The sequence below is a fragment of the Chlorocebus sabaeus genome, unplaced genomic scaffold (genome assembly GCF_047675955.1).
Source record: "Chlorocebus sabaeus isolate Y175 unplaced genomic scaffold, mChlSab1.0.hap1 unalloc_scaffold_251, whole genome shotgun sequence".
Classification (NCBI taxonomy): domain Eukaryota; kingdom Metazoa; phylum Chordata; class Mammalia; order Primates; family Cercopithecidae; genus Chlorocebus; species Chlorocebus sabaeus.
The window spans coordinates 60,668-132,756 of NW_027327539.1; the positions used below are offsets into that span (position 1 = coordinate 60,668).

A 72,089-nucleotide genomic window follows, 5' to 3' on the forward strand; every position below is an offset into this window, starting at 1 on the left:
CGTTTCCCCCCACCTTTCGCCCCACTTTTCGCCCCACTTTTCGTCCCCTTCCTCGACAGCTTTCTTCTTCTTCTTCCTCCTCCCTGTCCTTGGGCAACCTCCTTGAAACTCTGGTTGAAAGTCACTGGTCTGTGGGGCCGTCCATTTGACAGACGAGCATGCTGAGGCCCAGGCACAAGTGACTGACTCAGACCTGCATGGAGGCTGACCCAAGGTGGATGCCATCTCCTGCCTCCCGTACCACCGAGTTGTCCCTAATGGAAGAGAATCAATGATGCTGCTTCCCTGATCTCCAGGGAAACCAGGTTGATAACAGGTTATAAACATGGGAACGTTTTGGAAAATCCGTCGTCCACTTGTCAGCTCCATCTCTCCTGCCCAGAAGATGTAGAGAGAACCTGCCTTCAGCCCATCCTCATCCCGTAACAGGACAGAGGACAAAGGGGCAGAGACCCAAGTCCTGTCAGTGCCCTCAGGAAACCCCCGTTTCCTCCTCATGATGGAAGTGGAAACCGTGCTGCTGGATGATCTTCCCGGGAAGCCCCTCCACCCTGAAAGCAAGGAATCTGGTTTTGAGCGCACTCACATTCTTGGTATCATCACTTTCTGCAGCTGAACCCTGCGTACCTGGCCCATTAATCTTGCTAGTCCGGTGTTACTGGGTCGTGGGAGTTTCTGTGGGCTCATGGCAACTGTTTACTATTGTGTTTAGAGAGGAGAATAGAACTTTATTGTGTCAAAATCAGATGATAACCATTGTCATGTGATTCTTTGGGTTGGTTGGGGCCGGGGATGCTCAAAGCTTTTCCTGAGCGTTAAGTTGTTGTTTGAGACAGTCTCGCTTTGTCGCCCAGGCTGGAGTGCAGTGATGCGATCTTGGCTCACTGCAACCTCTGTTGGAATCTGACATTCTGATATTGAGACTCCTAGGCATCAAGCCCCATGGAAGGGGTGGTGATTACATGAGCGTTGGCGTTGATGTGGGCACTCTCCAAGCTGGACGCAGGGAGCTAGCAAGGGCAGAAAGAACAGGCCCCTCAGGTGCCATGAGAAGACAAAGTGTTGGCAGCAGTGGTGATGAGGGCTGGTGCCAGGGACCAGGAAGACGTGGCAAAGGGAGCATGTGCCTCAAGGCAGCCATGGAACTCGCGGTCCCTGCAGTGAAGTCTGGTTTGCAGAGGACGTGGACGGCCACGCGGCAAGGCCTACAGACAGCTTGGACTTGGTTGTCTCAGAACTCTGGTGGGCGTTGCAAACGGCCCCACAGGGTTGCAGTGCACATTCCACGGACAGAAAGAAGACGCTTGGAACTGTTTCCGGCACGAAACCAGCGCCCTGTGAACACTGGCCGCTGCTGTCGTGACTGAGTGCTGTCCAACTCGTGGCATTTGCTCTGCTCAGTTCACTTAATTGGGCCAGGAATGGGGTTGCCCTGCCTTCAACAAGTTTGACGCATTGAACGAGGACTCAGTGGATAATGTACTCTGTAAACACGCTCTCCGGCCAAGAGTGAGCGAAGCCCAGGGAGCGAGTGGTTCTTCAGTATTAGACAGGTGTTTGTGGCGGGGCCAGTTGTGCGGCTGCCAGAGCGAGTGTGACCAGGAAGCCTCTATCCCCCCGAGGTGGCCAGCGTTCCTGTTACAAGCGCCGTAAGCAGAAGGTGGGCACTACTGGGGAACTTGCTTATGTTCCTGTTTTCTGATTGGAAATTCAAGGTTTCTGAGCATCCTACGTCAAATTTGTACATTGCTGAGACTGTACACATTTCAACACTTGTTTTTCTCTGCTTTTCGGGTCTATACAGTCTGGCATTTGGCCGTGGCTTCCAGGAGAGACTGGATGCAGAGCGAAGTCCTCTCCTCACTGTCAATGTTTGCCGATGTCTTTTTGTATAAAGTTTGTATTTCTTGAGACTTTCAATTAGGTTTTTACATAACTAGACTTTTAAAATTGCCATGGACGTAATTCTACCAGTTACAATGGTGAGCTGACATGGGTTTTTGGTTTTACTTTGATGAATGTTTCACATTTGCATGCTGGATGTGGGGGCGGAGGTCATTTATCTGCTTTTCATTTCCTTCTTGGTTATACTTAGTGACTTTCAGGTAAGGTGTGGAAGGCGTGGTACAGGGTGAATTGCAGGCCGCACTGTGGTTGGTGGATGAGAGGCGCGGGTTGCAGCGGTGTGCACAGTGGATGACAGAAAAGAGGAGACTTCCATCCTCGAGGGAAACACACAACAATTTAAAAAACTGATCATATAGCTTACATGAAGTCCAACAAATTCAGTTTGCAAAGTTTAACTTCCAAGTTAATTTAGTAATTTTTTCCCTAAGTCATTAATTTAGTACCTTATGTTTAAATATATTTCTTTTGTCTAGAGCAAGTCATAAATTCTAAAATGAATGACTAAACATGGAATAATTTAGGCATACAGCACCTGAAGGGAAAGCTGCCAGTATGCTAAAATATTGGTTACAGATGCTTAAAAAATCGAATGTAGCATTCTTACAATGCATGTGCTTTTAGCATGTAACTTGGTGAGTAGTTTTAAGCTCTATTTGTAGGAATGTGTATCTTGAATACTTCAGGGCACCACTGCAGATGTGTGCGTGAGATGTAGAAATACTGAATGTTCTTCTCCCTTCCCTTAAATGAAAAACATTAGCTCCCTTTTTTTTTAATTTTAATTTTAATTTTTTTTGAAGTGGACTCTTGCTCTTGTTGCCCAAGCTGGAGTGCAGTGACACATTCTCAGCCCACTGCAACTTCTGCTTCCCGGGTTGAAGTGATTCTCTTGTCTCAGCCTCCTGAGTAGCTAGGATTACAGGCGCCCGCCACCATGCCCAGCTAATTTTTGTATTTTTATTAGAGATGGGGTTTTGCCATATTGGCCAGGTTGGTCTCAAACTCCTGACCTCAGGTGATGTGCCCACCCCGACCTCCCAAAGTGCTGGGATTACAGGTGTGTGCCACCATGCCCAGCTAACTCCCTTCTGTACTGATTTATACAGTTGTTTTTGCTTTTTGTTTTTTTGAGGCAGAGTCTCACTCTGTCACCCAAGCTGGAGTGTAGTGACTCAAATCTTGGCTGACTGTAGCCTTCACTTCCTGGGCTAAGGTATCCTCCCACCTCAGCTTCCTAAGTAGCTGGGAATAGACACGCGTCACCAAGCCCAGCTAATTTTTTTTTTTTTTTTTTTTTTTTTTGTATTTTTAGTAGAGACAGCGTTTTGCTATGTTTTCCAGGGTGGTCTTGAGCTCCTGGACTGAAGCGATCTGCCCGCCTCAGCCTCCCAAACTGCTGGGATTACAGGTGTGAGCAACACATCTGGCCCATTTTTTTTTCTTTCCAGGATTAGAAGGCGACTTTCAGAAAACTCTTCAACTTTACAAACTTAATTTTCCATAATATGCCTCTAGGATAAAAACAAGACAGAAACAAAGAAGTGTGTGTGGACTGCAGTTAAAAATGTTCAACACAACATAGCTTAGGAGAGTTGACATTGACAAAGAGCAGGAGGCCGGTTCAGTGCCTTCTAGGCATTGGAAATGGCGGTCTGTGGGCGACCCTAACGTGTGTGGCGTCCTGAGACGTGATCGTGGTGCTCACGCTTTTACCGAGGGCTCCCGGGAGTACCCGAGGCTCTTCTGCAGTCGGCCAGCCAGGCAGCAGCTGCTGGAGGAGGAGCAAACAGTAAAAGACAGATGTACACGGTGTTATTGTGGCAGAGAGGTTAAAACCAGGCTCACTCTGTTCTTACTGTTTTTAAAAGCTACTAATGAAGTCCTTAAATATGTATTGCATTTCAGGATTTTAAAACAGTTGTGGGTGTGTCTGTGTCTCTCTCTAGCTCCCGTTCGGGTGCTCCCTGCGAAGAGATCTCAGAGATGCCACCTTTTCTTGTTGAGGTGACAGGGCCTAGAGAGGTGTGAACCCCGTGGTCGGGGGTGACTGACCTGTGGGGAGGCTGGGTCAGCGTGGGGATCCACCCCCACTCCACGTTCCTGTAGGGAATCCACAGTTCTAAGTCTTTATGATACGGGTAAGATGAACCTGGAAGAGGTGTTATTTTTAAAGAATTAAGTGCCATGTTCTTTTTTCCTCATATTTCTCCGTGTTTAAGCAGCATTGGAGGATAAGGCACCAGTAGCATGTTGGTTTGGAAATAACCTTGTTGGTTATTTTACGTTGAATCTGATATTAAGGTTGTCTGGTAACAGAAATTTTCCTTTAACAACATGGAACTCTGTAGAATCTGTTGCCCCATTGGCTGAGCCGTCTGAAGTCCTTGCGGTGGCAGCTGAAGAGGCGGCTTCCCCATGGAGGAAGCCGCTGGATTGGCAGGAGGCACCGCCCTTGATTGAGGGAGTGAGGCGCCTTTGCAGGGACCACTACACCGCACCTGCGGCTCTCTCCTGCCCCTGCTGGCTGGCCAAGCAGCCGCGCGACAGTGTGCTCAGCGTGAATGTTCACGGCGCAGGCCAAGGCTTTTGTTCCAGAAACACTGACTTCAGAAACGGCCGGTCGTGTGTGTTGAGCATGGCAAGAAAGACTTACGTGTGTTTAAAGCTCTTGAACAGAGCAAGCTGATGTTTCAAAGGGTATTGACTTTGCTATGATCAATATTCAGGAGAAAATAGGGTTTGACGAAATAGAAAGACTGGAGTGGCAAGTGACGTGCTTGTGCCCCGTATGACTAAGCGATGACCTGGCCCTTCCACACCATGGCCTCTAAGCAGCCAGCGTTGCAGATACTGGATCAATTTAGATGGGACTCCTGGAGCTGTCAGCCCCCCGGGGGAAGCACGAGGAGTTCTGTGTGCCCATGATCATGATTCCCGCTAGTGTGTCCAACAATGTGCCGGGTTCCAATTTCAGCATCGGGGCAGACACAGCCCTGAACACTATCACCGACGTAAGTCCGTGTGTGCCTCACCAGGCGGGTGCCGGCCCTTTTTTATCTACCAGCGCGCTAGAAACAGCCTTTTACAAATACCCTGAATGAGAGCTTCTCGTTATTTCCCCACCCCCTAGAAAATTATGTTTTTAGACTCTGAACATTTTTGATCTCCTTCCCAAAAATGTTTTACTGCCTCTTCCTCTGTGTGGTCACCGGCGGGGGATGTAGCGTGGCCAATACCCCGGGAGTGCCCGTGAGTACCTGCAGTGCTGAGGAGGGCTGGGCCGCAGTATCCTGTGATTGCACCAGCATTAAAATTCGCTTTTTTTTTTTTTTTTTTTTTGGACATGCTGAGCCTAAATTTTCTTTAAGCCTCCAATACCCGTTATGATGAACCCCTGCCTTGATGCTGAGGGTAGAAATTGAACTGAATATTTTATAAGTGTAGTCATTGTCCTGAGCACACCATTGCATTTGTTATCTCTTTGGTCTTGTCTGTTGACCTCATTTTCCTCTTTGTAAACCGGGGCTGTTAAATTACATCTAAGGCAATATTGGGGCTAGTTTAGGTTTTTGCCAAGAGACAATAATAAAACATAGAAATATATTCTTCTGTTTTTTTGTTTTGTTTTGTTTTCTTTGTGGGACAAGGTCTTACTCTGTCACCCAGGCTTGAGTGCAGTGTTGTGATCTCGGCTCACTGCAGCCTCGACCTCCTGGGCTGAGATGATCCTCCCACCTCAGCCTCCCGAGTACCTGGGACCACAGGCACGTGCCGCCATTCCCGGCTATTCACGTGGGAGCCTGAAATCCATACCTAATGCAGGAAGCATTTCATTTTTTTAAAATTTTGGTGTCTAAAATTTTTCACTAATTCTCAAGTTTTAATTTTTCTTGTGTGACTTAGTTCTCATGAATATTTTTCAGTTTTTCTTTTCCTTTTTTTTTTTTTTTTTTTTTGCAAATCCTTGGCATGAAACTTATTTCTAGCACTGGTAAATAAAAAAAAGCATTTACCATACAGCACATATAGTAAGTAACGCTTAGCACTTGATTCTTGCTTTTCTGAGCATCTTAAACTTTCTTCACTTTCTTTGCGAAGGAAACCTGCCCAGGTTTTCCCGTGTTCACTGGCTTTGGGGGCAACTTTCACCTTTTTTTTGGCAGTCACTAATCTCTGACCTAGACGTTGCTTCTCTTCTCCCGGTGATGGGTGTCACGGCTTTGCTGCTGCGGGGCTGGCCCAGCTCTGGGCTGACCTTCACGCTGGGAACATGAACATGAGTGTCAGTTTCACAGAGGGGATGCCAGCATGGCTTTCGCTGCTCTTTCGCTGGCTTTAGCTGGATTTTTGGGTCCGTGAAAGTTGGGTGTGCAATGGGAGGGATTGAAACTTCTTTTTTCCCAAATTGTTACCTAATAGGAACTTGCCCAGAGGGAATGGGTGGAGAATTTGAGAGCAGTCACTGCAGTTAGCTGAGCATCTGAAGATGTGGGACAAAGCTGCTGTTGATCTCCCTGTGACTTTTTTTATTTTCAACTTTCCACACAAAGCAGAGGTCCTTGTGGTATGTGATGTACACTTTCAGGCATAAAAAAATCTCTCTTTAATTCCAGGGTCCTCCGCTATAAATAACTTTTTTGTTGTTGTTTTTCAGATTGTAAATATGTAATAAATGTGTAGGGTCAAAATTTGAAAACCAAAATACGTGAGGCAAACACCCCCCAAATGATCAGTTCTACCCACTTTGACTTCCCTTGGAGGGACTGTGTAATTTATTATGCGATTGTTTTAAATTCAGTTTTTCATTCATTCAAGTTTCTCAAAGCTAGGTTAAACAATTTCGTTTTCTTTCTTTTTTCTTTTGTTTTCTTTTCTTTTTTTTTGAGACAGGTCCTTACTCTGTTTCTCAGGCTGGAATGGAGTGGTGCAATCACGATTCACTGCAGCCTCCACCTCCCAGGCTTAGGAGATCCTCCCACCTCAGCCTCCTGAATAGCTGGGACTACACGTGCATGCCACCGTGAGCAGCTAATTTTTTGTATTTCTATAGAAATGAGGTCTCCCTGTGTTGCCCAGGCTGGTCTCAAACTTCTGGGCTCAAGCAGTCCCCCTGTCTTGGCCTCTCAAAGTGCAGGGGTTACAGGGATGAGCCACCACGCTGGGCCTTAAGTTAACTGATTACAATAGAGAAAGAACTAGAAAGTGTAGTTAGTTGAGGCTCCCGTTGGCCAGGCACAGCCACCTTGGTAAGGGTATGTGTGTGTCCTCATTGCCCTTCTGATCCTGAGCTCCGAGGAATGAGGCTGTCTTGGGAGTGCTGTGCTTCTAGTCTCGTGATGGATGAGTGACACCGGCCGATCAAGGTCACCCCGGCGAATGCAGCAGCTGCTTGGGAGCCAGGACAGGGATGAGAAAGCTGCTGAGGGGTCCCTCTGTGGACGCCTGAAGGGAGAGGGACGGAGATGTGAACATGGCAGCTGTTTTCTCCAGAGTCCTGTTTACTGACGGCAAAACAGGATGAAGCCTGAGAAGGTTTGGATTTGGGTCTGAACTGGGCTTGTCTGGCCGTAGAACAGGAGCTGGTGACGAACTCAGGACATGAGGGTGTGAGGCGACTTGATGTGGATGGCTCCGGGTCGCTCCAGCCACTGTCCTGAAGCCATCGGAGGTTGAGGATGTGTGGGAGTGAGCGTCTCTTCCCTGTCCGGCCACACCCTCTGTGCCCCATGACTCATGGCCTGGTCCTGGGCAGCATTTATGTTTGGGGTCTGTGGATGGCTCCAGTTGTTCAGTATATTCGGTGATTCTCATTGGGATGATTGTGCCCCAGGGGATGTTTGCACCGTCCAGGGAGGTTTCTGGTTAGAACTGGGAGAAGGGATGCTCCCAGCTTCTGGGGCTGGAGACAAGGGACACTGCGGAAAGTCCCTCCAAGCACAGGGCGGGCTCCATAGTAGGAGTCTGGCTCAGGACGTGGCCGTGTTGTGCTTCAGAAGCCTTGGGCGGATCTGATACGGTGAAGTCATCATCTTCTTTGGACACGTGTGTCCTCATCCTCACTCGTGATTTCCTTCTCGCCAGCATTGATGCTTAGCTGATGCCACAGCCCCTCAGAATCTATGCGGTGCTGGTGAGTGGGTCTTCCAGGCAGAACAGAGTGAATGAAATACCTCAGAGCAGGTGTTACACATTCTCAGGATGTGGCTGCAGGGAGTTTCGGTTGGACTCCTTTCATTCCCTAGCGCTGGCTGATGCATTACTCTGTCCTGTAAGCTTGATCAGGTCACATCAGAAACACAGTAGGTGGGTGCCACGCTGCCGTCAGGTGTCGCGAAGGTGGCGGTGACCACAGCATTGAGAGTAATTCCTTGTCATAGTGCCCCCCCCCCCACGTACCCAGGGGCCCGGCTGTGTTCGGTCTTGAGAGTTTTATGCTTTTCTGGGCAGGGTCTCCCCCGTCTTGAAGCTTCCCTCCCCTTTTTTGGAGACTGAAGGAAGGAGAAGAGGAGCGATAGGGAAGGAGGGGAGAGAGGATTTGCAGCAATGGGTCCATTCCCACAGATTTCAATGTGGAGTTAAGGAGCCGAGACCTCCCCCACCTGCCCTCTTGTGTGCCTCAGGCACCAGGTTACACACACCCTCTGGCTTCCAGTGAGGGCTTCTTGGAGAAGCAACCAGCTCCCCGCAGCCAGTCTTGGCCAGTCCTGAGCTAGGGCATTCCACAGTAAAGGAGTGACATCACCTGTCTGAAAAGCATAAGGAGCCCCCCACGTGATGGTGCTGACGGGGCCACATCCTGGGCACCAGGCCAGCGAGTATCTCCAGATAAGTGTTTCTGGCTGGCAAGCAGGCTGGCATTTGGATTGAAGTCCTGCACAAACTGCCATGGCCAGAGCCTGCAAGGCAGAGCCTGTACAGAGCAGCCCAAGAGCTGGGCATGTGCTGGGCCTGGGTGGACGTGGAGGCCATGCCATGGGGCGTGGGGGACCCTGCTCACAGCTCACCTCGTGGTCGCCCAGCACTGACCCATCCACCTTACCCTCCTACCCACCACGCTGTGAACTCACCTGCCACAGATCTCCACCCACTGTCGGAAGCCCTCGGCCCACACGGACTCCTGGCCTTGGGATGCTTTGGGTTGCACCAGGGCTGCAGAGCCTGGGTCGCTCACTGTCCAACTCTCCTGGGGCGATGTGGGCCCCGCCCTGCGTCCCAGCAGTAGCATTTCTGCAGCAGATGTGGGGATATTCACAGGAAGAGGGACAAGTCCAAGTCCATAAACAGTTGGTTTTGCCGCCAAGTGGATGACAAAAATACCTTGCTGTGTGGGGCCGCTTGGAGGTGGGAACAGTGAGCGTGTAGACCTGTCCTGCTGTTACCTTGGTTAACACCTTGAGGTGGAGTCTGGGAAACCCCGGTGCACATGGGCTCCAGAACCGCTCCCCTTTCTGACACCAGAGCCCATTTCCCAGTGGAACCCCAGAGCAGCAACTCGGGCTCTTGCTCGCCTGTGTGGCTTTGTGTGCGGCTTCCTGCCGGTGAGCAGAGATGTGGCGTGGGGCTGAGTGTGGCCCGCCGGTAATCCAGCTGCCTGCCTCCTTCCCTGCCTGAGCGTGGAGGCTGCCTCTGCACGATGAAGGCTGTCACTTGGTGTGGTCCTTACAGCTGTGTGCCCATCCCACTGATCGTGGCCTGCCTGCAGGAAGCTACAGGAATGGCTTTGCCTTTAAACCTGCTGACCGCCCCGGCCTCCCTTACCCACGATGAGATGCCGAGAGCTGAGCTGTCCCGCTTGTGACTAACTCACCACTGCCTGCAACCTGCTCTGCTGCCTGCCTCACCCCCACCCTGCTGTGCTGCCTGCAGGCCTCCCCTTTCACGAGGACCTGGGCTGTGCCCAGGCAGTCCCCTGTGTCGCTGAGGCCTGTCCTGCTACCGCACGGCCTCCAGAGCTCCCCTCGGCCCCTTGACCCGCATGAACCGGCTTCCGCTGGTGATTCAGACCCCTTCTGTCCCTTCCTGGACCTCAGCGCAGGCCCTGGGGCTGGCAGGTGAGCACCCAGCACCCCCCGCTAACTGCTTGGCCCTGCTGCTTCAGGCTTACGAGAGCGCGTGCGACATGGCCGAGGCGTGAGGCCGCCGCCAGGAGCTTTGCATCCACCTGTGTGTGGTGCCGGCCACGATTAGCAACAATGTCCCGGGCACAGAAATAAGCCTGGGCGCTGACACTGGCCTGAATGCTGTTGTCCAGGTAAGAGAACCCCGTTTCCTCCCATTGCTTTCTTTCATTTATTTTAGCAATTTGTTTTTTCTGTGCTAAGAATGAGCCAGATTTATTATTACTCTTCTCCACCCACCCCCACTCTTTATTAGCTTGACTTTATGTCGATCACACTGGCCAGAACAGGGTAAATTTTTTAGCTTCTCTGCCTTAGGGAGAATCTGTCTTTACTGACTAAAAGTGAGATGATATATTCAGTCCTAGGGGTCATGTTTCTATCCCACCTAGACTAGGGGAGCGGTGAGCACCATTTCTCTGGAGCCTGCCTCTCCTGCCTGCATTGACTAGCGAGGCTGCAGGGCCAGCTGTGGGAGCCTGCAGGAAGGGGTTTGAGTGCGTGGTACGTAAGAGCTCTGGGACACAGCCGTGTCCACTGGGGGCCGCTGCCTGGAACCACAGCCTTCCTGGTGAGATGAGAGGTTCTTGAGAGAGCTGAAATCAAGTCCTCCTGGGCAGGCAGCTTCACCAACATGTGCTATGGGAGGAGTGGATCCTGCTGGTGATGGGCGTGGTGCTGACAGCCACATGGTGGCCCCTCAGGTCCCTGATAAGCTGACCCACCTCTATGGTCATGAGCTGGACATGAGGACCTGTGGGAGTTTCACAGGCCTTTGCTGCGGAGAGGGTCCTCACTCAGCTGCAGATGGGACGGTGGCCACCTTGGCAAGTAGGGTCACATCAGTGGCTTGTCCGCCTTGTGCCTTCTGAAGAGCAGCCGCTGTCCTTTACCTTAGATCTTCACGTCCAAACCACCTCCGGAGTTTGCGGTGAAAACTCCCAGCCCTGTTGGAGACTCCTTAGTTCAGCTTGGCACAGAACCTCGGAAAACAGCAGTTCTGTTCCGGGTTGTTCCTTCAGAACTGACTTCCAGTGCAGGGAAGGGAGCGGAGGGGCCGTGAGGTCGGCTGCAGCCTCCTGTGCCTCCCACTCGAGCTGAGGGCCATCTCTCTCCTGGGCTTCTCCTTGTCGTGTTCCCTGGTGCTGTGCTGGCCTTGCAGAGGCTGGCCCAGGCTCGTTCCCTGGACTTTCTTGGGCCCCGTGCTTGTCCCCTGTTCATTGAATGCCGTTAGGTTCGGGCCATCGCTGGCTTAGCTCTCCTTTAGCACCTTGTAGATGTCCACACATGCTTCCACCCTCGTACCCCACACGTGACGCAGCACAACCCCGGCCAGCGGCTGTGCTTTGCTGCGGGTCCCTTGCTGTAGCAGGGATGGGACCCCCACCCCCTGCCCCGTCTGGCCACCGACTTCAGTAGAGGCTCGGCTGCCGTGAGGGATAGCAGTCATGGGAAAACTGGCCTCCCTGCAGATTCACAGAGCAAAGTGGTTCTCACAGAGAAGTCAGTGGCTTTTTTCTACCTTAACGCTGTAGCAAACGCCACCTTATCTTTCACCACCAATTTATAGTTCTTTACACCCACGGAGCAACGTGCCGGTGATGTTTGAACTGTAGCCTGGGCTCTCGCTCCCATGGGACTCCTTAGGGAATTTCCTAGCAGGATCGTGTGTGTGCCCTTGCAGGGGGTTGTGTCTGCCAGGCACATCCCATTGTGTGGCAAGAATGGCTGAGGTCACAGGCTCTGCCTGACGAGTGCGGCTCACAGCTGCTGTCCACACAGGGCCACGCTTGGGATCGGCTTTTTTCTTGTCAGTGCTACTTTGACTAATTGCCTGAGGCACGGCTGGAGTGACTTGCTATTTTTAGAGGCTAATTCAGGCTTCAGATGCCATCTAGGTAATGAGGAGAGAGTTCAGGAAAGCTGTATCTAAGCTCCAGCAAAGGCGGGTTCTTCCATCCCAGCTTTCACTGCGTTTACAATGAGAGGAGCACACGGTCGGGGGCGTGGCTCAGGTGTCAGGGCTGCGCTGTTCCACGCACCCACAGCAGCAGCCTGGCGGGAGCAGAACTCAGACACTCTCGGGCACAAATCAGCCTCCTGGGAGAGCTGTTTTGCCTGCGGAATTCTTTTGCCATTAAGTGGTTGATGTCATTCTTTGAATGAGTGACAGTAATTCCCCACCTCAGGGTGGGCTGCGGGGGAGATTCAGTAGGAAAAATAACCCATGAGGCTTTGTGCCTCTGGGGGTCCTGACGCCCCACCCACATTTTCCTTCCCATGCCCAGGATTCTCTAACACCAAGGGCAAGTCTTAAAGCCTTATGGCATCTTAAGTCTTAGATCGCAATTAGAGAGAGAGCCGGTACAGGTGGAACAGTGACACCCTCAGAATTCTGCACTGGCCCTTCAAGAAGGCAGTTGTGGGCTCTTTGGACCCTTGACGGGCTTCTGTCCTCTGTCCTTCCTAAGCACAAAGACAGGAATTCTTCCCATTGCCTGTTTCTCTCCCCACCTCGGCTTCTACACAATGCAAAGTGGCCCGCTAACTAGAGCCCGTGTTCAGTTTTGAATACATCAACCAATTATTTTGGGAGGAAAAGAATCTGTCAAACGAAGTATAGGTTGGAATGGTTTAATCAAGCCTGTGTTTATTCAACAAAGTGCGCTTTTAAATTTCATCCGAGGCACTCAAGTGAACATTTCCCAGTGGGTGTTAAACTTTCGTGCACAGACTCTCATATGGCTCCCAGTCTCAAGTCCACACCCCCACTTCATGCTTTTACTCTTGGCTGAGTCCCATGGAGGCCGGTTAGGGAATCCTGCAGGATCAGCCCTTGACCTGGACAGACGGATGGACAGACGACTGGCTGGGGAATACTGTGCTTATGTCATTCAGTGACAAGTATTTCTTGAGCGCCTGCTGTTTGGGCTCGGCCGGGTCCTGCTGATGGTGCAGTGGTGTGAGCCCAGCCCACCGTTCCTGCCCTCATGGAATTTGCAGCCTAGTGAGGACTGCAAGTCAAATAACCACGAGGTAACTGCAGGGAGAGACACCGGGGTGATTTCTGTGAAGAGAGAACATGAGGTGTCCCGAGAGCCCATGACAGAGGGAACTTTGCGGTCCTAGAAACCAGGCGGTGTTTTCCTGAGGAAATGGCATTTCCCTCTGGGTCAGAGCTGAGGAAGGTGCCTGTGTGTGTCCCGTGGCCGCTGTGACCCTGACCATACACCTGGGGCTGGAAAATAATACTCCCTCTCCCACAGCTCTGGAGGGCAGGAGCCATGGACTGAGACCGGAGTGTTTGCTCCAGGAGAGTCCCTCGTGGCCCATTCAGGTGCCCAGAGCTGCGGGCCTTGCACGCCTTGTTCCCTGGCGCCGCCTCCTCCCATGTGGGTGTGCAGCATCCTGCTCCAGGGCCTTCAGCCTCTGCACCCCTCATCTGCCGATGCAGGTCGTGGCACTTAAGGCCCACCTGGGTAGTCATCAGAATTCACCTTTATCACCGCATGAGGGAACAGTCCCAGGTTGCAGGGATTGGAACCGGGATTCCTTTGGGGGTCGCTCTCCCGCCCACCACTGTGCCTGAATGTGACGCACACGGCGGCCAGCATATCCAGAGGCCCCAGGAGGACCTGGGGTGGCTGGAGCTACAGTGGGACCTGGTGTCAGAACCAGGCGAAGCAGGGATTCTCGAGAAAGGCTTGACGTGTACTTGAAGTGAGCAAAGGGTTTTGAATGACTGGATCAGATTTATGTTTTTTATAGATGGGTCTCCAGTCTGTGTGAACAGATTGGAGGGTGCCGGGGTGGGAGCTGAGGCACAGGTAGAGGCCCCGCGAGGTGGGGTCCAATAGCCATCCCCTCTCCCCTCCTTGGCTATTGGGAGCCATGGTGGACTCATAGCCTGTTTAAGATATTGTGAGTAATATTGTCTCCCCCTCTGGAAATAATGAACTCTTTCACAGACGGGTGTACACCTTCAGTGTATTGCTCAGGGAACAGTGATATAATTAATTATTAAACGTCAAGAATCGATTGTAATAATTATCAGTAATACTATCAATTAAAATTTTACCATTAATATGGATAATTATTTTAAATAGATGATGTCAAATTACCGTTTAATAATTATATCATTTATTAATGTTACTAATTTTTAATATTATCGTTTTTTGCCAGCATCACTCAGTATTGATTTAAGATTAATTGTTGATATCTTTATTTTATTAATAGTGTTAATATTAATACTCATCGTTAATATTTTTAATCAGTATTAATATTTAGTATCTTTATTGTCATTATTAATCTCGATGATTAACATTAATTTGTATTATATTAATATTAATAATAGACTTGTTCCTCATATGCGGTGGGTAGAAGATGATATTCCTCCCAATATCGCAGAAAGTGTACATTCCTCTATGATGTTTTTCCTAATAACCAGGGGATAGAAGATGATATTATTGAAACTACCGCAGTCTGTGTACATCCTTTCGATCATCTTGTTCCTTCTATCCAGGGTACGAGAGGATGATATTACTCCCAATATCGCAAGGGACCTGGACCTCCACTGTGATATTTTCCCTCACATCCAGCCGGGGAGAGGAAGATATTACCCCTCATATCACAGGGGTGTACATCACCTTGTGATGTTGTTCTGTATATCCTGGGATGGAGAAGATAATACTAATGGCAATATCGCAGGGGTTTTACACACCCACTATGCTATTGTTCCGAACAACATGGTATGACTCCCAGTATCACAGGAGGGGTACATCCTCCTGTGATATTGTTTCTTATATTCAAGGGGAGAGAATGATATTACTCCCAATATCGCAGGGGTTGCACACACCTCCTGCGATATTGTTCCTAATATCCCGAAGAGGAGAGCATAATATTACTCTCAATATCTCAGCGGGTGTACACCTCGTTTGTAATATTTTTCATAATATCCAAGATGGGAGAGGATGATAAGACTCCCAATAGGCCAAGAAGTGTACATCCGCCTGTGATATAGTTCCTAACATCCAGGTGGGGATAGGATGGTATTACTGCCCATATCGCACGAGTTATAAAACCCTTTCGATATTTAGCCTACGATCCTGTGGGGAGGGGATGATATTACTCCCAATATCAAAGGAGGTGTACACCCCCTTGAGACACTGCACCCAATATCCACGTTGGGTGACGATGACAATATGCCCAATATCGCAAGGGATGTACACAAACCCTGGGATATTGTTCCTTATATCTAGAGTGGGAGAAGACACTATTACTTCCAATAACACAGGGACTGTGGCTGTACACCCTTCCTGTGGTATTATTCTTAATATCCTAGGCAAGAGAGGATGATACTACACCCAATATCGCAGGGGGAGTAAACCCACCCCGTGATGTTGTTCTTAATGTACTCAACCTCCCACCTCCAGGGATATCGTTTCTAATATCCAGGGGAAGAGAGGATAACATTATGCCCAATATTGCAGGGGAGTGTGCACACCCTCTCTGATGTTGTTCCTAGTATCCAAAGGTAGAGACAATGATGTTACTGGCCATATCGCAGGGGGTGTACACCCTTCTGTGATATCGTTTTTGACATTCAGTGGGGGAGAGGATAACATGAATCCCAATATCGCTGAAGGTGTACAGACCCCTGTGCTGTAGTTTCTAATGTACAGGGATGAGACAAGAATATTGCTCTCAATATCACCGGGGGTGTAACCACCCTGCCCCCTGTATGTTGTTCCTGATATGCAGTGGGGTGGAGGCTGATAGTACTCCCAATATCCCAGAAGGTGCACACACACCTGTGATATAGTTCCTAATATTCAGCGAGAAAGAGGCTGATTTTACTTTCGATATCGCAGTGGGTTTACACCGCCCCCAACCCCGGGGTATCTTTCCTAATATCCAGGCGGGAAGAGGATGACATGGCTGACAATATCGAAGGGGGTGGACACCTCTACTGTGATATGGTTCCTGATATCCAGGGGGTGAATGGGTGATATGACTCCCAATAACGTAAGAACCGTACAGCCACCCTGGGATTTTGTTCTTAATAACCACAGCGGAGAGATGATATTACTACCAACATTGCAAGAGGTGTACCCCCCTCCTGTGATACTGTTTCTTATATCCAGGAAAGAAGATGGTATTACTACCAATATTGAAGAGATATACAACCCCTATGGGATATTGTTCTAAAGATACAGGTTGAAAGAGGATGAGACTCCATCCAATATAACAAGGGGTGTACACACCTCCTGTGATGTGAATCGTAAAACCTAGGAGAGAATGATATTGCTTCCAAAAACACACGGGGTGTACACCCACCCTGTGACTTCGTTCCTGTCATCTAAAGGAAGAGATGATGATACTAGTCCCACTACCGGAGAAGGTACACACCCCTCTGGGATATTGTTCCTCATAACTTGTGGGGGAGAGCATGATATTATTTCCAGTACGACAGTGGCTTGACACCCAGTCTGTGATATTGGTTCTGCACACCAAATCTGTGCCCCTCATTTCCCATGCATTCTCTCCACACTTTTGGAACCTCGGGGGAGGCTTTGTCTTTGGTTACAGATGAAGAGACGAAGGGTCTGAGAGGTTAAGCAAGTTTGTTACTGGAAAGCAGTTCCGATCCAGACCCCAAGAGAGGTTTCTTGGATCTCACGTAAGAAAGAATTCCGGGCGAGTCCATAAAGTGAAAGCAAGTTTATTAGGAAAGAAAAGGAATAGAAGAATGGCTACTCTGGCCAGGCGCAGTGGCTCACTCCTGTAATCCTATAACTTTGGGATGCCGAGGCAGATGGATCACCTGAGGTGAGAAGTTCGAGACCAGCCTGTTCCAACATGGCAAAACCCTGTCGCCACTAAAATACAAAACATTAACTGGGCGTGGTGGCAGGTGCCTGTAATCCCAGCTACTAGGAAGGCTGAGGCAGGAGAATCACTTGAACCCAGGAGGTGGAGGTTGTAGTGAGCCAAGATCACGCCACTGCATTCCAGTTCAGCCAATAGAGCGGGACTCCATCTCAAAAAAAAAAAAAAAGAAAGAAAAAAAGAATGGCTGCTCCATAGGCAGAGTGGCCCCAAAGGCTGCTGGTTGCCCTTTTTCATGGTTATTTCTTGATCATACGCTAAACAAGGGTTGGACTATTCATGAGTGTTCCAGGAAAGGGGTGGGCAATTCGCAGAACTGAGAATTTCTGCCCTCCCTTCTGAGACCACGTAGGGTAACCTCCAGATGTTGCCATGGCATCTGTAAACTGTCGCAGCGCTGGTGGGAGTGTCTTGTAGCAGCTAATGCATTATAATTAGCATATAATGAGCCGTGAGGAGAACCAGAGGTCACTCTCGTGGCCATCTTGGGTTTGGTGAGCTTTGGCGGACTTTACTGCAACGTGCTTTATCAGCAAGGTCTTTATGACCTGTATCTTGTGCCGACCTCCTATCTCATCCTGTGACTAAGAATGCCTAGCCTCCTGGGAATGCGACCCAGCAGGTCTCAGCCTCCCTTTACCCAGCCCCCATTCAAGATGGAGTCGCTCTGGTTCACGTGCCTCTGACAAGTTGGCCTGGGTTGAGTGTTCCCTAGTGTGTGGTGGTTGGAGCTGTTCCTAGGAGTAAGAGGTATTGCCAGTAGGAAACAGGTCTCTGTTAGCCCGGGGGCTGGCACTCTGCACCAGTATGTCGGCCTCATTTTAGTGGTGACAAAACTGGGGCTCAGAGACATCAACTCCCTCATCCCGACCCCCAGACTGTCAGTGGTGGGCTGGGGTTTGAATGTGGGGCTTGAAGACCCATCATCTCCTCTGGTCCCCCAGTCTCTTCTGCCCAAGAGGAACAGGATCCCAGGATCCAGGCCCCTCATGGCACCAGCCAGGGTGGGTGGAGATGGGGAGGCAGAGTTCCAAAGCCCCCCGGACTCTGAGGCATGTCAGGGACCAAGAGCAACCCGGACCTACGGGCCCCACCCCGAGAAGAATGGCTGCAGGCCCGGCCCAGCGGGCAGGAGGTCTGTGTCCTCACTCAACGTGACGGCGCTTCCGGCTGCTCCAGCCAGGCCGTGCTGTCTTCAAGTTTCCAATCATGCGGCCTCCTCTCCAATTCCCAAACCCAACCCACAGAGACAGCGATCTGGGGTCTTCCTGAGGTTTGTCAGCAGCTCTGACCCGCTGCTGGTTCTGGAAAGCTCTCTGCTGCCCCCTGCTGGGGAGGCTCAGGGTAGGGCTCTGGCTGCAAGCATGGGGTCCCAGAACCTCCTGGCTCTGTCACCTCTGCTGGGTGGAAAACCAACCCAGGATTGAACCAGCAGATGGGTGCCTGATTCCTTATTATCAGAGCTCCGCCTAATGGCAAGTCTCTCTCCGGGCCTCAGTTTCCCCTTCCATTAAACGAGGGGCTTGGGGGATACCAAGGAGGGGTAACTGCTTAGTGAGGATGGGAGGTTTCTTCTGGGGAGATGAATACATTTTGAAACTAGATGGCGTGAGTGGTTGCACAGGACTGTGAATGCACAAATGCCACCACATTATTCGCGTTGAAATAGTTGCATGCGATGTGAAAGTCACCTCATTTAAAGTGTTTAAAAGAGGGGCCTGGGAGAGTGCAGTGTACGTGAGAATCAAGTGAGACACCCATAGTCTCTGAACCTCTGTTTTCTTGTGTAAACTGGCAAAGAGACCGTGTGAACTGTGTTCCCTGGGGCCAAGAGATTCCAAGAAGGAAAACCTGGGATTCCTGGCTCTGGGATGAGGGCTGGGGGCCAGAAGGGGAGGGGCATGTGAGGATGGCTGGGGTCAGCCCAGATAAGGCTTTCAATACTGGGTAGCAGCGTCTACACAGGCGGAAATCCCTGCATCTCACTTCCCGCAGGGCTGACCAGTGGCCAGAGGTAGGACTGGCCAGGCTCGGCCCAACCAAGTCTGGGAGCAGAGGACACTAAGTGAGGGATCCCCGTCGCCACCCTCACTGGCCTGTGGCTCTCCTGACACCACAAGAGAGCTCCAGGAGCTGACCTTGGGTCCTAATGGGGGACACCTTCCTGGCTGCAGGCTGGCAGGGTGGTGTGGTGGTCAGTGTACTGGGCTCTTCGTTTCCGCCCCTACCTGCTGTGTGACGGTGGGCCAGACACCTAACCTCTCTGTGCCTCTATTTCTTCAATGGAGCCCCCACATTTGGGCACAGTGGCCTGAAGGTTAAAGGCAAGAGCAGCACGAGACCTGCAGTAAAAGCTCTGAGCAGGGAGAACAGGGAGCTGCCCAGGGAGTTCCACCACCATCTCCCCTCTGGCCGCCGAGGAAACCGAGGTTCATGGTGACCTGGCCCAGGTCTGTTGGACTCAGGGTCCTTCTCATCCCCAAGATCAGAGGGCTGCCACCAGGGAAGGAGCTGGCCCCTAGACCCAGCCCAGGAAGCACACAGGGAAGGATGCCCTGGGGACTTTGGTATGTTATTGCAAAAAAAAAAATTTATTGCTATATGAACCCTGCTTTCATTCCTCCATTTCCCAGAAAATGAGCCACGGGAGACACCAGGAGAGGCAGGAGACCATCCTCCTTGCACAATACCCACTCCCTTGGATGCTGTCCTCAGCGAGGTTGGCTGGGGTCAACCAAGGGGCCCACCCGCAGGGTGGCAGAGGAGGTAGGTTGACCCTGTGGACGTTGAGCTCGGTGGCAAAGGTCCTGGCCCTCTGGTAGAAGAAGAGCGACTTCTCGCTGTCCAGGAGGAAGTTGTGGGAGATGGTGGCCAGCCGCGTGTAGATCTTCAGCTGTGCCTTCTTGTTGCCCAGGTCCACGGCGGCTGCCAGTGCCAGCTGGTAGTACCTGGCTGCATCAAACGGGTTCTGAAGGAGACAGGCCATGCTCAGCAAAAGGGGGACTCGGAGCCCATCTTCCCAGAGGCCATTCCTGTCTCCAGGTCATTCCACATGTCCAGCCAATGCTGGCTCACCCCATGAACCCCGAAGCCTGTGACACTGTGACACTGCTGTGGTCTCAGCTGCAGGAGGTGGGGACGACCCTGATACCCCTGGAAGACTTCCTGACTGTCCCTACGCCCCACTCACCCCAAGCCTCCTGCCCCAGTGCCACCCTCTCTGCAGGCAGTGGCTGCTTTCCCCATGGGCTGAGGTCAGGGCAGATCCTGCCTGCTCTGAGAGTTCCATGCAGGACCCGTGGCTCCAAGCCACAGCAGGGGCACAGTGTTGAGTGACCCAGGCTCCCCTCTGGCCCCTGTCCATGCTGACCATTTCCAGGCCCTCCACGGGCCAGGCCAGGTAGAAAACCATCTCTAAGGTGTCCTCTTTGGCAATGTTCCCTGAAATATTGACAGAATGTGACTCCCCAGATATCCACTCCCATTGTCAATGCATCTTTGGCTCAAACTCACCATCGCTGGGATGGGATGCCATCTCCCAGACCTCCTCCTTGACCCTCCCATCCCCCACCCGGCTTCTCCCCAGGCTCCTCCTCCACATGGGGGTCACCTAAGGGACCTCTCTGAGACCCATGCCTGGCCTGTCCCTCTTTACCATCTCAAGATGGCTCCCAATGACAAAGTCCAAGATGCAGCAGTCCATTCCCTCACTGTCCCACCCCACACACGGAGCAGGGGCGTGAGAAGGCCCCAAGTCACCGCCACTGCTCATCCAATGCACCCGGCCCAGCCGAACACTGGACTCTGTGCTGGGTGCGTGGCTGAGCCTAATGTCCTTGCTCCCAGTCTGAGGGCCTCGGGATTGAACACTGACCACACAGGGTGGCCCGGGCTGTGGCAGAGGGAAGCCCAGGAGGTCCCAGACTCAGCCAGGGGTGAAAGGCAAAGGCTTCCTGAAGGGGTGGGGACTTCCCAACTAAACAGGAAGGAGCCAGCCAAAGCATATGTCTCTACATGTGCCTGTGCGTACGTGTCCCTGTGTGTGTGCGCACACCTGTGTGTGCCTGTGCGCATTTTCATCTGCCTGTAGTGTGTACAGCAGCTACTGAGTGGCAGGCTGAGCCAGGACACACCTAATCCACCCTATTCCAGGGCTCACTCTCATGTGTAGACTAAAGGGGACACCATTTTAGAGGCAGTTGGCAAAGATGCCCATTTACCCCTGCTTCTCTGCCAACCTTCCAGGTCCCATCCAGCCCGGCTTTTTCTCCCACTCCTCTGGGCCCTGGGTCCAGAGCCTCCTATACAAGGAGGAGGGTGTAGCCTTGGAAAGACAGCCGCCCTTGGGGAATTCCAAGGGGGCCTCCCTGTGGGAAGCTGGCCTGCGCTGACAGCATAGTCACGATGAGGCCCAGAGGGCTGTGCATGGGAAGGAGGTGAAGGAGGCCACTGTCCCCCGACCCCAACCATGGACTTTGGCCTCTCAGGTACTACTTGGCGCTTTCCTTTCTCCTGGACAGGCGGAGTGGGCGGCAGGCTTGACCAAGAGAGAGAAAGGCCTCTTCTGGGAGGCCCGTCCCCCTGGGTCCCAGGCAAGCCCCTGAGCAGTGAGCAGCGTCCCCCTAGGCCTGACACCTGGCACCTCCATGTCTGGCTGGGACTTGGGAGGCCACAGGGACCACATCTGACCACCAGGTGTCGCCAGCACTGGGCTGAGGCATATCGGGCCGCTGTAGGCCTGCAGTGGGGGATACAGGGCAGGGTCTTAGGGCTGCCCCGCTCCTCAAGTTGTTCTAAGGCCTCCAAGATCTCGGCCCCTGGACTGGAGTGCCCGGGCCCCTCAGCCCATAACGAGTACTGACGCGGTGCCGGTGTGATGCTAAGGAAGGGCGGTGCCTGCTGGGCAGAGGGGTAGAGACACCCCAGGTCTGAGTCTGCCAGTCCCAGCTCTCCAGCCCTGCAAGGCTGGGGCAGACAGAGCACAGCACGTCCCCTCCAGACACACCCGACCCAGCAAGGCCTCAGCCTGGCTGGCTGGGGCCCCGCCCCACTGCACCTGCCCTGAGCTGGGGTTTCCCTGTTTGTGAACCCAATGGTAAGATACTGGTCCCACCCCACCCTTCCTGGGTGATGTGAAGATTCAAGGTGTCTCGGGACTCCAGGAAGGAGTTGCTCCGTGCAGGCTGGCACCCTGCGCAGGCTTCCTAGAGGAGGTGCCAGGATTTGGGTTGGATCTTGCAACGTGGATTCAATGTGAGGCTGATGCTGTCCTCCGAAATGTCCTTCTCCCGACCCTATTTTCTTTGTTAAATGCACCTTGACACTTGACTGTCAAGACTCAGCTTTGATGTCACCTCCTCCAGGAGGGCCTCCCTGACTACAATCCTCCTTCTTAACCCAGAGGCCACCATTGCCCACTCATGTGTCAGCCTCCCTGGCTGAGACTGAGTTCCTGAGGGTGGGGCCTGGCCATCTTGGGAGCTGAATTGTATCTGCTAACCTTGCTGGCTCCTCCAGCCGGGCATAGAGCTCCAGGGCGGCCACTGGGCCATTTCTAAGGAAGGCTGGAACCCAGGCCTCGGGGCTGGGTGGAGATCCCACTCCAAGGGGACTGGGAACACCCCGAGCCCTGCCCCTCCCTCCCACCTTCAGGTCATAGAAGATGATGTCACGGAGCATCAGGTACACCTTCACGTAGTAGAGGGTCTCCTCATCGAACCCCAGTGGCAAGTTGCAGAGCTACAGGGTCTTGAGGTAGAAGTGCTCCGCCAGCTTGTCATGGCCCAGCCGGTGGTAGGCCACGCGCTCATTCAGCCGGTCCCCTGGGGTGCAGGCCAAAGGGGCAGGTGTGAGGACGTGGCTCCCTGGGGCAGGCAGGGCACAGGCCCCTCAGGAGCAGGTATACAGACCCCAGGCAGCACTCGTGGCTTGCCTCCAGGCACCTGTGGTCACCTGGGCAGCTCTGGCCATTCCCTTCTGGGTTCCCAGACTCACTTTCCCGTCTGGAAAGCAGAATTAATAAGGCCTGCCCCTTTCTACTGTGAGGCTTTGGCAAAGTCGGACCTGGATGGCCCAGCTCTGTGTCTACACATAGCCACCTGCCTTTGCTCACTGGTTTTAACCAGGGGAGCCCATGCAGTTCAGGTGCTCCTGGGTACCCCAGCTCCAGGCAACCCACAGATGTGACATCTGACTCCTCCTGGGTGTGTCACGATCAGATCCCCCTACCTTGGGAAGTCAGCTGCACACCTACTGTGTACTGGTCCACAGGACACAAGGCACTGGCACATGTGGCCTGCCTAGGGTTCCCTGTCTCTGGAGGGGGACAGACGACCCTGGCACAGCACCAGGGGATGCCCGGCCTTAAGGGGCAGACTGCTGGAAGGGGAACTGGGATTTTATCAGCCAGAGAGCCGTGTGGTTGATGACGGTGGGAAAGGCACAAGACAAAGGGAATGTGCCACTCAGCCTGGCACATACAGGGACCAACGAGATGCCTGGCATGTCTGGAAGGCAGAGGGCACACTGGGCGGCCCTTGTGGTCAGCAGCGGGAACAGGCAGAGGAAGCAGAAATCAGGCAGGCAGGGAGCTCTGCACTGCGTGAGAGACCTCGGGCTGTGCCCCACAGCCGGACGGGGAAGCCAGTTGGGCAGATCTGCCTGCCTGGACAGGAGACCAGGAAAATGCAGCAGCTGTTTCAGCTCCTGGCCTGCAGACCCAGAGGCTGGGCTCTGGCAAAGTGTGGGTCCTGGCAGGGTGGGGGCTCAGGGGACGTACCCAGAGTGATGCTGAGTGCTAGGACCATGTGGGCAACCTCCAAGCTCTCCTGTGGCTTCTCCATTGTGACCAGGAGTGCCACCAGCTTGCTGCACAGCTGTAGCTGCGGCTCCACCCTGCGGTTGTCCGTAGTCACTGCCAGGGGCAGGGCCTGGTCCTACCACACAGGCAGGTGGGGTCAGGTTTCCCACAGCACCCACCTTGCGCAGCGTCCTCGTCAGAGCTCAAACATGTGCTTGGAGCTTCCCACACCCCAGCTACTCCTGCACCTCGACACAGCTCTGTGCTGTGGGATAACACATAGTTCAGACACCCAAGTTGGGGGCTGAAGAGTCACCTGAGGCCCATCCAGCTACTCCCGACAGCCTCAAACCAGCCTCTCCCACCTGAGCACTGGGGGTCTGACTGGGGGGAGCCAACACTCCTCTCTGCTCTAGAAACACCACACTGATCTGTGCCCAGGGCTGAGCCACACTGTGAGCTCAGAGGAAAGGAGAAGTCGTCCCACTTCGGGGTACATGCAGACCTGGGCCTCCCACTGATATGCTGTGTGTCCTTTGACATGTCCCTGTGCCTCTCTGAGCCTCAGTTTCCTCATCTGGAAGATGGGGACAGGACTTCCCACTCATGGTTGCTTGAGGTCATCAGGTACAAGGGTAGAGCAATTGTCACGTCCAGGCTCCGAGCGTTTTTCCCGGGCAGCGGCATGGTCATATGCCTCAGACCACCAGGTGCCCCACTGAGGCCCACCCACATCAGCCCACAGGCCAGCTCACTCGGTAGAAGGGCATGCCTTCCTCCTGCTCCCAGGGCCCATTGAAGAAGATGTCTCCAACTGCCTCCAACAGCTCCAGCCCCAGGTTGGGGTCGCCTGTGTGCACGTCCACATTCTGTGCCACCTGAAAGGAGACAGAAGTTCGCTCCAGACCCACACCTAGCAACGTGGCTACGCGCACCTTTGCCAGCCTCTTTTCTCCCACACACTACAGGTACACCTGAGCATTTTTCAGACCCTGTGCATGGAGGCTGCCCCCACCACTGGCATGAGGACAATGAACTGATGCGCCTGAGTGCCAGGAGGTGACTGAGCAGCTGCAGCCCAGGAGCCCGACACCTGTGAATCCTACCACCAGGGGTAGCCCTAGCCCACTCCCCCTGCACTCAAACCAGTCTCCGTGGCCCCTAGATTGCTGGGAGCCCAGCCCCTGTCTCCTTTCTGCGTTGTCACATCCCTGCCACATCAGCAGTGTTTCAGTGTTTGTGGGTGGGCCTGGTCCCCTCTTGGCCATGAGCTCTTGATCCCTCTCCTCAGCTCAAGGAGGTATACAGCAGGTGCTCAATAATGAAAGCTTCACCAGGCTCCTGGGCTTCACAATTTGTACCAGATCACACAGTGTTTCGGAAAGCCTCTGAAAACAGCCACTATGATAGATTCATTTTGTAAGGAGATGTGCCACGTGTCGCTTGGAGCAAGTTCTTCTGTGTGTTAACTGAGTGGTCACATTATTTGAGGATGTGCTGTATACCAGCAAGTGCTGTGCACTGTGAGGGGCCGCGCCTCTGCCCTCAGGGAGAAGATGCTGGCCACCGGAGGAGGATGTGAGGGAACCAGTTGGAGGGAGGGAAAAGGCACACAACAGGTGCTCAGCAGTGGCTTAGGAATGAGTGGATGGATGGATGAATGGATGAGGAGATGAAGACACATGGATGGATGGAAGGGTGTGTGGATAGATGAATGCTTGGATGGATGGATGGATGAATGGATGGATGGGTGGGTGGGTGGAATGATGTGTGTATGTATGGGTGGGTAGATAATGTATGGATGGGTGGAGGGTAGATGATGTATGTACATGTGGATGGATAGATGGTGGACAGACGAATGTATGGATAAACAAATGGACAGATAGATGAATGGAGGGATGCATTAATAGGTAGATTGGTGGGTGGGTGGATGGACGAACGGTGAATGGATGGATGGGTGAGAGGACGGATGAATGGAAAGATCAATTGGTAGGTGGATGGATGATGGATGGATGAACAGGTGAATGGATGGATGATGGAAGGATGAACGGACGAACAGATGGACGGATGGTGGCTGAATCAATGGATGATAAAGGGATGGATGGATGAACAGGTGAATGGATGGATGGATGGAAGGATGAGCAAGCGAGTGGATGCATGATGGATGGATGGATGATGGATGGATAGAAGAATGAACAGGTAAATAGGTGATGGAAGGATGAACGGATGGGTGGATGGACAGGTGAATGGATGGATAGACGGGTGAATAGATGGATGATAAAAGGATGGATGAATGATGGATGGATGAAAGGACAGACGGATGGATGATGGATGGATGGATGGAAGGATGAACAGGTAAATAGATGATGGAAGGGTGAATGGATGGGTGGATGGACAGAGAGTGAACAGCACAGGAGTCCTCCTGCATCCCTTGCCACTCACCTGGATGTACAGGTCCACCAGCTCGCTCTGCCGCAGGAGGTAATAGATCTTCCCTGCTTGCAGCCAGGCATGTGCCTCCTCTTTCCTCTGGAGGTCAATGAAAATCCCCAGACTTCGTTTGGTGTAGTCCAGAGAGGATTTGTAGGCCCTGGAATCACTGGAATCAGACACAGGTGTCAGAACAAGGGCTCTCATCCTCCTGGAACCAGTCTGCCTCCTCCCGTGGGTCTGATGACAGATGAATCTGGCATGTGGGGACTGGGAACGGCCCTCTTGTGTGTGCAGTGTTCTGCCCTTCCCAGGCTGCTGGGATGGCCAGAGTGAACACACACGGCATGGAAAAGATGAAGGACATCCTTCTGAGGGAATCAAGCATCATGCTGCCCTGTGGCAGGAGGAGTGTGCTAGTCCATCTCCCCTGCCTCCCAGTCATGGCCTGTGTCTTCTCCAGACGCACCAGGAGCCGTTAGTGTTCAGAGGCTATCTAGGTCGATGGTTCTCAAGGTGTGCAGGCATCACAGTCACCCGGAGGCCTGTCCTTATAGCTTGCTGGCCCTGCCCCCAGAGCTTCCGGCTCCACAGGCCTGGGGCAGGCCCTAGAACTCCCACTTGCCACAAACTCCTAGGTGACATGGATGCTGCTCTACTGGTCCAGGGACTACACTTTGAGAAGCATGGCTCTAGCACACTGTCCCATTTTCCTTCTGTGAACTTGAGGCCAAGACTACAGTCAGTCTCCCAGGTCCCTATGGAATCTGGCTCCTTCTCTGCTCTCTCAGTAAGTCCAACACTCAAGGGGCTGGGACTGCAGCAATGTCACTGGGCCCTATGGGTGGGGTGGCCAGGGCCATGGTTACCCCACCAGGTCAGGATGCTTGGGGGAAGCTGACTAGGCCAAATATGGGATGTGAGACCTTGAAACCCTGCCCCAGGGAAGCAGGTGACACAACTGGCTCTGTCTTCTGTGGGAGAGAAGCCACAGGTGGCTGCTGTGGTCACATTTAAGGGGACAGACGAAGCCCAGGAGTGAAGATTCGGGGCAGGCACAGGTAAGATGACAAAAGCCACCATAGTAGGAAGAACAGCCCAGAGTGCACCTACTGCCTCTGCTGGGGTTGAGGTGACCTTTGCCCCAACAAGGGAGGCTCAAGCTGGGACTCATGGGCCAGCAGCAGCCCTGGGATGACCCCAGGCCGGCCAGCTCAAAGCATCTGATGCCAAAGCACCAAATGATCAAAAGGAGAGGGGCTGCTGGGCCCTGGGCCAGCTTCCCTGTGCCCTTCTCCCTGCCCGCCCCCACCTCCACCACTGCAAAGCCAGCCCTTACCGCTCCGTGCCCAGGGACAGGTAGAGCTGACTGATGGTCTCCAGGAGCTGCCCCTCCAGCACCTTGTCGGCCACCTTGCGGGCCAGGGAGAGCTGGAGATCGTGGTAGATGACATACTGGGCCTCGCTGGGCATGACGGCGCTGTAGAAGTAGCACAGCCACTGGACGGCCCGCAGCTGGTCTGGGCAGAAGACAAAATGGAAGACGTTAGTCTCCCAGCATCGAAGCGAGGCTGGCTGGGCTCAGAGGCCCCTGCTTGCCTCCTTCACACCTCTGTGAGCCTGGGCCCCATAGGCGGGGCGCCTGAGCGCAGACAGGCCATGCACCTGTGCCAGGGCAGACGCCAAGCACACTGTGACATGGGCACATCTTGGTGCAGATGCTCATGGTACAGGCCGGCCTTCTTTACAACTCCCAGGGCCGAGGTTGTGGATGGACACAGAGTGAACAGCAGGGGCTTGGCACCTGCACCAGGCCATCTATTTCTGCTTCACAAAGACCCTCTGGCCAGGATCAGGGCTGCCTTCAGCCTGAGCTGATGAGGCCAGGGGCACAAGTGGCCCCTGTCACAGATGGAACCCTGAGAGAGCAAAGCCAAGCATCACGTCTGCCACACATGGCATCATGTTGGGGGAATGGGATTCAAAGCTGGCCCCTGGCGTTCCCACACATGCTTCTCTCATGCAACCAGGCTCCCTAGCCACAGGCTCACTGGCCTCTCCCAAAGCCTGATTTTCTAGTGTCAGAAACATTCCGGAGATTAACATAGGAAACCAGGTACGCCGAATGGACATCTGTCACACACGCCACCCAACAACAGCCGAATACACAGTCCTCTCGAGCACCCATGGGACATTCCCCATGACAGACCATGTGCCAGGCCACAAAACGAGCCTCAGTGAATGGAGAAGGACTGAGACCAAAGCAGAGGTGTTCTTCAGCTGTACTGGCACAAAACTGGAAATCGACAGTGAAGGAAATGTGGGAAATTCAAAAAATATGTGAAAACTACACACTCCTAAACAACCAGTGAGTCAAAGAGACCAGCAGGGAAACCAAAAACTAATTTGAGAAGAATGCAAACAAACGCACAGCCCCGGCCAGTGCGGTGGCTCACGCCTCTCATCCCAGCACTGTGGGAGGCCGAGGCAGGAGCATCGCTTGAGTCCCGGAGTTTGAGATCAGCCTGGGAAACATGGTGAAATCCCGTCTCTATATTTAAAAAAAATACAAAAATTAGCCGGGTGGAGTGGTGCACATCTGTAATTCCAGCTACTCGGGAGGCTGAGGCATAAGAATGGCTCTAACCTGAGTAGAAGTTGCAGTGGGCCAAGATTGCACCACTGCACCCCAGCCTGGGCAATAGAGCAAAACTCTGTCTTTAAAAATAAAAATAGCACAACGTATCAAAAATTCCAAGATGCAGCTAAGGCAGTGCTGAAAGGGAAATTTATAACTGTAAATGTCTACATTCAAAGAAAGAAGAAAAATCTCAAATCAAAAACCTAAACTTCCACCTTGAGAAACTAGAAAAAGAACTAAACCCAAAGTGAATAAAAGGAAGAAAATAATAAACGTGAGAGTGGAAATGGAAAGTAAAAATACAGAGAATGGAAAAACAAAAGAGACAACAGAACCGAAGGTGGGTTTTTTGAAAATAACACAATTGACAAATTGTTCACTAGACTGACCGAGGAAAGAAAGACGGGACACAAATGACTAAAATCAGAGACTGAGCACCATGGCTGACGCCTGTCATCCCAGCACTTTGTGAGGCTGAGGTGGAAGGATCGTGAGGCCAGCATTCAAGACCAGCCCGGGGGAACATGATGAGACCCCATCTCTAATAAAAATGAAGAAATAAAAAATTACAAACCCAAGTTTCTAAAATCAGAAATGAAAAGGAAACATTATTGCCGACCTGACAGAAATAAAAGGATTCCACGAAAACACTACGAACAATTGTACACCAACAAACCAGACCATCTAGACACAACAGCCAAATTCTTAGAAGGACACAAACTACCGAAAGTGACTCAAAAATGACCCCAAGGAAGCATGTGGGGTATCAGCCCCGCCCTTGGCCTCCTCGATCGTTCAGCGCAGGGTGGGGAGACAGGGAAGCATGATCCCCGTTCCCTGGTCTGCATTTCCAAGTCTGAATCCCCCAGCACCCCGGGGAGGGCCTCGTAGGAGGAGGTACCACAGGCTATTGTGCCAAGAGCCACTGGAGGCTGCAGTGGGGGCTGGGGCACTGGGTTCCTGGAAGGTCTCCTTCCAGTAAGAGAATGTCCCTGGGGAAGAAGCCTGGGTCTGAACCCCCCAACCCTCCTTGGGCAGATGTGTGGGACCGGGGCCCCTTCACACGGTCCTTTCCAAAATCTTATCCCTCCTAGGGCCAGGAGTGGGTGCCAGGCCTGTGCTGGAAATGGGCAGGTTTGGTCACAGCCCCTGGGGCTCTGGTCCAGGTCACAGGAGGCACCTCTGAGTGGTCTCACTATGCCATGACAAAGCGCTGCAAGACAGAGGGGACCCACAACAGTATCCCTTGTCTCAGCCATTTCCCTGGACTCAACTTCCTCATCTATTCTCTGTGGCCTAGATTTCGGACAGCCCTGCACACCTACTGTCCGTTCACTGCTCAGTCTGCAGTGACTGTTCGATAGCACTCCATGGCTCCCCAGTGCTCTTGGGGAAAAGGCCAAGCCACAGCCTGAGGTCCCAGGCCCTGCTTAGCTCTCCAGAAGAGCTTCTCACCATCCAGCACCCAACCCACCCCCTCCCAACTCTGCACCTCCCTGCATAAGCCCTGTTCACTCATCCCCGCTCCCACCCCACTCAACCCCGCTACCACTCCCGCTCACTCACCCCCACTCACACCCCACTCACTCTCCCGCTCACTCACCCCATCACACCCCACTCATCCCCGCTCACACCCCCCCACTCATCCCCACTCACTCCATCACACCTCCACTCACTCACCACCACTCACACCCCACTCATTCCCACTCACTCACCCCCACTCTCTCACCCCTAGGCCTTCACACAGGCTACACCACCAGCCTCTCCTCCACCAACTATTACTTGACTAAATGCTCTCAACCCTCTGGTTCTAGACTAAAGAGGCTTCCCTAACCCAGGGCCAAGTGCTGCCCCGCCATCACGCCATTCACCCTTTTGTGGCTTCTGTGGCCTGAAGCTCACATTCCCACGCTCAGTCTCTGCCACCCGAGGACCCCACAAGCCCCATTTGTGGGTGGGGCCTGGCACACTGCACAACGAGCTGCTTTTGCATGAACTGCTCTGCGGCTTTGGGCAATCACCCGCCCCCGTGTCCTCTGTGAAGTGGGATGACAGGTGCGCAGGCTGCCAACATACCAAGCAGATAACACGGGCACAAGAACTGGTGTTCAGGGCCTGGCTCATGGTGGGGCCCGAAGTCCCAGCGCAGCCGAGCCTGCCTTGATCCCAGGGTTATGTCTAGGAATTCCCAGCATGCAGGACTTTCAGTGCCCAAGGCAGGATGGTCCCTGGGCAAACCAGGAAGAGCTGGCTGCCTCAGTAGGCCACAGAGGGCCTGGCCCTGCATGGGAACCGCCTGTCTCCAGGGCGCTTGCCAACATCTGCTGCTGGACATGGCTCAGCACTTTCGATGGTAGAAAAACCACCACTTGTTTCTGAATCATAAACCCCAGGTGAGCCCTGACCCGAGTGGCCCCAGAAGGCTCACAGGAGGAACTAGGGCACTCACTCTCCACATGGCCTATTTCTACGGTGACCAGAAGGGCCCACTCATAGTAGCCCTTGCCCTGCTGGGCTGGGCCCTGGCGGGTGCAGAGGTGGCCCAGCTGCAGGAGTACGTGGGTGAAGTCTCGGCCACACTCCCTGCAGGGCAGCCTCGAGAACAGCCGCATGGTCCCCAGGAGGTAGTGCTGGGCCAGCCTGCTGGCACTTGCATGCAGGCACAGGGTCCCGAAATTGGCCAGCACCACTGCCTGGTTCCTCCAATGGCCCAGGTCCCAAGCCGCTCATAAGGCGCAGTAGTAGCCCTCAGCTGCCTGCCTCGTCCGGCCTGTCCTCTTCACAGCCACGGCCAGCATGTTGGCCATTACACCCTCTGGTCCTCTCTGGCCACCACTGCATCCTGGACAGACTGCAGGATGTTCAGGGTCACCAGGCTCTGTCCATGAAGCACGTGAAGCCAGGCCAGGGCCACCAGGCAGTCCACGATGGCACGGACTCTGGTCATGAAGAGGCCAGCTTTCTTGGCCGCCCCTCGGGCATGTGCCAGGCACTCAGTCAGCTCCTCCTCGTCGCTAAAGCTGCAGAACATGCCGCTCAGCCATGGCAGTTCCACGTCGTACAGGCCACAGAAGCTGGCCTTGTACCCGGGGGCGTTCAGGAACAGCAGCAGTGAGCTCAGGGCCTCTGGGTCCTCCCAGTCGTCCTCAGCTTCCAAGAAGAAGGAGGGGTCCTCGGGGTCCTGCAAGCTCACGTTGCTGGATGCCGCACAGAGACCCCAGGACGCTGGCTCCAGGGGGCAGCCTGGGCAGGTCTTGCATTGTTCCAGAACATTCTTCACCTTCGACAGGGTCTCCTGTGGATCCAGGCCCAGACAAGATGGAGGTATTTCTGCAAGTCACAAAAACACCTAGACATATTAGAGTCCGGCAGTGAGTCCTTGGTCCACTGGGGGCAGGGTCCCCCCATCCCTGCCCTCTGTGTCCCCGGCGCAGCTTGCCATGAGCCCTTAAGAATTATGTGCAACGCAAACTCGGGGCCTGGAGCACGTACGAACTCCGGCACTACGGGGACAGAGAGAACACGCAGGCCCGTGGCCCGACTCTCCTACAAAATCACCCTCCTGTCCTGTTTTGTCGCCCACCTGACAGCAAGGTTTTAGGAGACTGTGTCAGAACAGTGACCCCTCAGAGATGCCTTTCCCTTTAGAAAGAATCAAAGCCTTCTAACTGGACCCATGAATATGCAGCACCACAACTACAAATGTAACTTCTGTCAGCATATTGGGCCCCCCGGTGGGGTACAGGAATCCATGAAATCCTCAACAGCCAATCAGAGCTATGGATCAGCTCAAAAGCTGCTATGCAAAATTGGTAAAGCCACCGACGGCACAGGACAGGGGTGTTGTACCCATGTGCCCAGCTCCGTGCAGGGAAACGGACCATCCCTGCAGGAAGGATGGGAAAGCTTCCAGGCCCCTGTGGCCACCTTCACCGTGGATGGTCTGAAAACCTGAAGCCCACGGTTCCTAAAGGGTTAACAAAGGCCAGACTGCTCCAGCAGCCCACTGGTGTCTGCTGGCTTTGGTGGATTCCTAGCCAAAGCCCCCTCCCAGAGGTGAGCAAACAAGCGCATTTCCTGTTGGAAAACCTGGGATGAAAGGAGGCATTACTGGGAAGGGAAAAACCTAGATTTAAACCGACCCTCTGTTTCAAGCTCACATGCAAAAAATATGTTCAATACAAACTGCCTCCTTATTCATCTGTAAAGCCTTAGAATTAAAAAAATAAATAAATATGATTTAGAGGCAAATGTCTGACTTGACTACACTAGATTAGCTAAGAAATCGCCCCCACCCAGCAGAGGCACACAGCCCCTCCCAGCCACTACCCTGGCCTCCGGGGCAGCTGGAGAGCCACGTGCCTTTGCTCCAGTGACTTTGGCAGAGGGTGGAACCACCCCCTCCCTGAGGCAAACCTACAACAGCCTTCCCTTCCCCCCTGGCTCCCCTCAGGAAGGAGAAGACCCTTCAGGGACCTCAGTTGAGGCCCCTGCAACCTAAGGCTCTGAATTCTGCTACCCGCTGAGGGCAGTGTGGCCTCCCATCTCTGAGGCAGAGCACAGGGTGAACTGCAGCTTCTCCAGGTCATGAAAAAGGAACCCACAGCTACATGTGGGTCCCAGCAGTGGAAAGGATGCCCCATCTCGGTTGGGGACCAGGCGGGGGTCAGCATGTTCATTGGAAGAAATGTGGGACCTCACGGCCTCCAGTGTCAGAGTAGACGGGAGGTTCAGGCCCACCTCAGGCGATGTCCCTCAAGTCCCCGGCCCACACCACAGAGGGGTGACAGCCGCATCCAATGCCCACCGTACTCACCTCTGTCCCCTCCCCTGCCATTATTCCAAAGCCCAGCTCATAACCAGAGAAGCCTGAGCCACGGGCAAAACCTACCTTGTTCCTGCGGCTGCTCGGTCTCAGCTTCCTCTACTGAGTCTGGCAAGGGAGAACAGAGAAGCAATGAACACCCCCAGCCAGCACCTCTGGTCCCATGTCAGGTTGAGCTGGTGTCGGTGTTGCAGGATGAGAGCATTGCAGGGTGCAAGGGTTGAAAGTCATATCGTCCTCTTCCCTCCTGGATCATGGGAACAACATCACTGTGTGGTGTACACTTTCTGCGATATTGGGAGTAACATCGTCTTCTGTGCCTTGGAATATTAAGGACAATATCACGGGGGGACGTGTACATCTTCTGCAATATTGGGAATAATATTATCCTCTCTCTCCCTGCATACTAAGAAAGATATCACAGAGTACGTGTTCACCTCCTGCGATATGGGGATTAATACCATCTTCTCCCCTTCCAGATATCAGGAAGAGTATCACACGGGGGTGTACGGTGTCTGAGATACTAGGAGTAATATCAACCTCTCAGCCTTGGAATATTAAGAAGAATATCACAGGGTGGATGTACACCCCCTGCCATATTGGGAGTAACATCAGCCTCTCCTCTCCATGGATATTAGGAACAATATCCCAGGCTGGGTGTACGCCTCCTGCTCTATGGGGAATCATATCTTCCTCTCCCAGGATATTAATAACAATATCACAGGGTGGGTGAACACAGCCTGCGATACTGGAATTATTATCATCCTCTCCCCCTCCAGATACTAGGAACCATATCACAGAAGAGCTGTACCCTCCCTGGGATATTGGGAGTAATATCATACGCTTCTTCCATGAATATCAGGAGCAATATCACCGGGTGGCTGTCCATTCATTGCTATGTTGGGAGTCATGTCATATTCTACCCCTCTCAATATTAGGATCAGTGTCACAGGGTGAGTGTATACCTACTGTGGTATTAAAACTAAAATCATGCTCTCTGTCCCTAGATATTAGGAACAACATCACAGGTAGGTGTGAACCCCCTGCAGTATTAGAAGCAATAATATGATTAATTAGCAAACATCAATCATCGATTTTAATAATTATCAGGCTAGTCTCGAACTCTTGACCTCAGGTGATCTGCCCGCCTCAGCCTCCCAAAGTGCTGGAATTACAGGCGTGAGCCACGGTGCCCAGCCAACACTACTTGACATCCCTTTTTGGACCTCAAATTTAGCATGCGGAAAACACACTTTTGATTCCCCCTACTATAACCCACTCCTCCCATAGTCTTCCCGATCCCAATAACAGCATCTCTAGTCTTCCAGTTACTCAGGCCAAAATCCTTGACATCATCCTTAATACTTCTTTTTCTCTCTCTTGTCATCCAACCCATTTAAACTCTCCTTTCAAAATATGTGCCAGACCTAACCACTTCTCACCTTCCTCATCATTTCCAACCAGGTCCAGCCCTCATCATAGCGCTCTGGGTTACGGCAAAAGCCTCCCAATCGCCAGGCACAGTGGCTCACGCCTGTAATCCCAGCACTTTGGTAGGCCAAGGCAGGTGAATCATCAGAGGTCAGGAGTTCAAGACCAGCCTGGCCAACATGGTGAAACCCCTCTACTAAAAATATAAAAAATTAGCCGAGCATGGTGGTAGGCGCCTGTAATCCCAGCTATCCGGGAGACTGAAGCAGGAGAATCACTTGAACTCAGAAGGCAGAGGTTAGAGTGAGCCGAGATTGTGCCATTGCACTCCAGCCTGGGTGACAAGAGCGAAACTCCATCTTAGAAGGTTAAAAAAAAAAAAAAAAAAAAAAAAAAAAAAAGCTTCCCAACCCACGTCTCTCCTTCCACCTTTCACCCTGCCCTGCATTCTACCTTCCTCTCTCAAACATTTCAGAAAAAAAAAAAAAAATTATATCCACAGAGAGGGAAAGTACAAATGGGGTGAAATGTTTGGGGAATCTGAGGGAAGAGTATATGGGAATTGTCTGTACTATTTTTGCAACTTTTCCATAAGTCTGAATTATTTCGAATTCAAGAGTTAAACAAAGAAAAAAAAAAAACATTATCTCCCTTTGTGAATCCATCCTGTCTTTCCCCTGGCAACTTAAGGACACTCTCAACTAACACATCTATTTTTTCATGAACACTAAAAGAACCCTTGCCGAGTTTTGACTTTCTGTGCTTGGCAGTAGAAGTGTGTGTGTGTATGTGTGTGGTGTGTATGTATATATAGAGAGGGAGAAATATATATATGAGTATATATATAAATATATACTATATTTACAATGGTAATGTATATATATATAAATATATGTGTATGTGTAGATATATATAATACGTACCCCATAGCCTGTCCTTAACCAGTTCTAAACTTAGTCCAAAAAACACACATCTAAGCACAGAATTTCAAAATAATACGATGAATATTTTGATAGAGGGATGTGTTGCTATGGAACACGCTGCTAAGACACAAAACCTCCTAGATGGGACAATGAATGAACGAAGTTTGCACCTATAGGCACCCCCTCTGATATCCCCTCAAACGTTTATAGTTATATGCATTTGCTTCTGCCAGGACCCCTATTTCATAAGGGTTAGTTCTAGAGTCTAGCAAGTTCCTACTACAGCTGGCACACATATGCCATTCAAAAATCAGTGGCGGAGTGAATGACGAGTTAAGAACCGTTTGTCAGCCAGTGCTCAGTAATACAACATGCACTTTTATGCAAATGATATTTTTGTTGAAAGCAACAGCAGGATCACAAATTATCTTTCCAGAGAAAGCAAACCTCAAAAGCTTCTTTACCCTACTAAAGCACATTATAAGAAGCTCCCCTTATATAAAAGAAAACCTCCTCATTCGTTATCAATGGCATGTAAACCTAATAAGCCTCCGTCTCTGATGACATCTCTTCCATCCCCAGGGCTAGATAAAGGAAGTTCCGGAAACCCTGGTAGTTGTGAAGGTGGCTCCCAGCTCTGACAGTCTTGAACCCTGCATGCGTGGAGGTCACACAGCAGAAGAACAACAGAGGGAAGCATTATCAGACTTCGAATATGTTTGAACCAGAGATAGCAAATAGGCTGCAGCCAACTGAAAACACCAGAGATTCATGGTGGCCACCTGAGGGGTTGTGCTCTTAAAAAACAAAAATAAAAAATAAAAATTAAAAAATTAAGAAAGGAAGGGGTCAAGAATCCATCAGGTCTGACTGAGACGTGTATCAGTGACTAACACCCCATATGGCAAAAGTACTCCGGTGCGCTTTGGGTACTTACAGCTTCAGCAGTATTCAAAGGCGTGTGCTCCCCTAAGACTAAGCCACGGGAATACCCCCAGCAACACTGCCAGGAGAAACGTCTCCCATGGATTTGGCTAGAAATACAGTTGTCTTTAACAAATTCACACTGAATAAATCCTGACTTATTAGAGCCTGTGAGAATGGCATTCTCAATGATAACAGTTATCACTACAATCTCCAAACATCTGCGATCCTGCAGGGAGGAGCTGTGACAGTGCAGGCCACAGGCCACATGTCCAGAATGTTTCCCAGATTGCCTGTTACAGAATAAAAGAAATGAATCCCCCCCCAAGAATGTCTTCACTCACATTTAGCCAGTTGTTCCTTTGTGTGCATCTCTGTGCTAAAATGGCCATTCTTCCCCACAGCCTGAAGTCATATGCTAAAATAAAAGAGACTCACATGAAGCCAGAACCATGCAGATGCAAGGAAACCACCACAAAGGAAATGGGCTGGAGAGTGTGGCCAGGAGGATGGTACTTCCCAGGAAGCAATTACTTCATCTCTGCCCATGAAGCAGGCAGCTGTTATTGTCCCCCAGGCCCACGCCAGCCACTCAAAGTAGGTTCTAACCAAACTACCTCCAACAATCAATATAAATACACCACACAATTGGCTTCTGAAAGGACACCTTGCAACCAACAAGAAACTGTTAGCACAACTTTGACAAACTGTACAACTAAAAACCTTGGAAAGGGATATACACTGCCACATTTTGACTCAAATACTGCTACGTGGTAGCACCGCAATAATTCACTGAAACAAAAGAATGAATGAGGAATACGTTTATATAGGAATCAGAGGAAGCATGACTAATCATTTAAAGAAATAGGTCAAGAAACTGCTAGGTTCAAATGCTACCGTGAGACACTGTCAGGGCCTTAGGTAAATTCACTTCTCTTGGTCCTGTTTCTAGGTTCATCAAAAACCAGCTTTGGATTAGGGAATCTATTGCTTCCCCAAGTCTTCCTTCTGTGATTCCAGCCCAGATTTTAGGACTGCTCTCCCACTTGGTATATGAAAGCACTTTCTATGTATAAAAGCAAGAGTGCATTTCTGTGTTGAATGCGGTTTGGGACCTACTCTATGAGGCAGAATATCATCATGTAACTTTAAACGTGACGACAAGGCGCACTCTAGATAAGGATAACACATAAGATGTGGCCATACACCTGTGCATGCCTGACAGGGAGATGGGGAAGTCTCATTTAATGAAGCCAGGGTGCCTGCTGCACCTGAACATCCTCAGTCCACGTCAAGTTCACAACGTCCTTCTGACATCAAACCACAGGTATCACATACTTTTCCATACTTTCCACCCAAGATTAAAATATGCAGAGCACCGTGATAAAGACACCTCCATTCCCAGCATGTTGGCTTTCATTCCATAGAATTACATACTTTTGGTGCAAAATGGTGACCAGGTTCCAGCGGCAAGCAAGACTGGGCTCAGTGGGGACAGCAGGCCCTGCAGGAGCCACCACTCCTGTCGCCACAGTCTGATGCAGCTGCAGAGAAGCTGTGGCTGAGGCCATTCACTTTGTGAGAGAACCGCACAGGAGGGAAAAGGTAGGGAAGAGGGCAATGTCATGCTTCTGAGCCCAAGCCAAGGAATCGCATCCCCTGTGACTTGCACTTATATGCCCAGATGACCTGAAGTAACTGAAGAATCATAAAAGAAGTGCAAATGCCCTGTCCCACCTTAACTGATGACATTCTACCACAAAAGAAGTGAAAATGACCGGTCCTTGCCTTAAGCGATTATATTATCTTGTGAAATTCCTTTTCCTGGCTCAAAAAGCTCCCACACTGAGCACCTTGTGACCCCCACTCCTGCCCACCAGAGAACAACCCCCCTTTGACTGTAATTTTCCTTTACCTACCCAAATCCTATAAAACGCCCCCACCCTTATCTCCCTTCGCTGACTCTCTTTTTCAGACTCAGCCCGCCTGCACCCAGGTGATTAAAAAGTTTTATTGCTCAAACAAAGCCTGTTTGGTGGTCTCTTCACAGGGACGCGCATGACAGGCAGGTGCAGAGCCAGGGAAGGGCCAGTGATGAGAACAGAAAGGAATGCGTCTCCCTGTACACACACTCGGATTTTATGACAATGTGCGCAGGGGGCTGAACTGGATGCCTGAGAACATTCCTCTAAGTTCTTTTGCTGATTTTCTAAATATTGGTGTAAAATCTGAACTCAGACAAAATTTTTTTAAATCGCTTCAATCAACATCTTTGTCTAGTGCTCAGCATCATATCTACGTGATCATCTAGAAAACCAACTTCTGTTCTAAGGCTCACATCTTCCTATTAAGTCCCAGGGATTTTACAAGGGAATGCACCTCTCATTCGCATCAAGAACACACACAACTACTATTAAAGAAATGATTAAATTGCTTACATAATTTTTTAAACACCCAGATTTGAAATACAACAGAGACAACTTTTTGATAGCTCTGCTTTCCAACTGCGAACTGCGAGTGGAGAAAATAACCTACCATGATTTCTAACCAGTCAACAACCTGTCTTCCCTGGCTGCAGTAGGAGCAATCTTTCTGAGCTCAGGATGAAAAAGAACCCAGCTGGTTAGGGGACAGACAATCATCAGTTCTCAGTGGACTTCCCGGGTCCCAAATCCCCATGTGACACGTGGAAGTAAACAGCTATCATTGACCAAGCATCTGAATGCTTATCTCACCTCGCCATCTGATTCTCCTGCCATGCAAATTTAAAATTAATAAGCCTGCTATTAGAGAACAGAGTTGGTGCTACATCTGTCTTCCTAAAATTATGGATAATTACCAGCCCACAATGGCTTCTAATCAGATTTGAGTAGTCCCTTAGACAGGAAGCTAAAGTGCCTCAGCCCTAAACTGAGAAGAAAACAGAAACTGGAATGCTCTAGGTTTGATATTTTCCCCCTTGTTCTAAAGTTGCTGTTCACGAATCTCCTTCTACTGTCTTGTTTATAAAATGTATGAGAAACAGGGAAATTCAAAGACATGATAGAAATGGCCACGTTTTCTAGGTACAAACTTTGTGAACATTATTTTTAGGTGCTGGGCTTTTTCTCCACAAATTGTGAGCCTGGAGTACATTTTCTCCCTCGTGGTTACACATTCAGAGTTAGGGAAAGTGGCTTTAGGAGTAAAGAGGGGAGTGCAGTGAGAAGTGACTGGACACTGAGAAGGACAGACAGGGACTCTACCTTGGTGGCCTACAGCATTCCTGGGCCTCCGACTTTACTTTTCTATCTGTACAAGGGATCTAAAGGCCCGTGATTCTAGGCCATGACAGCTCTTCATACACACATACGCAAACATCACACGCCTGTGTGAAAAGCTGTGACACTTGGCTGATTTCCTGAAGAAGTTATCTTGTATCATTTCTACTCAAGTACTCCACCTCCTTCCAGACAATTATCTGAGGATGATGGGCTATCCCACAGCCATGTGTGTAACCTCTGCTGCTTATGATCCCTGTTCATATAGCATTTTCCAAAAGCATTTGGTGTGAACTGACAGAAGAAAGAAGAATAAGGTTCTTTCAGCCCATTCATTCATTCATTCATTCATTCAACAAATATTGACTATCTATGTGCCAGGCACTGGTGATATAACAGCGAACATATATTTTTGTAGGTAGCGACAGACAACCAAAAAGTATGTTAAAGAGTGATCAATACTGTAGAGGAAAATACACCAGGAAACAGGAAAGAAGAATACCCCTAGCCACCCTACACTGGGGTGACGCTAGTGTTACAAAATGAAAACAGCGGCCGGGGGCGGTGGCTCACATCTGTACTCTCAGTTCTTTGGGAGACTGAGGCAGGCAGATCACCTGAGTTCAGGAGTTCAAGATCAGCCTGACCAACATGACGAAACCTTGTCTCCACTAAAAACATAAAAATTAGCTGGACGTGGTGGCACACACCTGTAATCTCAGTTACTCAGGAAGCTGAGGCACAAGAATCACTTGAACCTGGGAGGCAGAGGTTGGAGTGAACCGAGATCGTGCCACTGCACTCCAGCCTGGGTGACAGAGCAAGACTCTGTCTCAAAAAATGTAATAAAAAAAAAATGTAAACAGAGAATAAGATACCGAAAGAAAGAACATGAACGATTAATTGTAACAAAAGCCTTTGTAAGCTGATTCTTTCCTTCCTGGATCCTTGTCCCTTACAAATGGAAAAAGAGGGCGAAGAGGGGGTAGCATCCAAATGATGTTGTAAGATGGCTTCGGGTTTCAGATGTCTGACAGCCATACTCATGTACTTCAAGGAAAAAGCTCTAGCTCTATAAGCAATCTGGGCAATGGTTTAATGATCCTGTAAGATCAGTACCATATTCTCTCATTTTTCATAGATGAGGAAACTGAGGCATAGAAAGGCTAAGTAAATTGTCCATGGTCACGGGTGATTTAGAAACTTTTCTTCAAACTTTCAAAAGTTAACTACTGCCACTATTACACATGGGTTTTTGTTTGTTTGTTTTTGTCTGTTTTGAGACAAGGTCTTGCTCTGACCAGGCTGGAGTGCAGTGGCGTGATGATGGTTCACTGCAGCCTCAACTTCCCGGGCTCAAGTGATTCTCGCACCTCAGCCTCTCCAGTAGCTGGGATTACAGGCATGAGCCACCACACCTGGCTAATATTTAATTTTTATTTTTTGTAGGGATGGGCTTTCACCATGTTGCCCAGACTGGTTCCAAACTCTGGGCTCAAGAGATCCTCCCAGGTTGGCCTCCCAAAGTGCTGGGATTCCAGGTGTAAGCCACTGTGCACAGCCCTACACATGTGACTTATACAAAGTCAGAGCAGTGAGCAGGAAGAGAACAGAGACTTCAGCGAGTCTCCTGGCTGTGGCAACGCCGTATCCCTCCTCCATACCGTAATGTGTCTACACCCACCAAGCTCCTAGACGTTGAAGGCAGGCCAGCTCAGAGACGAAACAGCAGTCAAGAAAGAGAAGATGCAGACACGCGTCTTGATTTCAGCTCGAGCGTGCCTCTCTGCCCTGCAGCTGCACAGGCAGAAACCAGGGACCGTGAGTCTGAGGCAGTGTGTTCGGTTCATGGCAGGTAATCTTTTGGGAGACCATTCCATACAATTAGTGTTACACTTCTCAAAAAGGAAGTGTGAGTTTTATAGAAAAATCGATTCCATTTGGGAGAAAGGCCTAATAAAACCACAAAAGGATAACACATTCATACAACAACAAATTCAATTCATCTGTCACAAACTGAAATCCCAAAGCCATCTGGGCACACAGCTGTTTTTTCTGAGCTGAAATTCAACTCCAGTTGAGAAACAGGTCAACTTTTCTAAAAAGATTTCTTTTTCACATGCCTTCAATAAAAATTCCTTTCCCTCACTTGTCATTTTCCAGATTTAATGACTCTGTTGGCCTTTCTCTCATGTAGGCCGTGAACACTGACTGCATGTCTACTATGGCCAGGACTCCAAGGGAGGCACCCTAGGGAACACAGATGACCGCAGCACAGCGACAACCTCAAGGAGCACACACGGGGAAGGCAAGATGATACAATCGAAGACTTCACACAGAAAAGAACTTGGCATCCATACCCCGTCCCATTTCTAGAAAACAACGATGCTCACTTAGGAACATTTACCGAACAGCCTGCAGTGTGGAGGCAGCACGAGGGGGCTCCATGCGGGGAAGAGCACCTTCAGAAGGGGGCGTGCAAGCAACGTGGAGGCAGGAGATGCCCCCACGCACAAGGACCAGCCTGAGGGCCTGCAGAAATGCCCATGCATCTGGGAAGAGGGAGAGAGGACAAGATACTTAAATGCTCCAAAATGAATAAAAGCCTCCCAAGAACCTCCCCCGAAATGGGGCAGGGATTTACAAAAGACCAAACCGAACGTGTGCCGTTACCTGAGCATAGCGCCACCAGAGCGAGCTATCAAGGAAGAAACAGGGTCACTAGAAGCCTGAGCCTCTACTCCCAGCTCTGCGACTCATTCACCCTATGACCTTGGTGAAGGCTCTTAGCTTCTGTGAACCACAAGAGAATCATGGGAAAACAGAAGATATGAAAACTGCTCTGCCTTTTTCACAGAACTGCTGAGGGAATGAAATCAGATAATGGATTTTAAAATTCTCTGTGAATTACAAAGCAAAATGCAAACATACGAAATCATTCCTACCATTAATAACAGCACTATCAAATTAAGAGCAGAGTTAAGACCACTGCATTTTCCACCCCCCGACTCCCAAGAGAAATAGTGAGACCAGCCGATGTATTTGGGCAACCCCAGTATCTAGGCTTTGAGAGCCTCACACCGCTCATGAACTCTGACAGTATCACTCCAGCCCAGTGCTCATGAAGTTCTCCAAGACAGCCAACTGACAGAAAATACTACAGCTTTTTCAGCTGGGCTTGAAGCCCTCCAAGTTCACAGCACAGCTAAACAATGAAGAAGAGGTTTTCTGCCACTAGACTCAAAACCTGGCTTTTGTAGATTCCCACAGAAAGAACATTCAAGGCCAGGCGTGGCAGCTCATGCCTGTAATCCCAGCAATTTGGGAAGCCGAGGCAGGAGGATCACCTGAGGTCAGAAGTTCAAGAACAGCCTGGCCAATATGGCAAAGCCCCATGTGTACTAAAACTACAAAAATTAGCCGGGCATGCTGGCGGGCACCTGTAATCCCAGCTACTCGGGAGGCTGAGGCAGGAAACTCGCTTGAACTCAGGAGGCCGAGGTAGCAGTGAGCTGAGGTCACGCCACTGCACTCTAGACTGGATGACAAGAGGGAAACCCCATCTCAAAAAAAAAAAAAAGAAAAAAAAAGCATTCTTTTTTGCTGATGTTAAATTTCCTGTGCTTAACACAGAGAAATCATACAACACTGAAATCCTGAAAAACATATCATAAAAAGCATTTAGTGACTGAAAAGACATTCAATATAACCTGCAACAGTGAGTTCCCCTCCTCTTTCCAGTCAGCTCCACTAACGCTGTGACCCTTAACAATGCTTCCACTACCACAGAGGAAAATTAATAGAACCGCTTACCCCTCTCAGCTGACAGCTAAACCACTGTTTCTCCCTGGGCTCACTAAAGATGACCTTTACCCAAAACCAGGCTGCAACGACCCTGTAGATGTTGACTAACAATTTCAAAATTCCCATATTCTTTGTCCACTCCTAAGGAAGATGAACTGAAGCCAGGTGTCTCCAAGTCAGAACTAACAGAGGCCTTAAACATCAGATGGCCCATTCCCTTCTTTGACAACCGGGGGATCTAAAGCTGAGCTTATGGAAGAAAACAGCCTGTTTAGTAACAAAGTGAAAACTAAACCCTAGTCACCCAACCTCTGGTCCGGAACTCCTGCGACAATCCACCGCCCATACAGGATGAGTCTCCCTAACCAGAAACTCCAAAATCCACAACTTTTGAGTGCCGACGTGACACTCAACGAAATGTTCATTGGAACAGCTCAGACTCTGGATTTTTGAATTCAGGAGGCTCAACCAGCAAGTATAGTACAAATATTCAAAAATCCAAAAATATAAAAAAATCTGAGACACTTCTGGTTCCAAGCAGTTTGGATGAGGGATATTCAACCTGCATTTTTTTTTTTCTCTCTAATGAAGGAAATTAAAAACGAGGCCCGAGCAAAGTCATTCAATCCATACTAAAGTCATTCAATAGTTTAATTAGTACCCATTTAAAGTTAAGTGCTACCCGCAGATATTTAAAAGGATGAATACTTACATGCCTATAATCTCAGAACTTTGGAAGGCCAAGGCGGGAGGATCACCTGATGTCAGGAGTCCAAGACCAACCCGGCCAGCATGGTGAAACTCCATCTCTACTATAAATGCAAAAATTAGCCGGGCATGGTGGCGCACACCTGTTATGCCAGCTACTCGGGAGGCTGAGGCACGAGAATCGCTTGAACCTGGGGGGAGCACGTTGCAGTGAGCCGAGATCACACCACTGTACTCCAACCTGGACCACAGAGCAAGACTCTATCTCAAAAAAAAGAAAGAAAGAAAGAAAGAAAATTTAAATTGTGTTTTCACATGGAGCCCATGTTCCCAGAACACAAGCCCTGCTCTATGCTCCAAGGGCACACAGGGTGCCCCTTTATCTTAATGCTCACCATATTCCATGGCAGCCATTGGCACGTGTCTGTCCATCACACTAGACTTCCTGTGCATGAGGCAGGGATCACATATTATTACCTTTCTGTCCCCAATGTCTGGCCTAGAAGACACTCAGTAAATGATTCCTGAACTAAGTCAGTTACTAAGATATGTTAAACTTGTATTAACAAAATTGATTTAATAAGTTTGCCAATGCAGCACTCATACCACTCAGCTTAAATCTCAACCTGCGGATTTATCTTGTGTTCTGCTAGATTATCACCTATTAACATTCAGGAGGCACCTAGTATATGCTAGGCATTACTAATTGCTGGGGACCTAGTAGTGACAAAACAACATTCCTTGTTCAAAGGCAAGTTCTAGTATAAAGAGGAATACAAGGAACAGGCTAGATTGATGAGAGAGCTAAGAAAAGGACAGGCTGCCATGGGAAGCACCTGGTCTTGTCTGGATGGTACACAGTTAACAAAGTCTGAGTGCTTCATATAGCATAAGATCATCTCCTCCAAAGAAGCGAATGAAGCTTTGATTCCCCAGTACCAGAAGTCACCATAAAGGTGTGCACAGCCCCAAGCTTAGAGTAGGAAGTGAAACCAAAAAACAAACAAAGCTCCAAGTTCCAGAGGAAACGGTCCAATTATGAAATCCTCTGGCTACGTTCAATTGAAATTCAAGGTATTCAAGAGGCCAATATTTAAGTGATAAATTCACCCAACCGCTTAAAACTAAAGTAGTCTTTGATTCAAGGGGTAAAGGTATAGTACCTTTTACAAATTTATTAGCTCTTAATATTTACATTTAAATATGATGATGATGGTGTAATAATAACTTTACTGAGTAGTTACTATGTGTTAGGCACCAAACTAGGCACTTTACACACACATTTGCACGATCATGTGAGATGATAATTACCCCTTGTCATTCCATTTCATAGATGAAAGTCAGGTTTATATATGCTTAAAAACTTGTCCCAAATGACACAGCTAGTTAGCAAATCCCAGGCAGCCTGACTCCATAGGCCTTGTTTAAAGAAGTAATATTTATAATCTGTCCAGCACAGCGGTGGTACAAACAAGAGTTCAATAAATGCCTAAAAGGTACTTCATACCCAAAATCGTTTCCTGCCAATCAAACTGGACTTACAATGGTTCTGCATAACCAACTGTCAAATCATTGTTCCATGAAGAAAAGGTGGAATGGGTAGAGATCAGAATAGAGTGAATAACTGGTCAATGTACTTCATGACAGGTAGTAACAGGATGTGGCATTTAGGCTATTTCCACACTTGTTTGCATAACACTTTTTTACAGTTCTAAAGCACAAGAACCATTCTAAGCTGGTGAAAGCGTAAGGCATGTCTATGATCCAGGACTCCAATTCACTGTGGATCAGTGGATCTCAACCTTTACTCAACCTTTAGGGTATATCAGAACCACCTGGGGTTTTTTAACAGCATTATAGCTGCCCAGGCTCCATTCCTGCAGATTCTATTTCAACTGGTCTGGAGTAAGCACGCATGTGTTTTTCACAGCGCCCCAGATGCAGCTAGGTTTGCAAACCACTGTCCAAGATGCTCTCACACTTCCGCTCCGTTCAACACACACTCACTGAGATTCTAAGCACTATGAATCGGATTAAGTTAACAAGTCAGGCTCCACTCCCTAATAATATTGGCAAAGAAACCAATATCAGAGATTTATTCCAGTCCAAACCAAATAAATTACCGGGTGAAAAAAATGCCCTGGCATAGTTTTTCCTACAAAACAACTTCCTGCGTCTTCCTGGTCCGTAGCCTAGAGACTGACTCTGAGCCATGAGAATTCAGAATCAGGGGAAAATGCCAGTTTGAGGCATCTGCCTGCCAGTTTGAGGCATCTGCCACACTCCTAGCACACCCCCAAAAGCGTCCAGCTACATTTCACATCCACTGTCCTAACAGGGGTCGAAATAGGGAAGAGCAGTGCAATACAGAAAACAGAGCCTGCTCTGCTGGGCATTAAAAGGCTGGAGAATTCCAGTCCTAGCCCTGCTACCAATCGATCTGGTCACTTCTCTCTGGTCCTTGTGTGGCCAACAGTTACGCGAGAGGGTGAGGCATAAAAACACAGATGTCAGGCAAGCTCCAGCATCCAAAATACATAGAAATTAAAAAGCATTAAGGTGATATCAAGGAAAGTATGCCATCAACCAGAAAAGTAACTGAAGTATTCCTTTTTCCATTCTTAAGAAATCAAAAGTGGAAGCAAAAAATTGAACAATCAGCCTACCAAGTAGACTGGGGCAACAGAATACACTCACGGATTCTGTTCACAACAGCGGGAGTGACAGACCAAAAGGAGAACGGCAGAGCGTCCCTCTCCCCTCTGTCCACTCATGCCACCAGCACGTGAGTGCGTCCACATGCAGCGCCCAGTCTCCTGTTCCACTGACGCCAGCGTCCACTCACCACAAGCCTACTAAGCGCCACATGTGCTAGGATGTTCCCTCATCTCATCACCATAGACGTCCCTGCTGGAGGTGAGTATGTGACAGACGAAAATCACGGAGGCCTAGGGAGGTTGAGACCCGCATTCCCACTGCGGTGAGGGTGTGCTTGAGAGGGACCCCACGGCTGGGCCCTCCATGCCGCTCTCCTCAGTAATCACTCCCAGACCAGAGCAACGAGGGTGGATTTTCTTCCTCTCACTATTTTCAGCCCCTTGGCTGACCCACCGTTCCCCAGAAAGCTATCGAGTTCTGGCAGCTCTGACTCCACAAAGCCATAAACGCACGGGACACACAGCCCATCTGTCTCTAACGGGTCTTTTACTTGTCATGCTGGTCATTTCAAAGAGCAGATGAGTTAAGAAAGACTTGGCAAGTTACCACGAAATGACCCCTCCACTCCTTCCTGAGGGAAGGGTGACTAGCGAGCAGTCAGGCCGGATTTCTTCCCCCACTCCCTGCATTCCTGTCCCCAAGGAGCCACAGACATTCCCACCAAATAGAGGCAGGAGACAGCCGCCTCCTTCCTACAGCTGGGGGGGAAGGGTCCTCTCGGGCCTTTCTAACTGCATGAAAACCAAACTGTGAGCTGTACTGACCCGGGCCTCACCCATGTTGCAGTCACGTACAACACAGGTGCCCAGTGGTATCATCAGGCAGAACTACGAATGTGCTTTCCATCGTTTTCATACAGTGATTCCAGAACCGCTATCCACACAGCTCCACTTCTCACACATACGACGTACTTCACGGATTACACAGCATGTTCACCATGCCCCTCATCTGCTCCTCCCAGCAGCCTTGTGTGATCCCTTGAGTATGCTTCCTCATACTGAGGTTTGAAACCAAAACTTTCTCAAGAACATCCAGCTAGTGTTAGAACCAGGATATGAGGGCTTCTGATTCTAGAACCAGTATTTGTGCCACTGTTCCACATGGGCCCCTCCAGGGATTTCTGCCTGATCTTAAAATGCAGACAGCAAATCTGTCTCTCTACAGTCCTCGGGATCCCTATAGGCAAGAAGTCAAACTTCTAACAGAAAGCTTATACTTATTTGGAAGGCTACCTGGGATATTTCTTTTAAGTTAGTTTGTTCATGTTTTGGAAAGATTGTTCCAATGACAATGCGGGACATGAAGTGTAGAAAGGATTCCATGATGAGGCAGATAAACAATTCGGGGGCTCTTACAACGGTTCAAATGAGGCATGAGGTGCAACCAGAAAGGACAGAGGGAAAATGCATTGGAAAGAAATACAAAATGAAGTCCACCAGGATGGAAAAAAGGGGAGTAAGCACGATGGTGGTTTCTAGTTTGAAAGACTGATGAACAAGGATGTCATTAACTACTGCAGAGTGGTATCTGGGGCCTGGGTGCACCAGTTTGTTTAACCATTCACCTGCTGAGCAGTCTCCAGGCTGTTTCCAGTTTCTAGCCTTTATAAATAATGCTGCTATGAACAGATACATATAGGCTTTTGTGTGAACATAAGTCTTCATTTCTCTGGGATAACTGCCCATGAATGTGAGTGCTGCATCCTATGGCAATTGCACATTGAGTTTTTTAAGAAACTGTCAAGCTGTTTTCCAGATTGGCTGTACCATCTTCCATTCCCAGCAGCCAAGTGTGAGTGATCCCGTTTGCCTGCATCCTCACCAGCATTGGTCTTGTTACTACTTTTTATTTTAGGCATTCTGATAGGTGTATAGTGATGTAGCTTTAGTGTGCATTTTTCTGATGGCTCATGATGGTGAACATCTTTTCATGTGCTTATATGTTATCTGAAATGTCTCTTAAGGTCTCTTATTCATTTTCAAAGTAGATGATTTGGTTTCACTGCTGAATTTGGATAGTTCTTTATATATTATAGATATGAGTCCTTTATCAGACATGTAGTTTGCAAATAGTTTCTCCCAGTCTCTAGCTCCTCTTTTCATCTTTATTTTGCATTTTACGTTCTAGTCCATGATCCATTTTGAGTTAATTTTTGTACGAGGTATGAGGTTTAGGTCAGAGTTCAGGTTTTTTCCCTATGAATAATCAGGTAGCCAGTAACTTTTCTTAAGAGACAACGTATCACTCTGTCACCCACACTGGAATGCAATGACAAGATCAGAGCTCACTGCAGCCTCGACTCCTGGGCTCAAGTTATCCTCCTGCTTCAGCCTCCTGGAGTAGCTGGGACCACAGGCAGGTGCCACCATGACCAGTTAATTTTTTTAGTTTTTGTAGAGACAGGATCTTGTGCCATGTTACCCAGGCTGGTGTGGAACCCCTAGGCTCAAGTCATCATCCCACTTATATGGGGCCAGGCAGTGGCACAGGATGGTAATCACAGCACTTTGGGAGGATGAAGCAGGAGAATCACTTGAACCCAGGAATTCCAGACCAGCCTGAGCAACAGAGGAAGGCCCTGTCTCTGCAAAAAAATTTTAAACATTAGCTGGGCATGGTGTTGTACACCTGTGGTCCCAGCTACTTGGGAGGCTGAGGTGGGAGGATCTCTCGAGCCTATGAGGCTGAAGCTGCAGTGAGCCACGATCGCACCACTACACTCCAGCCTGGGAGAAAGTGAGACCCTGTCTCCAAAAAAAAAAAAAATGCTAGAGCATCACCCATATTAAAGACAGGTATTGTCTTTTTGAAAATTTAATTACAGTTATAAAATGGACATGCAAAATGTCCACTTTGAAAGCTTGAAAAATATATAACTCTAAGTATTCTTACCTTAAAATTCTGATTCCTACCTAAGATATCGTATACTGTTTACATAAGTATCACAATGCCTGTACAACAGCTGAAAATGTGTACAAGGGAGAAAAATGAGCATGTATGCCTATTAATTAAGGTATATTTCCCCCTTATTACATAAAAAAGTCATCACGGCCAACCCCTGTGACTGTATCTAAAGTAAACTTACAGTTTTACTTCTCTGTATTATAAAATGCAAGGCTAAAATTCAAATACTAAACATTTCCTAAAGCCAACGGTAGTTTACTTAACATAAATGCCTAGGGTCTATACCAAAAATATGAAAAAGCTAGCTACTTCATAGCCATTCCAATCTAAGTTCAGCTTTTTCTTTTTTAATTGACACATAATTGTGTACTGTACATATGTATGGAGCACACAGATGATGTTATAATACATGTAATGTATGTGATCAGTGTAATTAGCATATCCACCATCTCAAACATTTATCATTTCTTTGTGTTGGTAACATTCAATACCCTTCCTCCAATTATCTGAAACTACATTTTTTTTTTTTTTTTTTTTTTTGAGACAAAGTCTTGCTCTGTTGCCCAGGCTAGAGTGCAGTGGTGTGATCTCAGCTCACTGCAACATCTGCTTCCCAGGTTCAAGCTACTCTCCTGCCTCGGCCTCCCTGGTAACTGGGGTTACAGGCACCCACCACTATGCCCGGTTAATTTTTGTATTTTTAGTACAGATGGGGTTTCACCACGTTGGCCAGGCTGGTCTCAAACTCCTGACCTCAGGTGTTTCACCCACCTCAGCCTCCCAAAGTGCTAGAATTACAGGCATGAGCCACCGCGCACAGCCTGAAACTATATATTCTTGTTAACTATAGTCATCCTATGTTATAGAACACTAGAACTTATTCCTATCCAGCTATAATTTTGTATCCTTTAACAAATTTCTCCCTATCTCCCTCTCCCCCCACCCTTCTCACCCTCTAGGATCCTCTGTCTACTTTCAACTTCCATGAGATCCACTCTTTTTTACCTTCCACATAAGAGAACATGTGCTGTGTGACTTTCTGTTCCTGGCTTACTTCGTAATATCTTCCAGTTCCATTCACGTTGTGGAGAATAACAGGACTTCATCCTGTGTTATGGCTGAATAGTACTCCACTGTGTATAAAGACCACATTTTCTCTATCCATCATCTGCTGTTGGACACCGAGGCTGATTCCATATCTTGGCTATGGTGAACAGTGCTGTAGGAAACAGAGGTGTGGATGCCCCTCCGACACTGATTTCCTTTTCTTTGGGTATCTACACTGTAGTGGGACTGCTGGATCACACTGTAATTTCATCTGCAGTTTTCTGAGGAACCTCCATACTGTTTGCCATAGTGGGGTGCCCTAGCTTACTCTTACTCTTTCTCTTTTTTCTCTTCGCGACAGAGTCTCACTGTTGCCCAGGGTGGAATACAATGGTGCAATCTCGGCTTGCTCACTGTAGCATCCGCCTCCCGTGTTCCAGTGGTTCTCATGCCTCAGCCTTCTGAGTAGGTGGGATTACGGGCGCCCGCCACTGCACCTGGCAAATTTTTGTATTTTTTAGTAGAGATGGGGGTGTCGCCACGTTGGCCAGGCTGGTCTTGAACTCGTGGGCTCAAGTGACCCGCCCACCTCAGCCGCCCCAACAGCACCGGGATTACAGGTGTGATCCACCGCTCCCAGCTAATTTTTGTGTTTTTAGTAGAGGCGGGGTTTCACCATGTTGGCCAGACTGGTTTCAAACTCCTGACCTCAGGTGATCTGCCGGCCTCGGCTTCCCAAAGTGCTGGGATGTCAGCGTGCGCCCTGCGCCCAGCCAGCTGCTCTAGTTTACACACCCCTACAGTGTGTAAGAGCTCCCTTGTCTCCATATCCTCGCCAGCACTTGTTATTTTTTGTCTTTTTGATAATAACCCATCCTAACCGGGTGAGATGATACCTCACTGTGGTTTTGATTTGCATTTCTCTGATTATAAGTGATACTGAGCATTTTTTCACATATTTTTTCGCCATTTGTAAATCTTCTTTAAAGAAATCTCTGTTCGCTTGGATGTGGTGACACAAACCTGTAAGCCCAGCACTCAGAACGCTAAGGCAGGAGAACAGCTTGAGCCTAGACCAGCCTAGGCAACATAGTGAAAACCTAGCTCAAAAGAAAAAAATGAAGAAGAAGAAGAAGAAGAAGAAGAAGAAGAAGAAGAAGAAGAAGAAGAAGAAGAAGAAGAAGAAGAAGAAGGAGGAGGAGGAGGAGGAGGAGGAGGAGGAGGAGGAGGAGGAGGAGGAGGAGGAGGAGGAGGAGGAAGAAAGAAGAAGAAGAAGGAAGAAGAAGAAGGAGGAGGAGGAGGAGGAAGAAGAAGAAGAAGGAGAAGAAGAAGAAGAAGAAGAAGAAGAAGAAGAAGAAGAAGAAGAAGAAGAAGAAGAAGAAGAAGAAGAAGAAGGAGGAGGAGGAGGAGGAGGAGGAGGAGGAGGAGGAGGAGGAGGAGGAAGAAGAAGAAGAAAGAAGAAGGAGAAGGAGAAGAAAGAAGAAGGAGAAGAAAGAAGAAGAAAGAAGAAGTAAGAAGAAGAAAGGAGAAAGGAGGAGAAGGAGGAGGAGTAGAAGGAGGAGAAGAAGGGGGAGGAGAGGGAGGAGAGGGAAGAGATGGAGGAGAGGAAAAAGAAGAAGAAGAAGAAGAAGAAGAGGAGGAGGAGAAAGAAAATGAAAGAAAGAAAGAAAGACAGAAAGACAGACAGAAAGACAGAGAGAAAGAGAGAAAGAAAGAGAGAAAGAAAGAAAGAAAGATAGATCTGTGTCTGTTCAGCTTTTTGACCTCCAAAAAGTAAGAGCCCATTTTGGAATCTGATGACCTGCCTGATTCAGAGACAATCTGTGTTTGGTTCTACTCTGCTACTTCCTATGTGACTTTGGGAAGTTCCCTTAGCCACTTTGAGCTCAACTTCCTCAACATTAACCAGGAATAAGTATCACCTGCCTCTGCTGGTTAACGCTGAGGACTGAAAGGAGAACCTCCACAATGCCACTTGATAATGCCGCCTGGTGGAAGCCCCTCAATGCTGGGCTGGTAGGATCATCTGAAGCTAAGTACAACTTTCCTTCCCATTGTCCCAGGCTCACTCTGCATAAAATTAGCAAGGAATAGTGAATAAACGAAACCAAAATAATTGCTTAATTTTTTATAAGAAATTTTTAAAAAGTGGGGGTGGTGGAAAAATAGGAGGGAGAGGAGGGGAAGGAAAAGCAGCCGGTGACAAGTTCTAGTCCAGGGCTCATCCCCGGCCTCCTCCCTCAGGCAATCACCAATCCCCACCTCCTGGGGAGGGATACTTTCTCGGCTGGCTTCACCCACATGGAAGGCACTGCCACAGGTGTTCAGAAACCAGGAGCATCTTGAAATGGGCAATGTGCTTTGGGTAGGAGACCTACAATTTCCCCAAAGAAACCACAGCACAAAAGTGACCCACATAGGAGGCACCGATGGCTGTAAATACTTGGTGGCAAAAACTGATGTCATACCTTCTGTACAGGAGACACACACCCAAATAAAACTTGCCAAAATAGTAGAGAAAAAATACAGCAGACATCCAGTACCATTCTGTTACAGAAATATTTATATCCCAAAGCCAGGGACCTCTCTGGAACACTATGTTTATTTCCCCGCTTCATGGAAGATGTTTGAGTGCACTCACATGTGTCTCAACAAACTTCCAGTCCCTGCTCTAAACCCTGTGACTCCTCAGCAAAACCCAAAAACAAGTATCCGTTTTCCTTCCAAATGGGAAATTTCCTGACCTAGCGAAACCAGCATCAAATCCACTTATTATGAGATAGCTGATTACAGGCGAAGCCCTCTAGTCCCAGGATGACTCCCCTCCTGCAGGAGCGGGAAGGATGGGCATAGCACTGGCCTTCCAGACCACATCTCCAGGCAGTTTGAAACCATGGCTGCTCAGGTGAGCCATGATAAAAATCAAAACCAAGTATCTCTGAAAAGTGTACATGTCAAGAACCAGACCTCGGGCCAGATTCGGCAGAAATGGATGTTGCAAGGTTTGTTCAGAGACCTCCTCTCCATGCCCCCTCTCCCCGGGACCTCCCTCCTTGCACTAGGGGTCCAGGGCCAATGGACCACTCCCTTACCTCTAGCCCAGTACATTTTCAGGAACAACTCCCAGACTGTACCAGACCCTGAAATCTATTCACTGAATGCACTATTTCTTGAAATGATCGTGAATCACCTGGCTATAACAACAATTGTTTTAAAAGTGTTCTCTCTCTCGGGAATCGTGCCATGAGTTTGAGCAAGCAGCTCTGCTTCTCTCTACTGCAATTCTATCATTTGCAAAATGTTAACAATCACTGTGTTCACCCATAGCATTGTTGTAAAAAGCCTTAAGACCCACTTCATGTAGCCTGCCTGGAGCACAGACCCTGCCACATGGTAAATGCCCGCTGAAGGTGAGTTATCTGTTGCTATTATTACCTGTCACTCCAGCGAACAAAAGGAGTCGATCAGGTCTCATCGTATCACCATGAAAGGATGTCCACGTAGACTGCGCAGTGGGAGTAGGGAGACTCAGTGTTTATCAGGTACTATTTTGTTCTTTACAAAGTGTACATACATATTTGTAGGTACACTGGAAAAGATCTGGAAGGAAATACACCCAGTGTTAATAGTGACTACCCCAAAGACACATTCATCCAAACACACAACAGAAAAACATTCACTATCTTTCTGTCTTCTATATCATTTGAACTATTTTCAATAAGCATCTATGGCTTTTGTAAAATTTTTGAAAAGAATTTATTTCAATTTTTTCTGGAGAAACAAGCAGGAGCATGAAAAAGGTGGAAACAGAAGGTAAAATGGAATTGAGTCCCAGCCAGGCTCAGCAGGTACACGAACCACACACCTCTCACTACAACTCAACACCAGCTCTCTCTTCTCTTGGTCCAATGGCCCAAGACTTAGAGATAAAATGTTTATTGTGATCACATCAATCACACCACGGAGCTTGGAACCACCCTTCCAAACTCCTCTGGTTCTGTGTACCTGCCCGGGGCTGTTAGCTTTCCTCCTGTGTCTTTGCTGGACTGTAATCCCCTAGTGGTGGAAATGCACCCTGACACTTAGCCATCATCCCCACAACACTCAGCACCGCAGAGAGACCAGGGCAGTGATGCCCACTCGGACTGTGATTCTACTTATAAAGCAAAGGACCAGGGGCCAGATGCGACTTGTCTTTGGTAACTCACCAGCTGTTGCTTGAACCAGAAAAAAGCCAGGTCTGCTGATGCCCAGAAAAGAGCTAGCACATGTCCCACTAGAAACGTGGTGAAAATGTGTTGCTTGCTGTGAAATGATGCACTACTGGAGAAGATGGGTGCAACTTCTCATGGAGGTACTCAGCCCAGATCACCAGGAAACAGGGCTGCCGGATGAGACACTCGGCCCAGGTCACCAGGAAACAGGGCTGCCAGATGAGACACTCGGCCCAGGTCACCAGGAAACAGGGCCATCGGATGACACACTCGGCCCAGATCACCAGGGCACAGGGCTGCTGGATGAGACACTAAGCCCGTCCACCGGAAGGGAAATCTGGCTGGGCAGTGGAGGGAAATTCACACAGCTCAACGGCTGCAACAGCATGAACGAAACAAAAAACACCTGACTGGAAAGCCATAGCCTGGCTAGCAAATTCGAAACAGAGCCACAGTCCTAGCAGCACACATCACTGCAACACAGAGCTTCAGTCAGTGTGCGCACACTGTAAGTAGAAATGTAAAATGTCCATGCTTTTGGAACAAGCGGGCTATCTGTGTGTGTGTGTGTGATGTCAAACAAAAAAGTTGAGAAGAAACTGTTGGCAAGGAAATAGAAATAGGCGCCCTTACACTTTGACAGTGAGATAACGGTATGGCCCTAACGGAAGGGAATCCGGCAACACCCATCAATATTTAAAATGCACAGAACCCTGGATCCCACAATTCCATTTCTAGCAATGCATCCTATGAACATATTCACGCAAATATGCAAGAATTATGTACATCTCAGCATTGATTAATGCAAAAGGTTGGGAACAACCTAAATACTTACCGGTGGACAACCGTGTTTATCTTATGCCAACATCTGTGTTTTTAAAAACAAGACACATAGGCTGGGTGCAGTGGCTCACGTGTGTAATCCCAGCACTTTGAGAGGCTGAGGCAGGTGGATTACGAGGTCAAGATATCCAGACCATCCTGGCCAACATGGCGAAACACCGTCTCTACTCAAAATACAAAACTTATCTGGGCATGGTGGTGCACACCTGTAGTCTCAGCTACTCAGGAGGTTGAGGCAGGAGAACCGCTTGAACCCGGGAGGCGGAGGCTGCAGTGAGCGGAGATCACACCAGCCTGGTGACAGAGCAAGACTCTGCCTTGGAAAAACAAACAAACAAACAAAAACTGGCAAGAGTGATCACAGGGCAGTGATGGGAGTAGAACTGCCTTTCACTCTCCAGAACCTTTTGATTGTCGCTCATATTACCTATTCCAAATATGTGACTACAGCAAATATTTTCAAAGTAACTATGAAAAACTGGGAGAATAATAATATCTAACACACAGGACTGCTGTATAATTAAAGGATGAAAAACATAAACCACTATCAGAGTTCAAAGGAAGAAAGATTAATTCTAGTTTGGACGTCAGAGCGGGGATCATGTAACAGAAGTATTTCAAGTCTTGAAGGATGGAGAAGATTTAAAGAGGCAGAAGTGTGGAGACGATGTCCCAGATGGAGATAAGAACATAGGCGAAGACGATGAAGAGATGAGAAGGTATAAATTCTAAGTGCAGCTCTCAGTCTGGGCTTCAGAACAGGGCTTAGACAACAAGCTAGAGTGCAAGGCTGATGGTGTGAATGGAAACACGAAACCCAAATTTGCATATCACGCCCCGATCATGAGCCTTGAATGCCAAGCCAGAGAATCTGTCCTCGATCTTAACAATGAAAAATCACTGGGCCGGGTGTGACAGCTCATGCCTGTAATCCAGTGCTTTGAGAGGCTGAGGCGAGAGGACTGCTTGAGGCCAGGAGTTTGAAACCACTCTGGACAACACAGCAAGACTGTCCTTACAAAAAATTTAAAAATTAGCTAGGCAAGATAGCACACCTGTAGTCCCAGCTACTCAGGAGGCTGAGGCGGGAGGATCACTTGAGCCCAGGAATTTAGGGTTACAGTGAGCTGTCATGACACGCCTGCATTCCAGCCTGAGCAACAGAGCAAGGGCATGTCTCAAAAATCAAATCAAATGAAATAAAATCACTACAAGTTTGTATAGACATAAAGTGTAAAATCATACCATATATGATTTAATCCAGCGATATAATATAAATTAGAGGGGGAAAAGAGAAATTAGGAAGCTATTATAAGAAAACAAGACTCAACTAAGACATGAGCAAAGGCACTCGGCTCACAGCACTATCTTTATATAAAGGAATGAACTACCACATTTATTTTCATGGCATCACCAACTCAGATACAGGCTACAGTATTCTGGAACCATCTCTGTATCAGTCAAATCAGATGGCCATAATACCATAGGCAAATACCATCAAAAACACCATAGGCTGTGTGGTTTAAGCATTAGTTTATTTCTCACAGCTCTCGAGGCTGGAAGTCCAAGATCAAAGTGTCGGCCGACTCAGTTCCCTGACAGGGACCTCTTCCTGGCTTGCAGACAGCCACCTTTCTTCTTGTTTCCTCACACCAGGACAGTGCGAGCTCTCTGCTTTCTCCTCTTCTTCTTCTTTTTTTTTTTTTTTTTTTTGGAGACAGACTCTCGCTCTGTCACCAGGCTGGAGTGCAGTGGCAGAATCTCAACTCACTGCAACCTCCGACTCCCTGGTTCAAGCAACTCTCCTGCCTCAGCCTCCCGAGTAGCTGGGATTACAGGCACGTGCCACCACACCCAACTAATTTTCGTATGTTTAGTAGAAACAGGATTTCAGGATGGTCTCAATCCCCTGACCTCGTGATCTGCCCACCTCGGACTCCCAAAGTGCTGGGATTACAGGTGTGAGCCACCACACCTGGCCTAGTTTCTCTTCTTCTAAGGGCACCAATCCTGTCAGACCAGGGCCTATGCTCATGACTTCATCTAACCCTAATCACCTCCCAAAGGTCCTATCCCCTAATACCATCACACTGGCAGTTAGGGCTCCAGTACAAGAATCTGGGGGAGACATAAACATTCAGTTTGTAACAATGTCTTTTCAATCCTTGAAATCCTTGTTGTTGTTGGAAAAAAACCCAAATGAGTAGGTGACAAAGTACCTTGTATGTAAACAAGTCAGGACTTTTCATATTTCTGCTAACACATTTAGGTCAATTTAAAATGTCTGATAACAAGAGTCAGAAGCAGAGATAAATGAAAGTTAGTTACTCTGCATTTTAGGCCCACATTGAGCTGTCTTCCAATGACATTGTGGCACAAAGAACACTGCTTTCTATTCCTGGTTTTGTCACCAAAAAAGCTGGAACATTTCCCTGTATTTCCGTTTATCTCTAAAATCACTGGGTCGACCTAGCAGACCTCCAAGGTCCCTTCCATTCACAAATTCCACAAATAACTTCCTACCAACAGAGGCTACACAAATAAACTACACTGACGAAGGGGAAAGCTAACACTAGCAAACAATGAGTTGCACACAAGACAAGACGTATAGAGAAGTGGATCAACCACAAACTGGTGGACGATGAGCCGGCGGTGGATAAAAACACATTCCCTAACGATGGACAGAGAGGCAATGGCGCCGAGGTAGTATTGTTGAAGATTTCCTATTTTACATCTTCAAGATAAATGGCCCAATTGTTTACATTCATTCTGATTAAATGTGAACGTCAAAACTTCCTCCAGGGGACACAGACATCTAAAAACTTCCCAATGTGTCCAATTTGTCACTTGATATTTTTACTGACAAGAAAAATGAGGGACTGAATATACAAACAGACCATGCCTGATCATATGTAGAAAGACAGAACTCAGATCACAACCTGTAGCTGCCCACCCAGGAAACCAATCCCCTATCTACAGTCAACAGCCAGGAGGCCAGCCAGGCTAGCACATCAGACAGGAAGCCAGACTGCTCTCTCTCCACAACCCAGAGACTAAACCACAACTCTGTCCACGTGGCCAGGACTTGACTCAAAACTGACAGCCACCCTAATTTTGGCCCCTGTTTCCAGTTAGGATCATTCAGAGAAAGCCAAATATGCCCCTAACCAATCACATAGGACACCCCACTTCTGCACAGCCGCCTCCAGCCCCCACAACAGCCTCCACTGGGAGCCGTTCTTTCCATCCTGAAGCTTCCCCACTCCTCATCCGCCACTCACTTGCATGTCAGTCCCTGCCACACGCAAGTGATGGTGCTGACTTTCTTGCCACAGCAGCTCTGAGAAAGTCGCCTCTGCCTATCTCATGTGGGCGGCTTTCCTTTATTTCCCCTGAAGAATAAGTCTTAAATGAGGGGCTTCTCTATATGGTCAAGCTATACAATTCAGAAGCCCAGCATGGCAGATTCCAAGCCTGGAAAGACCATACACCCCTCAGGTCCTCTTTCCACAAAACACAGCTTCCTTGAGTTCTTCAGTCACTCCCACCAACCAGGGAAGGAACCATGTGTTATGGAAATATCAAGGGCCTTGAAGTGAAACTTCTGGGTTCATCAAGTACTTCATCTTTGCACTTAAGAAATTACATGGCCTTGGTCAGGCGTGGTGGCTCGCACCTGTAATTCAAGCACTTTGGGAGGCCGAGTTGGGCGGATTAACCGAGGTTGGGAGTTCAAGACCAGCCTAACCAATATAGAAAAACTCCATCCCTACAAAAAATACAAAATCAGCCTGGCATCGTGGCGCATGCCTTTCATCTCAGCTACTCGGGAGGCTGAGGCAGGAGAATCACTTGAACCTGGGAAGCAGAGGTTGTGGTGAGCCGAGATTGCACCATTGCACTCCAGCCAGGGCAAGAAGAGCAAAACTCTGTCTCAAAACAAAACAAAACAAAACAAAGCAAAACAAAACAAATGACGTGATCTTGAACAATTTTCTTAACTTCTCTAAGCCTCTATCTTCATCTTCAATAACATAATTTTACCTCCAAGATTGCATTAAATGGAATCTCACATGTAAAACAGCTGACAAATATTAGGGGCCCAACAGCTGTGCGCTCCTACTGCTGCCCCACTTTACCCCAAGGGAGAAGCACAGATGTCCTGAAAAAGCCTGTTGATCCCTACACCTCAGCATCCTGGGTTTACACAAGGCACAGTGGCATCCGGAATTACCGGGGTCACCCAAATACAAGACATGGTTTGATTTTTCAACTTAGGTACACGTGGCTTTTAACGTTCACCATATATGATCCATAATTTAGAAGAGATTTTCCTACACTACCCCGTGGTTCTATTTTAGCAGACTTAGATGTGCCATAATAGCTCACTCTTTTAAGCCCTCTTCAGTGTCAAAAACAAAACTTTCATCTGTAACACAGTTATCAGCAGTGAAAGTGGAAAAGGCACCTATGAGTCAAAATGACCCTCTGCCCCACCCCGCCCCACCCTACAAAAAGCTGTTCAGGAGGATTTGGCCTGCTTATGAGAATGCTGTCTGTATTCCCAGGGACAGAAAAATGCCTACCCTGGTTAGAAGCTGCGCTGCTCAACCTCCAGGGTAGAAAGCTCCCCACACCCTCTACCCAAGGAGAAGAGAAGCAAATGGGGTGGCCAGGCTCCAGGATGTGGACTGTTTAATGTGGTTTCTGCAGTCCAGGTCACCGCCATGGGTGAAGCTCTTCCTTCCTTCTTTTCCACCCAAGTGGCCAAGGTCCTATGGCTGCTGCAGGGCCTCTTCCCTATGAGTCAGCCCAGCCATTCCCCTTCCCCCTTCTTCTTCTTGTTTTTTGAGACGGAGTCTCGCTCTGTCACCCAAGCTGGAGTGCAGTGGCATAATCTTAGCTCACTGCCACCTCTGCCTCCCGGGTTCAAGCAATTCTCCTGCCTCAGCCTCCCAAGTACCTGGGATTACAGGCACCCGCCAACACGCCCAGCTAATTTTTATATTTTTAGTAGAGACGGAATTTGAACTTCTTGGCCAGGCTGCTCTTGAACTCCCGACCTCAGGTGATCCACCTGCCTCAGCCTCCCAAAGTGCTGGGATTACAGGCATGAGGCACTGCGTCTGGCCAAGTCAGCCCAGCCATCCTGACATTTTGTTCTGGTAAAATTACTCTCTTCCACGTCTACCTTCCAAGTAGCTAAATCAGAGATCTGGCCCTTGGGGCAGGCTTGAAGAATCCCTGTTTTTGGTCCTCAAGAGGTCCTACCAGGGTCTGCGACAATTCCAAGACTTGTGTTCTTAAAGAGGAAAGAAACCTCACATACACGGCGCTCGCAGAGCTCAGGCGAGCCCGTATCGGAGGCAAGGCTTGGGAGGGCCCTAAGGTTTGGGTGTGCCGTCTATGATAACAGCTAAGAGATCTGAAGCCAGCTGTCTGGGTTCAAACCTCAATTCCAACACCACCGGCTGTGTGATGTTAGACAACGTCCCCAGCCTCTCTGTGGTACAGTTTCCTCACTGTAAAAGGACCACAATAATAGAGCTGCTCTAAAAATTAAGTGAATTGGTGCATATAACGTATTCAGAACAATGCTTGGCACATGGGGGAGTTCAATAGCCACGTACTGAACAGAGTAACTTAGCAATTAGTAAATATACTCATGCAGGCCAGGCGCGGTGGCTCATGCCTGTTATTCCAAAACTTTGCGAGGTTGAAGCAAGACGGTCACTTGAGCCCAGGATTTTGAGACTAGCATGGTCAACACAACAATATTCCATCTCTAAAACTGTGTGTAACATACAGGTCTATATACACTCAAATGTTCACAGTGTATTTATAGTATACAAAATAGCTGGAAAACAGACTTAACTATTCACAATGGTTACTTCTAGAGAAGGGAGAATGCAAATTTCAGCTTTTTACCCCACACATATATTCTTGTATCATCTGAAATATTTAAGCAAATTGTATGTATACATTTGCCCCGAAACACATAGCAGAATAATGTAGTTTTGACTCAAAATCTTCAAATCGTGATGGAATTGTCCTGTGAAAGTAAAGTTATAGAGATGAAAAGCCTCCCTCCAGCCTAAATGCTCGTTCATATGACCTATATTACACAAAACAATGCAGACACCCCAATCCTTTCCGCACTGTCATAAGAATTTTTCAGTGAACTGCATTCCCCTTTACAAACTAGATGATACTTAGAGTTACCAGGCAAGAACGTGGATCCAGTTCTGCTTTTTCAAAGCCCAATGTTCCTCCCATAATAGCAATGCATTCTTCAACCGGTCAACTGCCCCCAACACCTGAGCTCTCTGTTGTACACAACTCAGCGAGGCCTGGGAGAAAACAGGTGCAAATTTCACTTACTCAGTAACAACACATCCCACCTGATTCCTCTGCTGGGCTAGTTCTCAAGTCGTCTTTTTCTAAGCTTTCATTCGGCTCTACCACACATACCTAGGCTGGGTAAAACACTTTACCAAGTTTTTTTTTTCCGAGACGGAGTTTCACTCGGTCGCCCACGCTGGAGTGCAGTGACGCCATCTCGGCTCAGAAGCCAGCGCCCGGGTCCATGCAGTCCCCTCCGCGGCAGACGCGGGGAGCCGGGGAGCAGTGGGGACCGGCCCCCACCCGCAGGGCGACCGGGACCCCCGCGCAGGCCCACGCGGTATCGCAGTAGGCGCGAAGCCCCCGGTGCCACCCGACGCCGAGACAAAGCCCAGGCGCAAGGACCTCGCATCCTGACTTCGGACCCTGCGGAATCCAACTCGGAGCCGCCACGCCCGGGGCAGAGACCCCCGCCCGGTCCGGAGACCCCGTCGCCCGGTCTCACCTCAGGCCACCGGCTCACAGCGCCTGCTCCTCGCCGCGGCGCCTGGGCCGACTGGAGCGCAGCTGAGTAGCCTACAGAGCGGAGGCAGCCTCAACAATGGAGTCCCGGGGCGGGGCCGCCGCTGCCGCTTCAGCGCGTGTTCTCCGCTCACGATCCGGCTCGAGCAAGGAGCTGCAGCTGGCGCGGGGCTGCGGCCTGGACACACACCGTGCAGGTGCACAGGGCCCCGCCTGCCGCCCGCCGCCCCGCCCGCCGCCCCACTCCCAGCGGAGGCAGGCGCCCAGGGCCCGCCCCCCGGCCAATGGAGAGCGAGCTGCACGGAGAGGGCGGGGCCTGGGGGAACAAATGGAGGTTGGGCGGGAAGGCGCTGGGACTGGGCATACCGAGTCCCGCGGGAGGACTGGACCCAAGAGCTGACCGGATCCTTGCCTTCTAGAAGACCCAGCTCAGCGTCCACCTGCAGTCTGGTCTACAGGACGCGCTCATCTCAAGCCCAGAACTCAGGCTTTTAGGGCAGAGAGCGAGAGACAGGCTTGCTTTACAAAAAGTGAAACAGAGGTCCAAGGAATAGGATTGCCTGCTGCCGGAAGTCACATAGTCCCATTCACTCGTTCACCTTGCCATTCAGCAAACATTTGGAAGCACGTATGGTGGGCGTTAGGACTGAAGAAGGTCCGGGCGCTGTGGCTCGCGCCTGTAATCCCAGTACTTTGTGGGGCGGAGGCAGGTGGATCACTTGAGGCCAGGAGTTCGAAACCAGCCTGGCCAACAAGATGAAACCCCACCTCTGCTAAAAATACAAAAACTTAGCCGATCGTGGTGGCGCGTACCTGTGGTCCCGCTACTGGGAAAGCTGAGGCAGGAGAATCGTTTGAACCCGGGAGGTGGAGGTTGCAGTGAGCTTAGATCGTGCCGCTGCATGTGCTCCAGCCTGGGCCACAGAGTGAGACTCTGTCTCCAAAAAAAAAAAAAAAAAAAAAAAAAAAAATTAATAGATGGGAAGTAGAAGTGAACTTAGGCCTTCCCTGAAGGAGCTCGGCTAAGGAGTACCTGAAATGTCTCTGCATCTCTTTAAGGTCTGATAAAGGAACCAGGAGCGAGCACTAATCACTTCCCTTTCCTGCCTCAGAGTTTTCATGTGTTTGCTGTTCCCCAGCCGAAATGCCAAGTACCAATGGTATTTATTTATTTATAGAAATGGGATCTCCCTATGTTGCCCAGGGTGGTCTCAAACTCCTGGCCTCAAGCTATCCTCTCGTCTCAGCCTCCCAAAGTGTTGGGATTACAGGCATGAACCACTGTCCCCAGCCCTGATCGTCTTTAAAACCTCTTTCCTCATCTTATTTGAGATTCCTGCTTCATGTGCCCCCACACCGTTGGTTTTTCTGTACTTCCGTAGCTGCTCTGCCCAACTTGTATATGTCTGGGCTCAGGCCAAATGCCCTTCCATTTGCAGTGCGCACTGCCACAGGAAATCTCATGCCCTTCCGGGCTTCACAAACCATCCACATGCTCTGCTGCCAGCCAGAGACATCCATCCCAGTCAGATGCCCAGCCCTGACCTTTCCCAAAGCCCCAGCTGGACAGAGGGAAGCATCTCAAATTTTCCAAAACAGAGTGCTTTATTAGTGCCCTAACCTGCTCATCCACATTCTTGTGATTCTCTGTAAACAGCCCCTCCATCCACCCAGCTGCTCAGGTGAAAATCTCAAATCCTCCTCCAGTCCTTCCTCCCTGAACCTCTCATGCAGCCCTCTGCCTTCCTAGGACACTGAGCACCCCTCACTCCCAGCACCAGCTGGGGTGCTGTCTGAGTCGCTGCCACCCACTTGGCATGGAGTGTGACCTCTCGCCCAGTGTGGTGGCTTACGCGTATAGTCACAGAGCTTTGGGAGGCTGTGGCGGGCAGATCGGGTGAGGCCAGGAGACTGGGACCAGCCTGGTCAATACAGTGAAACTAAAATACAACAATTAGCCAGGCATGGTAATGCGTGCCCATCGTCCCAGCTCCCCTACCCAGGAGGCTGAGGCAGGAAAATTGCTAGAACCTGGGAGGCAGTGGTTGCAGTGAGCCAACATCACACCACTGCATTCCAGGCTGGGCAACAGAGTGAGACTCTGTTGTAAGCTAAAAAAAAAAAAAAAAAAAAAAAAAAAAAAAACAAACAAACAAACAAAAATACAAAAAACGAAGAAGAAGGAGAAGTGTGACATCTCTAAGGCAAGGCAGTGTCCCACTCTGATTCACTTCCATGTGCAAAGCAGGACCTTCACCCTGAAGGCACTCACTCAGGGATGCTGCTGGGATGGGTGGATGCACAGTTCAGGTCTTCATGGTGGCTGGGGCTAACCCCATCCCCATCGCTTATTCCCACAGACACCTGTACACTCATCACTCCCACGCTCACACCCACCACTGAAAGCCTGGCCCCTAATCTGATTTGCCTCACAAGCTCCCCAGATGAACAACACAGGCTTCCCTCCCTCTCCCCTGCTAGGGCCCCACCGTGTTCTGGGATATACTCAGGGATCAGGAGAACAAAACCTCAGGGAGTGAAAGGAAATTCCAGGATGCAGGCCTCTGCATCGCCCTCCATGCCCTCACCCCTGCCTGACACACCCTCACCCCTGTACCTGGCCAGCTCCTACCAACCCTTAAATTCTCACCAAGTTCAGTGGTGTCAGCCACACCCTAAAGTGACTGACTTCCCAATAACCTATGCCCTTGCATAGTCTTCCTGACCTTGGGTACGAGCAAACCGGTGACTGGCTTCTAACCCATAGAGCCTGGCAAAAGCAATGGGATGTCACTGTCACAGTGCATCACCTTCGCACACTAGAAAGGAAGGTTCCGCCTGCAGGCGCTCCAGGAAGGAGATGCTGTGCTGAGAAAGGACCTTTGGAGGGGCCCCGTAGGCAAGGAAGCAAAAAGCTGGGCCCTTGCCAAGCGGGTCTGAGGAAATGAATTCTGCCAGTAACCTCAGCGGGCCTGGAAATGGATTCTGCCCTGGTGGAGCATCAGATGAGGATGCAGCCCAGCTGCTTGGCGTGAGATCCCAAACACAGGATCCGCTAAAATATGCTCAACTACTAGCTTGCCAAAATTGGCTTAAAGGTGTGTGTTGTTTTAAGCTTCTCAGTTGTTAGTTTTTGCCTACGAAAGTGTTAAAATGTGAGACAATAACTTAGGTCCCCTCCCCATCACACACATTCTTCTTTCTGGCATTCATCATAATTCTACTTATTGATTGAAAATCTCCCTCTTGACTGGGTGCAGTGGCTCAGGAGTTCCAGACCAGCCGGGCCAACATGGTGAAACCCCATCTCTACTAAAAATACAAAAATTAGCTAGACGTGGTGGTGCAATCCTGTAATCCCAGCTACTCTGAAGGCTGAGGCAGGAGAATTGCTTGAATCCAGAAGGCAGAGGTTGCAGTGAGCCGAGATGACACCATTGCACTCCAGCCTGAGTGACAAGAACAAAACTCTGTCTCAAAAAAAAAAAAAAAAAAAAAAAAAAAATTGTCTCTTGCCACTAGCATGAAGGTCCCATGAGAAGAAAAGTGGAAACTCTTGCTCATAACAGTGTCCCAAATGCCCAGCACGGTGTAGTTCTAGGGCAGTGGGTCGATGGTGGAAGCTTCTGGTTGAAGGGCCCAGCTGGCCCTCCCAGCTGCCTTCTCCTTGGTGAGGTTCCGTTATAGAGAACAGAATAGTTTCTTGCCTTTCCAGAGTCCCTCTTAGTGGGGATCGGCCAAGTGACATTGTCTTGCCCCGGGAGACATAATTGGAAGTTGGCTGAAAGGTTTCTAGCCGTGGTGTGCTGGGGCGATTTGAACCAGGACATGAGAGCTGACCATCCATTGTTCAGGAATTCTGCAAGTTGATTGTTCAACACATTCAGTACTTAAAACTATCAAATAATATGAACTCGCAATTTAAAAATGCATTAGACCAGATGCAGTGGCCCACGTCTAACACATTGGAAGCCTGAGGCAGGAAGATCACTTGAGCCCAGGAGTTCAAGCCCAGCTTAGGCAAAAAAGGAAGACCCTGTCTCCACAAAAAATGATAAAATTAGCTAGGCATGGTGGTGTGTGCATCCAATCCTAGCCACTCAGGAGGCTGACGTGGGAGGATCCCTTGAGCCATCTGTTCAAGGCTCCAATGAGCTATGATAGTGCCACTGCACTCCAGCCTGGGTGACAGAGCCAGACCCTATCTCAGAAATAAACATATTTCATATATTAATAAATTTATAATAAACGTATATTTATATACACATTTATGTATTGTAATTATATATTTAGACATAAATACATATTTCTTGCTTTATTTATTTATTTATTTATTTTGAGACGGAGTTTAACCCTTGTCACCCAGGCTGGAGTGCAATGACGCAATCTAGGCTCACTGTAACCTCCACCTCTGGGGTTCAAGTGATTTTCCTGCCTCAGTCTCCTGAGTAGCTGGGATTACAGGCACGCACCACCACACCTGGCTAATTTTTGTATCTTTAGTAGAGATGGGGTTTCTCCATGTTCTCAGGCTAGTCTCAAACTCCTGACCTCAGGTGATCTGCCTATCTCGGCCTCCCAAATTGCTGGAACGACAGGTGTAAGCCACTGTGCTCAGTCTATATGATATATTTATATATTATAATTATGTATATTAATTTTATATAATTATATATAAATATAAAAACTTCCTTGCCTTCTCTTGTTTCTACCTACAGTCAGTCCCATGACTTCAAATACTGTCTACATGTAATAATTATAAATGTATATTATATATACACATATATATATATATTTTTGAGACGGAGTCTCGCCCTGTCGCCAGGCTGGAGTCCAATGGTGCAGTCTCAGATCACTGTAACCTCTGACTCCCGGGTTCAAGCGATTCTCCTGCCTCAGCCTCCCAAGTAGCTGGGCTTATAGGCACCCACTACCACGTCCAGCTAATTTTTGTATTTTTAGTAGAGACAGGGTTTTGCCATGTTGGCTAGGTTGGTTTTGAACTCTTGACCTTAATTGATCTCCCTCCTCGGCCTCCTAAAGTGCTGGGAATACAGGCGTGGGCCACCTTGGCCAAAATATTTTTCTGTTTCCAAGCATTTTACATGAGAGGAAAGTGGAGAATAAATCATCTGACACTCTACTGTAAAAGAAATATTTGTGCCTCCCTTCTTTTCATCTTTCCTAAGTGTACATATTACCAAAATGTCTTTAGGTTGAGGTCCCTCCGTGAAAACTTTACAGGGTGTTGTGTCCTCAGCCACCCTCCTGTCTTTCCCTAGTCCTGGAATTTTAAAACTGTCTGGGGATGACCCAGGATACCCACAGTGGCCATGTCTATTGGAGGGTCTAGTGACTATCAGCCCCGGGGTCATCTCATCGCCAAGGACAGCCTGAGGTAGGGGGTAGAGTCGCTCAGGGGAGCAGCTGGATGCTCTTGGCCTTAGAGGAATCTCTTGGTATAGTTTTCTCTAAAATGGTGACCCCTTAGGATTATTAAAATTTTAGGACATTAAAATGAATGGACAATTCAACGTAATGTCATTAAAGTTAGGTCATTAAAACTGTTCCTCCAGCCAGAGCTTTTATTCCTTGGAGACACAATGATGGTCTGCCAATGGGATACTGATATTGAGAGGAAAAGGTAGAAATGATTTCTGCTCTCTAGATTGTCTCAGACTTGTGAAGATAGAAAAACTGTCCCAAAGGACAAGGAAAACCCACCCCAGAGAGGATGTGCAAGAACCTGAACATTAAAATGCACTGAAGGCGCACAGGAGGACAAAGAGCAGTGCCAGTGCCTCCTGGGTGATCACTGAGCACTTTACTGAACAGGATGGGTGTCCCGAGGGACAGAATGGCCTGCCGTGACACTTACAAAGGTCTGTGTTGGAGTCAGCACTGCCTCTCCCTGAGTTTGTTACCTTGAAAAGGCTTGTCTGCTTATTTGTGTTCCAGTTTTTCATTGGCTGTAAGATACATTTTATCAGTACAGCTTGAAAGATAAACATACTATTTCCAAAGAGGCAAGGTAAAATGGTGTATTTTATTTGCTAAAAATTCATATTTATTTCTTCCCCAGAGTGAGTGTAGTAAGTTTTAAAGGTGTGTTCTTTTTAAGGGTAATTTCAAATGGAATTGTAGGACTTAGCTTTATCAACGTTACTGGTGAAATAAAAGTGTGATAGATAAATTGATGATTTACAAAGATTCACCAAAATGTCAGTTTCCTTCTTGTAGCATGGTGAAGAATTTATGACAGTGGACACATCTGTATCCTCTTATCTGGATATTCGAGGGTTTTGTTTTGTTTTGTTTTGTTTTGTTTTTGGAGACACTGTCTTGCTCTGTAGCCCGGCTGAAGTGCAGTGGCGCCATCTCTGCTTACTGCAACTGCCGCCTCCCGGGTTCAAGTGATTCTCCTATGTCAGCTTCCCGAGTAACTGGGATTATAGGCACCCACTACCACACCCAGCTAATTTTTGTATTTTTAGTAAACAGGGGGTTTTAGGCCTGATACAGTGGCTCAGGTCTGTAATCCCAGCCCTTTGGGAGACCAAGGTAGGCCGATCATGAGGTCAGGAGTTCCAGAGCAGCCTGACCAACATGGTGAAACCCTGTCTCTACAAAATATACAAAAAAATTAGCTGAGCCTGGTGGCAGGCACCTGTAATCCCAGCTACTTGGGAGGCTGAGGCAAAAGAATTGCTTGAATCCGGGAGGTGGAGGTTGCAGTGAGCCAAGATCTTGCCATTGCACGCCAGCCCAAGCGACAATGGGAGACTCCGTCGCAAAAAACCAAACAAACAAACAAACAAACAAACAACAGAAAGACAGGGTTTTGATAAGTTGGCCAGGCTGATCTCAACCTCCTGACCTCAGGTGATCGCCCTCCTCAGCCTCCCAAGCTGCTGGGATTACAGGCATGAGCCACCATGCCCTGCCCATTGTATTTTCTTTTTATTCCCTAAATTTTAATATGTTTGAGTTTGTCTGTTCCTTCATCACTTTTTTCTTACATAAAAGAAATTCTGCCTAATCCTTCATAAAAAAAATCTTCCTGTAACTTCTGAAAGTGTTCTGGTTTTATCTCTCATATTTGAATGTATAATAAGTTGATTATGGCTCACGGAATAGAGAAGAATGCAATGCATTTTCCCAAGTAGATGCCAGCCTGGTTTGCCTCATATTTTAAAGTGCATGTGATTTATTTTTCTATTCTACAGTGCCTACTCTATCATTCCTCAACTCTCCATATAAATGCTGGGTCATTAAGACTTTCTTTTCCCTTGGTCTGCTTGCTCATCTCTCTGCTAATACTGTGCTGTCCTGAATATTTTCGTCTGAAAATCTTAGAAGTATGTTAGACAAGCCATCACTCTTTTTTTAGATGACTAAAAATCATTAGACATTTGTCATTTTTACTACGTATGAAAAAGTACTTTTTCTTGCCTAAAAACAACCTGATTTGGGAATTTATGTGATTTCATAGGAATAGCATCTGGAAGTGATGACATTAATGTCATTTTAAAAAACGTGTGTCGTATTTCCTCTTATTCTTTTCTGCCTTCACATTGTGCAATAGAAATTTTTTAAATTGTTCTATTAGTATTGTCAAATATCAATTATTGGTTTTATTTACTACTCAATTAAATTTAATGAGCCTACTCTGTCTTGGTGTAATCACATGGAATGGGCTCAACTCCCCAGTTAACAAGTGACAGCACGTGTAAAATATTGTCTACCAGGGAAACTCATTGAACACTTAGTGTTCAGACAGTGTTTTGGTGTCTGGTTCCCTAAGCACCACTGCAGTGACACAAAATAATAGACGTTCAGCAGAAAAAGTTTTGGCAAATACATTGCATAAGCCATTTACATGCAGTGAGTCATTCTTATTAGGGTTGGTGGAATCCCTTTCAAAATGTAAGTTACTAATACAAAGATGGAACTTTGCGAGCAGACGTTTTTAAGAATAAGTAGTCTCAGGACTGATAATATTAACTCCCTTATGACAGATACTAGAATTGTACAAAGTGAAGTTAAAAGGTAACTCCTAACAGCACATCTTACTCCCTGGATTCTCTAATAAGATGGGTGTTTCTACTTTGCTGTTGCCTTTTTGAATAGTTCGATTCTAGCATTCGTACTGCTGTGTGGGAGGGAGTATGTGTGAACAGAGTAAGAGTTCTGACAATCAAGGCACAAAATAAATGCTTGGAAATTTTAGAATCATGTAAACAGCTTATGGATTGAGTACAGATTCCCAGTGCTGTCAGTCCCACCCATCCTTCTATCCACATGTGTAGAATGTTCTAGGACTCCATGGCTTTTGAGGATGTGGCTGTGAACTTTACCCAGGAGGAATGGGCTTTGCTAGATTCTTCTCAGAAGAATCTCTGCAGAGAAGTGATGCAGGAAACCTGCAGGAACCTGGTTTCTGTAGCTGAGAATGACAAAACATTTCACTTAATTACAGAAGTATTTCCCTATCATCAGTGCTATTTGTGATTTGGAATGGCGCAAGGGAATGATTTGGTGAAGAAATCAGGCATGGGCACTGTGTACAATGAACATTAAATCTAGTAATGTTTCTATAGTTTGTAATAATTCATGATAATTTTGTGGGTCTGTATTTTAGGAAACAAACGAAAAGACCAGAATATTGAAGATCACTTCGAAAAACCTTGGAAAGATATAAGATAATTTGCACGGAGAAGAGGAAATAAAGTCCTCTGAAGGAATCTTAGCTTGTCATGAACTTAAAAGCAAGCGATCAAAACAAATGAGAGTCACTTGAAATTTATTTCTTTTTAGAAAAATTTCACCCAAAATGCAATG

At 49.0% G+C, this 72,089-nt stretch overlaps 1 protein-coding gene and 1 pseudogene across 1 annotated transcript; one reads left to right on the forward strand and one right to left on the reverse strand.

The window, feature by feature from the left end:
• Positions 1–19,340: 19,340 nt before the first annotated feature.
• On the reverse strand, positions 19,341–56,367 carry LOC140711167 (SH3 domain and tetratricopeptide repeat-containing protein 1-like). The gene is given in 10 exon segments (XM_073014068.1): positions 19,341–19,881; positions 22,560–22,735; positions 23,692–23,848; positions 24,468–24,590; positions 26,155–26,311; positions 27,482–27,662; positions 31,233–31,595; positions 31,598–32,113; positions 33,675–33,716; positions 54,763–56,367. Coding segments are annotated over 10 exon segments (2,109 nt in total). The 5' UTR covers positions 54,803–56,367; the 3' UTR covers positions 19,341–19,527.
• Positions 56,368–68,581: 12,214 nt separating this feature from the next.
• Positions 68,582–72,089, forward strand: part of LOC140711176 (uncharacterized) — a 4,806-nt pseudogene continuing 1,298 nt past the window's right edge.